Raw genomic sequence first — 60,948 nt, forward strand, 5'->3', positions numbered from 1 at the left:
TAAAAAATTCTTTTGACAGGATATTTTTTCCTGAGGAGCCTCAGAGGAAAAGAAAAACAATAATTATCTGCTGCTGTGGAATGCAACAGGTGCGTCTTTGATTGGTCCATGTGAGTTGTTTCTACTTGATGACCAATCACAGGTTGTGCTGTGTTGGGACTCTGGTCAGTCACAAGATTTCCTTTCCTTTCCTTTCCTTTCCTTTCCTTTCCTTTCCTTTCCTTTCCTTTCCTTTCCTTTCCTTTCCTTTCCTTTCCTTTCCTTTCCTTTCCTTTCCTTTCCTTTCCTTTCCTTTCCTTTCCTTTCCTTTCCTTTCCTTTCCTCTCCTTTCCTCTCCTTTCCTCTCCTTTCCTCTCCTTTCCTCTCCTTTTTCCTTTCCTCTCCTTTTTCCTTTCCTTTCCTTCTCATGAAATCCTTTCTTCTATTCTTTTAGTATAGATTTAATGTAATATATATCATAAAATAATAAATCAAGCCTTCTGAAACATGGAGTCAGATCCTCGTCTCTTCCCTCACCCTAAGACCCCTGAGAACACCATCACAGAGAGGGGCCAGAAACAACAGGATTTGGGGATTTTCCTCCTCTATAGGAGCAGCAACACAAACATGGGCACCTCTGGAAGTGAACCATCCCTGGGAAGAGCAGGAGGCTGAGCCAGGGCGTGGGGAACAGCCCATCCTGGTGGGTGCTCCGCGCCGCCATCGGCCAACGCGAGGGCAGATCTGATATCCATAAATCAACATATTCCTCATTTCCAGGCATTGCAGCCTGACAGCTGCTACATGAGCACATTGTTAGGAGCTGTCAGGCGCTGATACATAGTGCCTTTTACAACATATGTTGACTTTTATCTAATGTTGTTCCATAATTAGCCCCAGGGAGCGGGAATCTGGGCAGACGGCTGCCTCTGTGATCTCGGCTAACCTTTGCTGCTGGGGGGAAAAGGGCACAGCTGGGAGGGCTGAGAGCTTCCAGGGATGCAGGAGAAGGCAGGTGGGGTGTGGATGTGAGTGGTACCCACAGTCCAGCACCTGGGGATGCTTCCAGGGATGCAGGAGAAGGCAGGTGGGGTGTGGATGTGAGTGGTACCCACCTAGGGATGCTTCCATGGATGCAGGAGAAGGCAGGTGGAGTGTGGATGTGAGTGGTACCCACAGTCCAGCACCTGGGGATGGAGCAGGTCTGGTTCCTTTCTGCAGTGCCTGAGCATTTTGGAGCCATCTAAGAGATAAAATAAAGCCCCAAGGGATTTGGGAGCTTCCCTCATGGATGGAGCCTTGAAATTCCAGGCTCAAAGCAGGGTCATGGCCCTGGAGGTCGGGGATGAGGAGGGGACCAAGAGGTTCTTCTCTTATGCGTGGATGGAGAGGGAAGACAAGGATGATTTACTGGCCAGGATGGGAGATAAATGAAGGAGCAGATGGTGGAGTTAATGAGTGGAAAGGGTGGATGGATGGACAAAGAGACAATGGAGACAGTGTGATAATGGATGGTTGCATTTCTACCCAGATGAGGACGAATGTTCTGATGTATCCTTACAGCCTGGCTCCTGTCTAGGACCTGTGATGGTGCCCACAGAGGACAGTTCTTGGTCACTGTCCCTCTCACCACCCCATGGTCCGTGTCACCCTCCAGGAGCACCTTTGCTGTCACCAAAAATGATTCCACTCACTCTGAAATATCCCCAGGCTCTCACTCCACCAAAACAAGCACCAAAGTGCTCAGAACATGTTGGTCTCCGTGGAACAGCTCCCAGCTTTGAGGAGGAACCCCATGGGACCGATGGCTGCAGGAAGGGTTCACTGTCCCACTGCAGCCCCGGCTGCCTGGGCTGTTTTCCCTTCCTCGCTGCAGCTGCTCAAGCTTGAAAAACCAGGAGAGGAAAAATAAATCAATGAGACACCAAGATAAATATGCTTTCTGTGTTGCAGCCGATTCCTCTGGACGTGCCGTGGTGGCTGCATAATTCATAAAATCACCCCTAATATGCAAATGGTGCAGCTCCTGCCAGGCTGGCCCACAGGGACCCGAATTTTCTCCCACTGGCAGACAAGCCCCCATTGTGTGTGGTTTTGGGGTGCAGAGTTGTGTGTTCATGCTCAGCACCAGTGTGATCCATCCTTTCCTGCAGCTCACATCATTCTGGGCTGTGGGGTGTGAAAATATTCCCTCCCCCTGTTTGTGTTCAGCCTGTCCCTGCTGAGACCCCCGTGTCACCCCACAGGGTTCTTTGGGGTTTGGGGCTTTCAAAGATGCTTCACTCTCTGGCACAGTGCATCCAGCACAGGGTTCATTCCCCACAGGCTGCCCTGGCTGAGGAAATCCTCCTTTTTTGGGTCTGGAACACTCCCACACCCCACCACAGAGTGATCCTGGGGCAGCCCAGGTCTGGAAAGGCTGGAGAATGAGGCACAGATCAGCTGCAAGTGCCCAGGAGAATTCTCTTGGGGAATAAATCCCTGCCCAGCCCCGGCCAAGCACAGACCCCTCCAGCTCTGCATCCACCCATTTCCAAACTTCCAAGGCAGCATTTCATCTCTCCTCACAAAAGGCATGTCTCTGAGAATGAACCCCAGCCAGAAGCCAAGAAACTTCTCCAAAGTGAAGGATAAAACCCAACTAACCCATGGCTGGGCATCTCCTGCACAGCCCCTCTCACTGCAGGGTTACTGTTGTTTTGCTGGAAAAATCCCTTTTTTTTTTCCATATTTTTACACTGCCCCCCTCACTCTGTATTGTCATAGACATGTTTTATGAAAAAGCCTTTCCTTAGGATTTTTCCTCCTGAGAAGCTGAGAGGCCTCAGGAACAAAATGCAAACAATGGTTATCTGCTGCTGTGGGATGCAACAGGTGCATCTGTGATTGGTCTCATGTGATTGTTTCTAATTAATGGCCAATCACAGCCCAGCTGGCTCAGACAGAGAGTCCGAGCCACAAGCTTTTGTTATCATTCCTTCTTATTCTATTCTCAGCTAGCCTTCTGATGAAATCCTTTCTTCTATTCTTTTAGTATAGTTTTAATATAATATATATCATAAAATAATAAATCAAGCCTTCTGAAACATGGAGTCAGATCCTCGTCTCTCCCCTCATCCTCAGACCCCTGTGAACACGGTCATACTGGATCACTGGGGGGATGATCCAGCCAAAGATTTCCCCAGGTGCTGCACATCCATGGAACAAAAGGATTTGTGCCACCACATCAGGGATGAGACATTCCCCCTGTCCCATGGGACCCATCTCCTGCCCACAGCTCCCCCAGGATGGGTTTGATCTGAGGATCCAGGTCTTTGAAAAGGAAAATTTCAGAGGCATTTCCTTCCCACAAACACAACAGTGAAGGAAAGCACCCGGCTAAGACCTTGATGCAGCAGAAGGGCAAGAAAACCTACGTGCTTTTATGAGGGATTAGGGCCAACTTAGTTGTGTCTTAAGCTACTAAAGGCTTGTAAAAGCCCTGAAGAATAGGCTGTGCTCCTTGGAAAAGCCTCCCAGGGCTCCACTAAAAATGTCAATTTAAAGTTAGAGTGCAGCCTGCTTCAGTGCAGAGCCGTGCTCTGCAAACAGCAAGCTCGGAGAGGGGAGTCTGGGGGGAGAAAAATGGGATTTGGGTCCCCTGCGTGGAGAGCACAGGGCTGAGGGGCAGCTGGGAATAAACACTGTTTGTCAGTATGGGTGAGGTGATAGGTGTTACAGAACTCAGCACCAGGTTCTCAGCTAGAAAAGCAGTTTATTGGTGATTTTAGCACTGCAGCATCCTCAGGGACTCAGTGCAAGACCAGGATGTGACCTAGGGATGGGCAGGGTCCTGGCAGGGAGTGCTGGGGATGGAGCCCACCTTGCTCAGCTCCCAGCTGAGGTTCTCCCTTTCCAGGGGCTGCCCACATCCTTCTGCTGCTTTCCCCAGCTCTGTGCTCCTTCCTCCTCCATCCCTCCAGCTCAGCTCACCAGGAGTGGCTGCTTTTCCCAGATAAATGGCTTAATTAGCTTCCTATTGACTCAAGGAGCACATTCCTCTGGCAGGGCTGGGAAAGGAGAGGCAGGGGAGCACATCCTGCGTCCCAGCAGCACCACAGGCTGCCAGGATGGAGAGCTCTTTGCCCCATGGAATCACAGCTGAGAAAGGCAGATCCAGCCCCAGGAGGGGTTTCTGGTCCCTGCATGAGCATCTGTGTGAGCATCCCTGGAGAAAATTCCATCCTGTATTCCCTGTGAGAAGAGGAAAACACAAAAGGTGAGACCGTGGCAGGAGGAGAAATCCAATAAATAAAATTATTTCTTTATTTTTTGGGGAAGTGGGGTAATAAAATTATGTGAGATTAAATTAAATTTAAAAATACAATACAATACAATACAATAAGAATAAGAATAAGAATAAGAATAAGAATAAGAATAAGAATAAGAATAAGAATAAGAATAAGAATAAAAACAAGAATAACATTAAAATGAAATATAATATAATATAATATAATATAATATAATATAATATAATATAATATAATATAATATAATATAATATAATATAATATAATATAATATAATATAATATAATAAGAATAAGAATAAGAATAAGAATAATTAGTGGTGCAGCTGCTGGACAGTAAGTCTGGAAATCCAAGCACGAACACCCAAATGTGTCTGCAAGACACAGGGAAAAATTTTAATTTTGGAAACTGGGAAAAGATTTGAGATAGCTGGAGAACAATCAGCGCTTCCCTCCATGCCTGGAGGGACTGACAAACTTTGCATAAACAATTTTCTTTCCCTCTGATGTGGAAAAGCTGCCATGGAGCAGTGGGAGAGGCCGGCGCTGGTCCCCACTGACTTGGGGAAAGCCAAGCCCAGAAGGATTCCTTGGAAAATGACATTAATGGCCCAGAGCAGCAGGATGGGGGGAATGCAATGGGAGAGGGGGGAGCAGCAGCTCTGATTTCTGACCCAGGGATCCTGTGCTGCTTCCTAATCGTGAACTCTCAACCCTGACCTCGTAGGAAAAGGTATTTCCCTGCCAAGCTAATTGCCATGCATGGAAATCGGGGTGTGGGGGGGTAGAAATAATCCCTTTTCCAGGCAAACCCCCCAGACTGCACCATCCCAAGACAAGCACCAGCACTAGAATATTAATGTGGTGGAGGATGCTGTCCACCTCAGCCAGCACCAGCTCCAGCACAGCACAGAGATACCAGGAGCTCAATTTGTGTTTGCCTGAGCCAAGGAGAAAATCTAATTAAACATGGCGTGGGGGCTTGGAGGAGCTGGGGATGGGGCAGGAATATAAAGCATGGCTGCTGCCTGCAGATCAGAGGGCAATATTAATAAACCCACGGAGGGGGACTGTGGGATCAGCTGGTAATATTGATAAATGTAAAGCAAAGACAAAGCAGCCAGGGAATATTGGATGGTAAAGCTGATAAAAAGACAAGCAGGGATGCAGGCAGCCCTGTGGTCCTGCTGGAATGAGCGGTGCAGCTTCCCACTGGGATGGCACCGAGCATCCCAACAGCTTCCAGCTGGGTGTGGGGGAATTCTGGCCTCATGACCTGCTATACCCATTGCTGTGCCCCAAAACGTGCAGCCTCAGAGCAGCACAGCTGCCCTGCACACCCCAGAGCCAGGTCAGGGTGGGAAGAAGCTGTGGAGACACAGGCACAGGGGCTGGGATTGAGCCTGGGAGCTGGGGAAGCGCTGGGGATGGGGAGCAGGGACCCAGCAGTGGGACAGCACAGTGGGATGAACTGGGGGCACAGAGCCCTGGGGGAGCTCCCAGCTTGCTCCACCAGCCCCAGGGATTCATGTGGATGGGGCTGGAGGGGGGTCAGAGGGCATGGCACAGCTCCCTGCAGCTCCCTGTTACCCGCAGCCTTCACCTGGAGCATGAGGTGACAGTTTCTGTCAGAGTGACCTTGAGTGTCCCCGAAGCCCATGGTGTGGGACTGTGCTCCCCCAGCTGAGCACCCAGCGCTCCCCACCCCTGCCAGCAGCACATCGAGCCAGGGCATCAAAAAGAGCCACTGAGTGTGTTTTAAATAAAAGATCTCATCTCTCAGAGCTATTGGAGTGATGATTTAAACATGAAGTCAAAGGCAGTAATGGTGTTGTCAGAGCCGTGGCGGTAAATCCAATCAATAATTCACTGATAGCAGAAACTCCAGCCAGACCTACCTGTGGAGGGCACAGAGCCTCCCCCTGGGGCATCCCCTGCGTCCCTGCCAGCTCCTGCCAGTGCCACCCACCCTGGCAGCAGAGGTTTGGCCCCCAGTGGGGCTGGGAGAGAGCCAGGAGCCAGATCTGGGGCTCCAGAGGAGGGGAATGCTGCCTGGCTCCAGGAGGGGAAATACATTTGTTACCTGGGGACAGGTGTTCCAAATGCTGGGAGCACCTCGGCTCTGATTGCAGCTCAAGGCTTTTTCTCAGCCCCTGCAGCCTTGGAGAGTCCAAACAGCCCTCAGGAAATGTCAGCTGTCCTTGAGAGGGTTAAAAACACAGCCAGGGCACCTGCCCCAAGCCACCAGCACGGCTGGGCTGCCCACCTGCACTGGGGGAACTGGGGACACTGGGGGCTCACAGCTGCCATGCACACCAGTGCCATCCTCCCCCAGCCCAGGGAGCATCCCTGTGACCACACAGCCTGGCTGAGCTCCAGCAGCATCATTCTGATGCCTTAGGATTTCAGCTTTTCTATTTTCCATTTGTAACCCTGCAGTTCTTTAGTGTAGAACTCCAAACTCCACACTCAGTGGGAGCTGCTGCTTCCCCATTCTGGGCAGACACAGCAATTCCTCTCCAGGCCTGGCAATCAAGGACACCTCACTGCCTCAGGCCCCAGAGATGGAAACAAAAGGGAGTTGGGGGAGCAAACTTGGGGTCAATGACTTCATTAGCTGGAGCTGGAATTGGCAGATTCACCCCCAAAATGCAAATGGACCAAACTTACAAAAGTGTGAAATCCGTGACCCATTGTCCATTTTTGAGTGGGTTTTGTCTGCCCTGAATGTACCTGAAGGCCCTTCAATAAACAGAACTGCTTTTGATTCTCTCAATTTTGCCTGGCCTCCGTTTTTAGGCAGCCCAAAAGGCATCAATTCAGCTGCACAATCCTCAGTCACAGCCCAGCCACCCTGAGTTTGCCCCTCACTCCCTCTGAAGCAGCGAGGATCAGTTCTGTGGATCCAGCTGGGAGGATTCCTCCTCCTTCCTGCAGGAAGCCTGGAACAGAGCTGGGGGGCAGCACCTGAACAGCTCCCCAGCATCTTCCCACCCGTGCCGGCACCGCGGCAGGACAGTCCCTGATCCCTGCACGGACACAGCAGAGGGGTGCAGGGTCCAGGGCTGCCTCAGCCCCCAGTTTTTGGGGAGCAGGGATGTGGGAACAGCCTTTCTCTGCATCCCTGCTCCCCCCTGGAGCGGGGCTTAACTGGGAAGCCCCAGAGCTGACACCCCAAAGATGCTGCAGTGCCCTGAGCATCCCTGTTCACTGCGGAGGTTCAGCTGGGACCGGGTTTAACCCTGGAATCGACCCTAAGGATGCTGAGCCCTGTCCCCAGCCTGCTGAGGGGTGTGAGGGCACCACATATTCCAGCCCCTAAAAACCTTCCAGGGAGGCTGGGGGGGACTTGCTGCAGACCCCGGCGCTGGGGGACAGCTCAAGGGCAAGCAGGAGGACGGACAGACAGACAGACAGACAGCAGCATCCCTCCATGCCGGCCCTGTAGGGGGACACACGGAGCACAGAGATGCTGGAGGTGATCGAGGCATCCTCCTCTTCCTCGGAGCGCTTCTCCAGCGCCGGGAGCTGCCGAGCCGGCACTGCCACCTCGTGGCACGGCCACCAGCGAGCCTGGGGACAGGTGGCACCGCCACCAGCGAGCCTGGGGAGAGTGGGGCACTGCCACCAGCGAGCCTGGGGACGGCGGGGCACGGTCACCAGCGAGCCTGGGGAGAGTGGGGCACTGCCACCAGCGAGCCTCGGGACGGCGGGGCACGGTCACCAGCGAGCCTGGGGAGAGTGGGGCACGGTCACCAGCGAGGCTGGGGACAGTGTGGCACAGTCACCAGCAAGGCTGGGGACAGTGTGGCATGGACACCAAGCCTGGGGACAGGTGGCACCACACAGTCCCGGATATGCTCCATGGCTGCACACAGACTTCATTATCTTGGGGTTCCTGCGGGATGAATCAGTGCAAAAAGATGGAAAAATCTCCAAAGGGAGCAGGTAAAGAGGGGATGAGAAAGGAGCTGTGGGAGGGGACAGTAAGGGACAGGGCTCACTGTGCATCATCACCCTGCCAGATGGGGCTGGCGCTGTATCCTCTTCTATTCCTTGCCCAAAATCAGGACCTGAGCATCAGTGCCCATTCCAGTATCCAGCTGAGCCCGGAGCACCAGCTGGGACATGCTGCAAGTCCCAGGGGGACAACACAACTTGGGATGCTTTTAGGGCAAAGAACAGCCCAGCATCCCCCACAAACACCTCTGGGACAGCCCACCCCCTCCCCACAGCCCCTCCGAGCAAATCAATGCCAGCAACCGAGCCTTTTTATAGATATTTTTTTTTTTAGCAAATGTTTATTTATATCAAAATACAAAACATTTCTGAAGCAGGGTAATGTTACATGAGGAGCAAGTTAATCGATTCCAAAACCCATCATTCTCCTACAGCATGGCTAGTTGTACGTAACATTGCAACACTGCCAGAATTTCTTATAGTGGGTACATTAAAAGAAGAAAAAAATCAACTCAAGAAGTCAATCTATGAACATGCAATGTTATCGGCGATAAATTAAATACTCAGCAGGCCTTAAAATTCCAACAGGCAGAGACCGAGGGGCCAGCTACTCCCAGTAAGGCAGGGCTTCAAACTCTCAATTCTTCCACTTTTTGTTGGCTTTATGAGCATTTACTCATTAACTGACAACAGTCCAAGAGCCAAAAGGACCCAACTTTCTTGGCAGAGTGGGATTATTGCTTCGAGCTATCAAAGCAGCCCCAGCTCCCCAGGGGAAGGGCTGGGAGAGGGCTCGCAGGGCAGAGCCAGGGGTCTGCCTTGGCTGAGCACTGCGGAGGTCGGGCTGAGCTGGAAGATGTGGAATGCCCCGGAGGAGGGGGCTCGGTGGGTAAAACGCCCTCGAGGTCTCGGATCCCTGCCCAGGGCAGGACAGCACCCAGTCGGAAGGAGAGTTTGGGGTGAGGGACCCCCATTGTGCCCCTCATCGCACGCCTGGGGAGTGATGCTGAAATTTGGCTTTCCCTCCCCGCGCGGGCCGGCAATTCCAGGGAATGACGATTCCCATCCCAGGGAATTCCAGGGAATGACGATTCCCATCCCAGGGAATTCCAGGGATGCCGATGGCGAGCGTGGCCGTCGGTCCCTCCTGCTGGCATTTCCTGGCCTTGGCGGAGGCCGAGAGCAACAATACAGATACAGAGAGATTATAGAGAGAGCGGAATAAGTTTCGTATAAGGCTTTGGTACAGCACCATCATGTCAGATTTATTTGTAAATCGTTTACAGAAAAAAAAAAGCTTACTGAAAAAATAGTGTTTTGTTTCTCTTATCTTTTTTTTTATTATTTTTTTTAATTATTATTTTCTTCTGAGGAACATACCTGAAAGTTCAAAAATTAACCCTCTAGTTGCCGTCTGGGCTCCCATCAAATGCTCGTTTTGCTGTGTGCAGTTCCAAAATGAAGCTACTTGATCCCAAATCCCACTAAATTGTGCAGCCCACCAAGCTCACAGCATCCACCAGTCACTAAAATCAACACCACAGAAACCCGGCAGCTGATCGCTACTCACTGTTTAGTAAAAATTAAAAAAGAATTAAAAAAAAAAAAAGAAAACAAAACCCTAACAAAACTTCCAAAAAAAAAAAAAAAAGTCACGACAATGAACGTTATGGAACCAGCGGCACTAAAGTTTCTTTTATTGTTATTGTTATTTAAAAAAGTCAGTTCCACTGGTTACCATTGAAACAGCACCAAAGAGCACCCTAACGTGTGTTATACATTGTAATACTCGACATTCAAGAGATGGAAACGAGGTTGGATGGTCTAGTCTTTATATCCAGAGGCAAGAAATTCTTCTTAAAAAGAGGAAAAAGCTGTCCCACGAAACCAGAGATGCATTGGGTGGGTCCAGAAGAAAATCCTGCCTTAGGGGAAAACACTATGGGGTTAGGAGGAGATTAAATCAAGAGCTACCTATGGAGGTCTACGAGGGTTCAGAGAGTCTACAAACCTAGTAAAAGGGCATTAAAAAGTCTGGGCTCCCCCGGAGAGCCAGGGCTGCTCCCATGGGAGAGCTGGAGATGCTCCCAGGGCTGCTCCCCAAGGAGCTGCAGTGCAGCTGTGATCCCCTAATGCCCAAAGGATGAACCTTATGGCAACGTGGGCATTCCCAGGATTTCCAAAGGGCTTCCCCACACGGGAAATGCCAAGGGACCAGAGCCTGCACAGATGTGTGGAAGGTCCTGCACCCCCTGGGGCCATGGGAGCATCCCCTGCCTGCTCTGTGCCAGCCCCGGAGAAGGAAAAAAAGGGAAGTTTGGCCTTAAAGTGCATCTGGGAGGGCAAGGAGTGAGTGCCAGCATCTCCCACCGAGCCAGAACCTCCCGAGCAGAGACAGGCACTTCCCACAGCTGCCAGCCGAGCGGGAAGAGCCTGGGAGGGGGCAGAAGCAAACCCCCCCCTGGACAGCTTCCCACAGCTCCCAGGTGAGCAGGAAGAGCCTGAGAGGGGGCAGAAGCAAACCCCACCCTGGACAGCAAGCTCCAGGCAGGTGCACGCAGATGGAGGCAGCAGGGATGGTGTCCAAAAAAACCAAACCAAAGAAACCACGGGAAGCAGGACGATGCTGTGGGAGCCACCAGCCCTGAGCGCAGGGAGGGGGGCAGCTCCTGATGTGTCTGTTTGGCATCCAGAGGGTTAACGGTACTGTGGGAAGTGTGCTTTGTAAACATTTCGAGCTTTCCTTTGCCTGTTTTTTTTCTGTAAGTGATTCCAGGGGAGATGGGGAAAGGAGAAAGCTGCCCGCCCCCCTGCCCACCCCCAGCAATACCCAAAGCCCCACCGGGGGGGGCAAGGCAGCCCCCCAGCCCGGACACCGAGCGGTGAGAAATCTCATCCCTTCTCTTTCTCCTGACATCCTTTTTTTTTTTTTTTTCCTGTTTGTTTTTTTTTTTAACATATAAAATACTCACTTATGTATTTACCGCTAATAAATGCAAGTTAGTCCCACCAAACATGCTTTGCTTCGATATCAAGAATTGGTGCTGAACAAATCTCGGCTGGATATTAGAAACATCCCCCACCCCAGCCCCCCCCCGACCCGACGAAGAAGAGAGAGAAATATCATGGAAAATACAGGTGGCACCTACGGAGGACACAGGGCTGCTGCTAGGGGCCAGCTCCTGGGAGTGGGCACCACGCTGAGGGACCTCTGCCTGCCTCTGCAGGGGTGTAAGCACTCCAGGGCTGTGCCACCATCCCCTCGGGGACATCTGAGCCCAAACAACAGCACCTGGACCCCCCCAGAGCCCAGGACTGAGGGACACAGACTGAGGGGAGTGAAGCCTCGGTCGCCACTGCCCAAAGACAATCCCCAAATCATGCCCCAGCAAAGGCAGGGGGGTGGTTTGCAGCTCCCTGGCATTGCTCAGTCCCAAACTGGCTCCTTGTCCTCCCACGGCCCAGGGGGAAGAGGGGCAGGGATCCGGCGGGTCCGTTCTGCCCTGCAGGAAAAGCCCCAAATATCCCCAGCACATCCCCCACCGTGCCAGGGCTCGATGCCACCTCAGCCACTGGGACAGGGAGAGCCCCAGATCCCATCCAGAGGGACAGGGAGAGCCCCAGATCCCATCCAGAGGGACAGGGAGAGCCCCACAGCCCATCCAGAGGGGCAGGGAGAGCCCCAGATCCCATCCAGAGGGGCAGGGAGAGCCCCACATCCCATCCAGAGGGACAGGGAGAGCCCCACATCCCATCCAGAGGGACAGGGAGAGCCCCAGATCCCATCCAGAGGGACAGGGAGAGTCCCTCATCCCATCCAGAGGGACAGGGAGAGCCCCACATCCCATCCAGAGGGACAGGGAGAGTCCCTCATCCCATCCACAGGGACAGGGAGAGCCCCAGATCCCATCCAGGCAGAGAGAGTCCCAGATCCCATCCAGAGGGACAGGGAGAGCCTCTCACCCTATCCAGGCAGGGAGAGCTTCAAATCCCATCCATCCAGGCAGGGAGAGCCCCACATCCTGCCCCAGTGGACCCCAGCAGCCCCACAGCACCAGAAAGCCCCAGACTCTCCTGGAGAGGTCCTGCCATTCCCTACAGAGCAGGTTCCCCGCTCCAGCCGGGTGCAGGGACCTGGAGAATGCCCCAGTGGCCACCTGGGTGGCTCTGAGGGGCTCCACCAACTGCAGGAGGGTTTCAGAAACCCTCGAGGTTTATCAGAGCAGCAGGGACAGGTGACAGGGAGGCAGCAGCATGGGGACCCTGTCCCCACAGTGTGTCCCCACCCTGTGCCACCCTCCAGGCTGCAGCTGCCCGATGCTCCTGTGAGCTGAAATTTGTCTTTTTTTCTCTGAGGAAAAAAAAGCCCAAGACAGCCCTCAGTGGAAACACCACCTCACCACGGCCCTGGCAGCAAGCCCAGGCTTCCCCATCCCGGGATTTTGTCCCTTTTTAGTGTTTTTCCCTATTGAAACAGCAAACAGTGGTGATGCTGGGTGCGGAGAGGGCAGATCCCCCGGAGCACTGCAAGCCCCCCAGCCTGGCCCAGCCCTCCTCTCCCTCGCCACTGTATTGCTCAAACAGCACTAGGCATGGATACAAAAATAAAACAGCTATGTGACTTAGATATATATAATTTTTTTATATATATATATATATATATTTGTATATATATTTTTGTCTATTTATAGGTGGATGGAGAAGCAGAGAAGCTGAAGCGCAATATAATGTAAAAATACTCGCTCTGCTCCTGCTGTGGAGGCTCTCCCCACCTCTGACAGCCTCTCTCATGCTGCACAGAAGTTTCTGACACCTATTACTAACGAATTATTTTAAATATTTATTCTCCCCTCCCTTCTAAAATAGAGAGTAAATATATATTTGTTTAATTTTATATACAATGCGGTTTCAATACACCAATATCATTTCTTTAGATAGAGATACTGGGGCTCATTTCTCAAGTCTTTTTTTTTTGTGTGTGTGTGTTTTATTTTAATCTAAGTGCTGGGGGGGGAGTGGGTGGAAATCCAAGGAGCTTTCAGACCCGGGAAGATGGGCACCCTCTTTTGCAGCCCTGCAACCTCAGGAGAACAAGAATAAAAGCCCTCCTGCGAGAGAAAGTGTCATTTTGATGGTAAATATAAAATCTGGGCAAAAATCTGTCCTCCATGGGGGATGCCAGCCCCTCCACCCTGCATTTCCCACCCCACTGCAACCAGTACAAAAATCCTTATCTACCTCTACAGCACATGCTTGCCTCAGCCAACACCCCCGAGCCTGGACCAGCCCCTCTGCCCCCCCTGTCACTGCCCACCCCCTACCCAGGTCCCTCCTCCATCCATGCACATATCAAAAGTCAGCCAGAGCCCCAGGACTGGGGATGCTCATCCTGCTGCCATAAAATCCTGAGGAAAAGAGCTCAGCCAGCTGTGCCAAAACACCTAAAATTGGGGAAAATGGGCAAACACGGCTCCCTGTCATCCCAGTCACCCAGGCAGGGGAACAGGCTCCCATCTCCACACAACCACACTGGTCCTCCCTGCTTGGGGATGTGCCAACTGATGGAAATTGAGTGCAGTGTTAAGTTTCTTCTGTTGCTGGCACCGGTGTTGCCAAATGTGGTCGCTGCTTCCCAGCCCTCAGTTCCTGGATCAAGCGTTCCCTGACAGATCTCTAACAGGAACAACTGCACTTCCCACCTCTCCTTCCCACAAACACAGGCAGAGAGGAGTCAAGATACTCAAAAACAGAAAAGAAAAAAAAAAAATTAAGCTGAAGGGGCACAATGGGAGTAAATATCCTGCTTTCTGTGCCCAGACAGCACAGGGATGGCTCTGGGAGAGGAGTGGAGATCCAGCCTGAATCCAGCTGCCCCCATCAGTACCAGCTCTGGCATCACTGGTGCCCAAATCCCCTCTCTGCCTCAGATCCTCAAAGTCCTGCTAATGAGGTTTAAAATAAAAAGACACTGTCAAGAACATCTTGTCCCTCCCGGGAGGCACTGCTGGGGCTGGCTGGCACAGCCAGTGCTGCATTCCTCAGCTCAGGGGACAAATTTAGCTATATCCCTCTCTCATCCCTTCTGACTCACACTTCTCTGGGAAGAACAGACGCAAAGCAAAATGCTTTCACACGAGTAACCAGAGAGCAGCATCTAGAGGGACTTGAGGGAAGGGTTTTTGCGTGGTGCAGCTTTTTCTTTAGGCGATGGCAGCAGGGATGAGGCAACATGACATCCCCCTCCTGGGTCGTGTCCTGTGTCATGCCCCACGTGCCTCGGACACGCAGAACACAGGACCTGGCCCTCCTGCTCTTCCATCTCAGGGCCCAGGGGTGAGTCACAGACAATGAACAAAGCAAAGCTAAAACTGGGGATGAAATAATGGAACAGAGCGATCTGTTGAGTGCAGCAGGGCCGCAGCGCAGCTCATGCTGGTGCCTCTCCATCCCCAAATTCCCCTCAGGCTGCAGCTGCTCCCAGCCCCTTCCCAGCTTTGCCCATCCTGATCCCCCACCCCAGCACAGCTCTAAACTCTCCCCATGACACACACATACCCCGACATGCAAATCTACTGAATTCTGCAAACCTATCTACCTTTGTCCTACGCTTCTCTATCTATTTATATCTCATATGTACAGTGGGTTTTACTCCGGTTCCTTGAGAGGGTTTCCTTCCAAAAAAGCCCTGACCTCAGTCTGGGGCTGCAGTGAGCCCATGTGGGATGTGTGGAAATCCCTGAAGGTCCAGCCTCATGGAAAAATACCTCCAGACACGAGCTACAGCTAAAACCAACCCAAAACTCCGAGAACTCCCAGATCTACGTCACTGCCTGAAGCAGCAAGAGAAACCAAAATGCCAGGCGGATTTTGTCCTAATACAGACAGCAAGGTGGGAGCAGCAATGAGTCTGGAATGTGTGTCATGTCTGGATGCCACTAGACATGACTAAGCCCTGCCAGGACCATGCCTGGGCTGCTGAGCCCAAATCCAGTGTCCTCAACAGTCCCAGAGGTAGGTACAGCAAGCTGTTATTCCCTTTATATTCCCTTTACATTTATGTATCCAAACAGCATGACCTCCAGCCTTCCTCCAGTGGCACTGAGCCAGCTGACAAGGTGACAAACACCAGATGAACAGCCTGGAGTCCCCCAGTGCCCCAAAGCAGCCTCCAAGTCACAGGTGACCGGCACAGGGGAGCAGGAATGAGAATCCTCCCAGGAAAAGCATCCCCTGCTCACACAGACAGCATGAGGGCTCATGGAGACTCAGGGGGCAGAGGGCAAACCATGCCGCGGTTCAGACTGGGAAGGGACCCTGGGACCTTGCAGCTCCCCCATCCCACAAACTCATTGCTCCCTGTGCCTGTGGGTTTCTTTAGTGTCAGGCACAGAAACAGGGCCCCACAAACAAGCCCTGAACGCTCCCTCTCCCCCCTTACACCAACTTGCATTTCCTTCACATCAACACTGCGGAACAAAAACGCTGCTGGGGCTGCACGGCAAAGTCACCTTAGAAACACGTGGATGAGAGCTCAGCAAGTCCTGCTGGAAAAGCAGGCAAAGCACTTTCCCTGCCCTTTTTCCCTGCCTGCCCCAGGATTCGTTGTTCAACTGCAAGGGACAGCACTCCAGGAGCAGCCCTTTTCCACAGGATCCCAGTGGCATCCTGTACCCACCTCTCCATGTCACCTTCCCCAGCTCAGGGTGCCCCAATCCTGCAACCCCCAAGGCAGCATGAAACCAGTGCTGGAGCATCCCCACCATGGCCACCTCGCAGGGAGAAGCATCAGCAAGGACCCCCCAAAAGTGGGCTGGTACTCCTGCACTGACACCCCAGCAGAGCCCAGGGACAATATCCTTGTGATTCAGAGGAATTTTTTCACCGTGGGCCAGGATTTGCCAAGGGATCTAATGGAACATCATGTTCACAACGTGAAAGGAGGAATTGTACAGTTACTGATACAGAAAGAGCCAACTACCTCAGACCAGCTTAGAAAATAAGAGAGTTTGGCCCAGGAAGATAAAAATCAAGATATATTTTGCAGCATGAAAGGAAAAAAAAAAAATAATGAAGAAGCAGCAGCAGCAGCGACAGCAGCTGTGTTTGCAAACCACCAAAGCGACACGGAGTTCAAACGGGGGTGAAATGGGGGAAGTGTTTGGCATCGTCTGACACGGCTTCGATGTTTCCAGGTCCACGGAAGGAGAGAGGAGCAACCCTGAAGGGCATGGAAACCAGAGGGCTGGGAGAAGCGAGGAGGAGGTTGCCAAAGCAAGAGGCGAGCCAGTCAGCCAAAGCACGGCCCGAGTCTATTGGAAGGTAACTCGGTCTAGCAGGGAAAGGAGTTAAGGATGGTTTTAGGGAGGAGCTGCTTCCACGAGGCGCCCGGGCGGGATTTCCCACTCCAGCAGCGTGGCAGGTACACGGCTGAAAGGGAGAGGGCTGCAGCTCCAGCCTCTAAAGGTCGAAGACCATGAAAAGCCCAGTGGCTCAAAACACCTGCAAAAGGAAAACAAATCTCAAAAGACTGACCCAGCAAGCCGGCATGCTCCGTCAACCTGCCCTGCACTCCAAGTCCTCTAGAGCTCCTTAAGATGGGATGGGGCATAGTCCTGAGGTAGCAACCTCAAGAGCCTGAAGACAGCGCCTGGCCCATCCGAACGGGTGTCGTAAATCGTTTGGAAAGCACTCAAATGGAAAAGTAACCCTCTGTTCCAGAGGCTGAGGCAATGACAGCAAAAGGAAGAGCAAGTTGGCCATGGCACAGGCAGCACAGAGCCTCCACGCCTCCCCCAGCCCCAAGGGTCAGCTGTCCATCAGGAGCAGCCCGGCTGGAGTGACCGGCGAGCTGAAGTTGGCCAAGCCAGGCAGAGTTTTCCCCGCTGCCGAGCGGGAGAATGGCATTAAATCAATTCAGATCCGAGCAGGTTCTAGGGAAAAACCCTAAAAACACACCCAAAGAAAAGAAATTCGCAGTCATACTGTTAGCAAGGTCGAGTTCTCACTCTGAGAGTTGAGGTTCTTACGTCAGGTCACGCGTCACGTCAATAAAAAGCCCTGGTGCAGGCTGGAAAGAGAGGGGCATTTCTGCCAGACCCTCCCTCCTTCCCAAGACAAACCTGGTGATGGTTTGAGAAAGTTGTTAAAGCTCAGAAATATCTGGTTATCAATTTAGAGGATTCATTGTCCAGTGGTTCAAACCTTACTTAGGGCCTGGAGATTGGAAAAGACACGGTGCTCTGCTTTTGGTGGCCACAGGTTCCCGAGCATCCTGCTGGGAAAGGAAGCACAACCTCTAAAACCAGGTATAAGGAGGCAGAGCAATCAACAGGCTCCGACCTAAAAGCGTGGCATGGTCAGAGAGCCAGATCACAACCCAGAGCTCACGTCTTCCTCCAAACATCTCAGCCCTTGGAGGTTCAACCAGCAGCAAGAGCAAAAACCAAGGCAAAGCAGAATTAAAGGCGAGATTGCAGAGAATCTCTTGGCAATTCTACCTGGGAATAAACAAAAGTTTCATATGCAAATAGAGAGCCTGGGGCTAAAAACATGCCTGCAGGCTCTCCAGCTCTCCTGACACTTTTTCTACAGCCTGAATCCACTCAAAGCAAGAATATCTACATGAAACACTCGGTGTTTTATTCCCAGGCAGGCTGGAGGGTTTAGCACTTTACCGCAGAGGAAGAACTGTGCAAACCTGGATGCAGTGGTTGATTTTACCACTTCAAACGAAAAAAAAAGAACCAACTCTAAATATTTTAAAGGTAGGGATTGCTTGGTATTAGCACTAAGCATTTACATAGCACTTGCAGTCTGTAGGCCACCAAGTGCTTGTCCAAAGTGCTCAAATATGACTTATCCCCATTTTACAGATGGGAGAACTGAGGCACAGAGAGGTCAAGTGACTTGCCCAAGGCCACGCAGTCAGAGAGTGGAGGCAGAGCAGGAAAGCGAGCCCGGCTGTTCTCAGGTTACACCTTGCCTGCTAAAAACAAACCAAAAAAAAGGCCTATGCAATCCAGAAAACCACCAGCCACCAAACCTACCCTATTCTGAAGAGGAAATACATTCTGGTGAAGAGTTAGAACAGCATTACTGAGGGGAACAGGGAGCAAAGGGAGGGGCACAACCCTGGCAGGTGTCACAGCCGACACATCCGGGCTGGAGCAGGAAGGAAAAAGGGAAAAACGGTGAAACCAGCAGCAATGTATTTTAAGCTGGCGCGAAACGCTGGGCTTAGCTTTGCACGGAGCCATCCACGTCCATCCGCAGAGCTGGGCACTTCCAGATGCTCTCCCTGGGGCTCAGCACCTGCCGACGGAGGCGTTGGGGACCAGGCAGCCAAACCCCGCTCGCTCGCACGCCCACGTCTCCCCCTTTGCCGTTATGGGTAGGGATTAAACATCACACAGTAAAGAAATCACATCACCACGCGGCGCTGAAGAACATTTGCCTGAGATACACAGAGCAGTCGGGCAGAATTAATCAAACCCACCCTCATCAAAGCTGGCACACGCCACACCTGGAGGGGGAAACACCCTCAGATCGCATCAGCCCCGCACCTGCGCGCTCGCACGGCATCAAGCACACGTCACCGAGGCTCAGGTGCATTTGCACACAGACAAATGGTGATTTCTCACATTGATTTGAAGGCTCGGGGTCTTTCTGGCTTTTCCCTTTCAGAGATAGGTAAGGAAAGATGTCACGGATGGTTTTGCTGCTGTTACCTTCACATCAAAGGAGGCTGGGAAGGGGGAGGCAGGGAGATTTTTACAATTACATCTTTCCTGGGATTATTTGGTCATGTTTTTATCATAATCAGATTCATGGGATTACCAGTTCCCGCCTGGGTTGTTAGGTTCTTGTCACTTAATTACACCCTGTGTCATTCAACTTCTCCTGGCGATTGAGGGCCAGCTGCTCAATCCCACACTTTCCCCCTAAACGCGCGCTGCCGACGCAGATGTCAAAAGCTCCATCCATGCCTTTGAAGCCTAGAGATCTTTTCCGAAACCGAGGTGCAACACCCCCCTTCCCACCCCACCCAAACTGTTTGGGGTGGGGGAGAAGTGAATTTGAGGAACACCCAGCCCAAAGCATCCTCCCCAAAGCATCCCCCGGGTCCCCCCAGCTCGTCCCCGCCATGAGCCACCGAACCCCTCAGAGAGGTGACAGCTTAGGGGTGTCCCCCCCTCTTTCCCATCACCTCCATCCCCCCGTGGTGTGACACCAGCTCCCTCCACCGCTCCTGTTCAACCTCCTGGCACCGGCGCTACGCTAGAGCAGGGTGGCGTGTCCACTGGTGTCATCGTGGTCCACGCTGTTGAGAATGGCTGTCTGGTCTTCAGGGAGCTGCCGGTGGCAGAGGTCGTCCTTCAGCGCTGAGAGCCGGGCGAAGGGGTCCTGACGAGGGTGTCTCTTCTTCTTGCGGAGGCAGACAGCTTCGTCAGGTGACAGTACCTGAGAGCTGGGAGGGTGCTGAACCTGGGAGGCAGAGCCATCTGGGAAGGGGGGAGAGAAGGCAGATGGGACTGGAGCCAGCAGCAGGCAGAGCAGAGCGCTTTGCTTGCTGAAAAAGGGAGGTGACAGCAAGCCTGGCCCTGAACACGCAGCGTGGCAAGAAGGGAGAACGCTGGGCATCAGGGAAAATGAAATTAACACTCAAAATCCAAACAAATGACTAAATATGGGAGATGCATGGAAAGGACTCGGTTTGGAGGAGCAAAGGAGGGACAACCTGCAGGCAAGCAGCCCGGGGAGACATCCCTTTGGGAGGCAAGGAACAAGGGCAGCATCCAGGAACGGGCTTGGAGAACCCCAGCGCTGGAGCCGGCAGGGATCTGCCCAAGCTCTGCTCACAGCAGGACACAGGGAATGCCGTTGGGGACCGTGGGGTCCTCGCACTCACTGGGTTGTTTTCTGGATTTCGAGGAGCCCTTGGATGACTTTTTGGGCTTCTTTATCCGCTGGTATTTCAGAGCTTCGAGCCTCTCAGGTGCAGCAGCGTCCCCGGGCGGAGATGGACGTTTTCTAGGAAGGAAAAGCAGACACGCGCCATCAGCGGCTCCCGGCCACGCTCGGGCCTCTGGGCGTCCCCGGTGGGGGATTGGCCGATCCCAGCTGGCTCTGCCGTGGAAAAGGAAGAGGTGAGAAACCCAGGGCCGAGGGAGCAGGGCCAGCCAGGTGTGCCAGAGCACGGGATGGAGGAAGTGAGGCGTCCCCGCTGTGCCCCTACGTCTCCTCCAGGTTTTTGAGCGGCACCACGACCCGGCCGGTGCCACGTCCAACGTGGGCATCCCCAGCTCACCTGCCTGCCATGCCAACACTGCTAGACAAAACAGGACGGGGCAGATCCTATGTCCGATAAGGCATTTCTGGGAAGTGATAGGAAACCCCTTGGGATGGAGAGAGAAGAGAAAGAGATAGGCAGAAGCGGCACGGCAGCATCGAGACGGGCACCACGAGCCACCCGGGGCGGACAACACCTGCACCACAAACAGCAGGGAGGCAGGATCCTGCTGGCCCTGCTCCCACAGCCAGAAAAACCAGGGGCCACACAACAGACAGGGACACCAAGGGCACACACCGACAGAGCTGGGAGAGGTACCTCGTTCCCAGGTCCCTGTGAGAAGCGACAACAGAAACGCAACAGCACAGGAGCATCTGCTCCTGGAACAGCAAGAGGCTGGGAGCTGGAAATGGAAACACTGACAAGGTTTTATTGCAAGGACAAGGAGGACGTTTGCAAAGGGGTGCTTCCTGCAGGAGAGCCAGCAGGTGCAAGGGATAGTTTATCAGCTGTACCCCCTAGGGAACTCTTCTACAGGAACCAGCTCAAGGCGCAGTATCCTCCCCTTTGCAAAGAGATTTTTTGTTTTATTTCCTTCACTGTACCTGCTTTTCCCATCCAAGGCCTGGAAAGCACGACTGCTGTAGAGAGCAGAGCATTAGAGGAAAACCTTTTCCTTAGGAGAGCAGGCAGTCCAGCTCTTATCTATAGCACATCACAGCATCCCCCCTTTTTGCTGCTTTCCCATCTCCTTCCCCCTCTCCATTTTACTTCCACAACCCTCCAAGAGTCACCAATGCCTAATGCCACAGAAGTCTGAGGCCATCTGGGATAAACCCAAGTCACTTGCAGACAAGGTGTCCAGAGAAGATTGGAAGCTTCCACAAAGCAAACACTTTAAGCCAGGCTCCAGTGAGGAAAGGAGATTTAAACCAGTCTGCTGGCACCCTTCAGAGGAGGAGATGATGCTCTTCTGCTCTGACAACTTGGTCACCAGGGGTCAGCAACCAAACCTTGTCACAGGAGCCACACAGAGGACAGTGCTGATGGCAGCTCCTGCATCCATCTGTGACCAGGGCAGTGATCAGCAAATCCCACAAGCCACGGGCAGCAGGAGGGCAGAAGAAGCCACCTCAGCTGGCTGCAAGGGGCAACACCAGTGCCTTCAGACTCCTGCTGGGGCACAGAACCACTGAGGAGGATGTCAGCAAGGTGTGCCCCATCCAGCATTGCAAAAACACCGTGGCTGCTGGCAGGAGCAGCAGGGCAGGGGCGAGGACATGGGCTGGAGCACAGACCCTGCACTCCCGGGCTGTGGTACCAGAGTACACCCACCCACGGAGAGTCTGGAGCTCCTCATCTCCCCTGGGGTCCAGGAAGAGCCTGGCTGGCACTCAAGACACCCTGCAGGCTTTCCCCCACGGGTCCTCATGTGTGCAGAGCACAATGTGACAGCAGCACTTCCCATTCGACATCCCAAGGGTCTCCAGAGCATTGAAATTTCAGCTGGAGCGCATAGGCAAGGAGCTCCCAGGAGATTTTTCCCCTTGGGGAGCAGAAGGGTTTTTGGGTTTTTTTTGAAGATGAGTGTGATTGCGAAGCTTCTCAGTTTTGCTGGCAGCAATGAAGAGCACCCAGGGAAGTGCAGTGTGAGGTGAAGAAGCAGCTGAGGCGCAGCAGACGCAACAGAAACCCAAACACTGGGCACAGAAAAGCTCATTTTCATGTTTTCACTGGGCACAGAAAAGCTCCTTTTCATGTTTTCCAACGCAACAGAGACGTCAGGGTGCAGAAGGTTCCTGGAGAGCCTCTGTTCCAGCTCCCAGCAGAGCATCACATCAGCCAAAGATGAAGCAGCTCATTAGACATGCCGGGAGTCCCGCTGGCTGGATCCAAGCTTTTCCACATCCAGAAGACAACGTTTACATTTGCAGAGCTCAAACGCCTTCCCAAGTGCAATCAGCCTCTTGTGAGAGATGCTGCCAGCAGCAGCTCTACCGTCTGAGCTGAACCAACTGAGCTTCAACCATGCTGGCTGAAGGCAGGACCACAGTGACCCACAGGCCACGGCATGGCATTCCCTGCTTGAATGGCCAATGTCAGGCTTTTCCCACTTAGAGCCAGCATTCTGTGGGGTGCAGATGAGTTGCATTCCTGCAGGTATTTGGCTAATGGTGACTTCAGCTGCTCCAGCTCCATTGCACAGAGAGTTCAGGTGTGCCAAGCCCTGGACAGCACCAAGCTCAGTGATCCTGCCACCATCCTGCCCACCAGCACCTGCCTTTCTACCACCTCTTCCCACCACCCAGACAGCTTTTGCCACTGTTATTAAAGCTCAGCTTGTAAAAGTCTCTCGCTCTTTCCACTCTTTTTTCTTTCTAAGAAGAAGCTGTCGTGGCATGCTGACAAAATTAAACAGATTTACATGAGGGATTATGAGGAAATTGCCTGAAGCTCATTTCCACTAGTTCTCCGTAATTGAACTCGTATTTATACACACAAACATAAACAGTGAGTGCACTGAACCCATGTGTCACCATAAATACTGTCTGACCTCTGGCAAGGAAGGGATACAGAGGACAAAACGATGCTACTCAGCAGCCAAATTTTATCTGCTCTACCCACCCTTTATCTCTTCAAAGGGTGCCGATTCTTCCAAATTAATTTTCATTTTAAGCTCAGCCAAAAGCCTCTTCCTGCCCCCAGAGTTCACATATTGGGCAGCTGCCCACGCATGAAGGAGGTCTTGAATACCAACAGATGAGATGTTTAGGGAGGTGGGCGAACTTCTTCTGGAAACTTCAGCATAGAGCCAAGCAAAGGAGCTTTGAGAAGCCCACGTGAACTCCTGGCACCAACCTTCTGCGAGGCACCACCAACACCTGGAGCAGCAGCTTTCCTTGAGTCTCCAAAGGAAAACCCTTCTGCATGAGCACGTGTCTGTACTGCATGGACTGGGAGGTACTAGAGAAGCCACAAAGGTACTGAAGGACCTCCAAGAGTCCCAGAGCAGGAAAAGGAAGTAGAGGAGAAGTATCCAGCCCAACACACATCACAGCTGCTCTTCTTCAAATGTCCTTCCATGTACAAAGCAAAGAGATAAGGGAGAAAACTCCTGAAATCATCCACTCAGAAGGGGAGCCCATATAAAGGAAGGGTCCAGGAGATTCAAGGATCCTATACATATATTTATATATATTTAACCTCATGGAGGTCTCAACACACCCTCCCTGTCTCCTCCTCTTCTTGAGCCAAGACACTGAAATCCAGGAATAGTTTGGGCATGTTAGAGCATCCACTTGGACAAAGTAGAGTATCCACTTGAAAGGAGCCCACTGTGTCCTTCAACCCTTCATCCTCCTCACATGAAGAGCTCAGTTCTCCTACACGAGGCTCCTGCAAGTCAGGATTCCCACTCTGCTCCGAGGCTGCTGCCTCCATCCCGGAACGCTTGGGATCCTTCCGCACAAGACGTGCCAGAGAAACACCGCGGTGACAGCCCCAGGCCAGGGCTGCTGCTGCTGCCAAGGCACCGCCAGGAGGGAGGGAGGAAGGGGCTGGTCACAGTGGGGAGCACACCAGAGAAGGGGTGCCCTTCTACAGGTCTGCAGACACCACAACTCATCTACACAACGGACTTCACCACCATGCTGACGGAGAGGAGAGAAGGCGAGGGAAACGGGGCCGGGCTGGACAGGAAGAGGGGGATACAGTCATGGGGAAGGGGAGGGGAGAGAGGAAGATAAATGAAAAACAGGAGTGAGAAAATATATAAGGAAATTAAAGAGACTGAAAAGAAAAATAAAGTAACGATAATAATAATAATGATAATAATAATAATAATAATTAAGAAAGAAAAGAAAAACGCACTCAGACAAGCGGACTCACAACTTCTCCAAGCGGAAGGAGGCATGGAACACATGCAGAGGATCAGCACATGGACAGTCTTTAAAGGGGAACCTGTTTTCTTTCAAGCGGGGAGCAAGGGCTGCTGCTCCTCCCGCACGCCTGGCGCCGACATCCCTTGGTCACTCAACGCTACGCCACTGCCAAGCCCCCCAGCTCCCTGCACTGGCAGTGCTGCCCTGGCAAGGGGGGCCTGGGGAGGCCACCCAGGGCAGGCTGCCGTGCCGAGGGGCAAGGGAGCTTGGTGCCTTGTCTGTGGTTTTTGGGTTTCCCTCTGCAGGGAGACGACAGCCCCCTTTTCCCTGTTTCAAGATGCACGCTGCATCCTAAGAGAAGATGGGAGAACTCCTCATGCTGGCTCAGTAACTGCATCATTTATCCCTGCCCATGCATAAAAACCACCTGAGTGTCACCTAGCAAAAGCCACCATGCCGCAGCAGGGAGCTCACATGCTGTCTCTCCTTCTCCTCTCAGCTTCCAATGCTGCAATAGAGAAATCTGACTGGCCTGGTATAAAATCCCTGTGCTCTGCATGCACTGACAATTTTATGACCCCAAATCATCAAGAAATTACTCGGCTGGGCTCTCTGCGGGATTCCTCGCTTATTGAAGTGAGATTTATTCTTCTGGTTTCCCCTTTTTGGGGATAATGACTCTGGAGTTGCCCCTGTGACTGCAGCTCCCAGCAGCACCCTGGAGTAGGACACACTGCTGCTCCCACCCTGCTGGGCAGTGTCACCCTGCTCCGCAAAATCCATCAGCCCACAACAGCCAGCCAGACCTGGGCAAGAGCCACACCAAACTCAAACATGAGCCTGGACTCACCTCTGCTGTGCTAAAGCCATGTCTGTTCATGTCCCTAATGCTGCCAGAGCAGGGAAGTGTCACAGAGCAAGAACAAACAGCCACATCTTCTCTGAGGGCTTCCCCATTTCCCAAAAAGCCTGGCACAGCCCAGATCTCACCAAGGCTTGGTGCCAGCTTTGCTCCTCACGGGATGCCCTGCTCTGGGATCAGCAAGGAAAAACAGAAGGAGAAGGCAGCCAAGTGCTCAAGAGATTTGGAGGCTCAAACAGGATGGGTTTTGTCATGCCAAGAGGATGGCTCCTCCATGGAGCACACACACCCAACACCCCCTCCTCGCCAATCCTGCTCTCCCCATCCCAGGACAACGCTCCAGGTCAGCTGGAGGAATTCCTCTCTCCTGGAAACATCTCCCTGATTTCTCTAGGCATCCCACCTCTCTCTCATGAGGCTCTTTCCCAGCCCAAAAGGGCTCCTCAGGCTATTGGAGAGAATCAGCCAGGACCTTGATTCTTCCCAACCAAGGCAGCAAAGCTTAACCTTTTGTAAGACCTGTCCTAAGGAAGTTTGGGCATGGCCATGCCCTTAGAAACAGGCCCATCTACAATCCCATCTCTGCTTTCGCAACCAGCCTGGCTGATGGCCAAACAGGTCAGTGCTGCCAATCCTCTGGGCCACAAATTACTATTATCCCATCTGGATTTGGCAGTTTTAGTGATATTCTTCTGCTTCCAAGGTCTGAAAACCATCTCCAGATTATTCCATCCCAGTTCCAGAAATGCCCATGGTTATCTAGGAAACCAGCCCCATGAAGGCAGCCCAGGAGGAATTTTCTTGGAAGAGTCTTTCAAGATCTGCTTAGGGCAGTTTAATTACAGCTGGGTCAGAAGAAGCCAAAGATTTCTCCAAGGAGAATTTCAGGTATGGAAGGATTTTCTCATGACTACACCTGTGATGGGAAGGCAAAAATATCTTTCTGGCAGCCTGAGACTATGGTTCTGCTGCTGCCAAGCATACAATCCATCTTGGGAGAAAGACTTTTCCCATTTTCTGTCATTGAGGAGACTTGGGAGAAAGAAAACAAATCCAGACACTGCTGGAAACAAAATTCTCCACGTGCTGGACTGCAGTTGGAGACTGATTTTTGGAGCCCACTCTGAGCACGCTGTCTGCAGCTGGCAGCTCCAGAGGTGGCTGTTTTTCCTGGCTTCAAGGGGTGGCTGTGGGCTCCTCCTGGTTTGGATCATCCGGGACAACCCCAGCTCAACAGACACCTCCCTAACACCACACAGCCCTCGTGCACCCTGCCAGGGCCAAAAGTGCCACGTGTGTCACCAGCCCCAGAAAGGAAGGGTGGCCCAGGGAGACGGCAGCTTGGCTCATCCCAAACCCCAGCCCCGAAGGCAGGGGAGCAGCGTGTGCTGCTGGGAGGGGAAACCCAAAAGCCACAGAGACTGTGCGTCCAGAGGTGTTTCCTAGTGTTTTCACATTCCTTATTCCCCTTTAAAGGAAGAGATGGTATTGGAAAAGCCCCTTCCGTGTCCCCTGTCATGCCCCGCTCCCAGCCACCCTCCACAGCACCCACACCATCCTTTCGGACATGGATCACCCTTACCTATTGAGCTGAGGAGAAGCTTGTCTCGACAACACTGCCCAGATAGCTGAGATTAATCAAAAACAAAGCAGTTATCAACACCCGCAAGGAGCCGAGCTCCGCAACACATCAGCACGTCAACAACTCCAAAGGAAAAAGGAGGGAAAGAAACCAAACTGAAACACAAACGAAACGAGGCTGGAGAAGAAAGGGGGAAAGAAACAGAAGAGAAAGGAAAAGAAGAAACAAAAACTATAATCAACAAAGCGAATGGATACACTGCATAAAAGCACGGACAACAGTGCTGCTCTAACACGGCTCTGTCCTGGAGCTGGCTCTCCTTGGCATGCCCTGCTAGACACATGAACCTGTGACTATGTCCCTGACTGCATCGCTCCGTAGCTGGGTTTTCCAGAGGCACAAAGAAGTCATTTCAGGCTCATCCAGCTGCTCTCCCTCCCCATCCTCTCTCCCCTGAGCCCTCCTTCCTTCCGTTCAGTGCCGGAGGGATTTGCTAAGGCCATAACGCTTCCAGGTACCAGAGGGCGGGAGTGAAATGCGGAGGGCACTGCGGGGTGAAACGCTGCCTCCCCCCTCCCCAGAACACAGCCTCTCCTCCGAACGCCTCCGACCGCGCCGGCTCCGCGGGGTGGGAGCCCCGGCCCCCGACTCCTCTCTGCCACAAGCCGGAGGAGGGGGCTCGACCCCACCAGACAAGAAGCCAGAATGAAGCAAGACGAAAGGATGGGACGAAAGCACGGCTACGGGGTCTAAGGTGCTGTGAAAGACGGAAGGAAAGAGGAGAAATAGAGAGAAAGAGAGAGAGAGAGAGACGCTTTTGCCTGGAGCAACCCTGGTACCTGGAAAACCAGCCGCTACTGTCTAGTGCAGCCACATCCCTCTTTAGGGCAGGATCTGAGCGTGCCGGCAGCCTCCCGATCTCCGCTGGGCTTAGTTTATTTTTATTTTTGCTCCTCTCCTGACATGCTGCTGGTGTGGCTAAGTCCTTGATCTCTCCCTGCCCGCGTCCTGGGGCTGCAGCATCCCTTTTGCAGGTGGGGCGGTGACCGTGATAGCTGTTTCTGTCATGCATTAAAGCTCTCTAGACTCCGTGGGAAGGAAGAGGAGGAAGACAGAGGCGCGGCGGCGGCGGCCCTAACGTTCGAAGAAAGCCAAGAGCCAGCAGCTAGAAGAGGAAACAACCTCCAGTGACACCAGGACACTTACCTAAGCGAGCCAGGTCTTTGTACACCTGGTAGATGGCCCGTAGCCCGAGTTCATGGCGCTCCCAGATTCCCAAGGGACTGGGAAGGTCGCCTGCCTAAAACCCAGCGCTCTCGGGCGGCGGCCATGCAACCCGTGCCCGTGGCACCAGCCTCTGCCTAGCAAAGCCCGCGGGACGCCATCTCCAAAAGGGATGCTGCAGCGTGCCCAGAGAGACCCTACCAGTTGGGATGGTGATGGCAGGGAGGGAGTCAGAGGGAGTGGGTAAGGCAGGGTGGGGGAAGCCAGGAAGGGGCCAGGAGGGGGGTCACCACGGGGCTCACACACTTACCCTGTGGCAGCTACCGTGGTGGTGGATGTCGGCTCCGGTTGGAGAATCTCCTCGCCAGCCCTCCTTGGAGAAGGGATGTCTCCGAAAACATCCATGGTGTCCACGGGCAGGGAGGAGCCCTGGGAGTTGGAGAAGCCGGTGCCCACGGGGGTGAAGGCGGTGGTCGGTCGGAAGCTGGGGCTGTCCCCGCGGCTGCTCGGTGCCGGAGATCCCGTGGAGGACGGCGTGGATTTGCGGGAGAAGCTGACGGCCGCGGGCGGCTGCAGTGTGATCTCCGACACCTCCGCCTGCTGGATGAGCCCCGGGCGGGGCCGGGCGCGGGCAGTCAGCTCCGGGGAGCTGTTGCGGGAGCTCAGGGGACTTTGGGTCAGAGGAGAAAGCCGTGAAGGTTGTAGCACCACCTGATGTAAACTGGGCTCAGCCCTCCTGACCTGCCGAGGGCTGGGCCGAGGTCGGGGTTGGGGCTCGTACCACCTGGTGTCCAGGCTGAATGTGCTTGTGCCGCTGGGGCCGACGGGCTCGGACGGTTCGTGGTAAGGCAACACGGGTATGCCCATACCTTGGCTGGTATGTCTTAGCTGCCCTTGACATCCCATGGGTTGCATAGGTTTGTCCTGCCACTTGGTGGTAGTGGGCACGGAGGATTGACCCCTGCCCGGTGACTTGCCGGTCCAGCTCTTTGGTGCCTCCAGGGGCAGGATGCCCGAGTAGGATGCAGGGACCACCTGGAGGGAGGAGGGTGGTGGCCCCCGAGGAAGGCAGCCCGTGGGTTGGGAGCCCTCAGCCGCCTCGCAGGGCTGGAGCTGGTGGGGGAACGGCGCGGGGGCCAGCTCCAGGCTGCCGAAGGGGAACTCGGCCCTGCCCCAGGGCTCGGGGGACCGGCCCCCCGTGGGGGTCTGGGCCAGGGGCAGCGTGCTGTTGGAGGCATTCTCCCCGTTCTCCTCGGGGATGGTGGGGTGTCCGAAGGGCCCCTCGGGGGGCAGCGGTGGGGAGGACATGACTGAGCTCAGCGGGCTGACTTCTGGCATGTAGAAGGGCGGCGGGTCCACCTCCCCGGGGCTGCTGCTGCTGAGGTAACCGTAAAACTGGTGGTGGAAAGCCCGGGGTGCTGGCGGGCGGGCCTGGCCGGTGGCCTGCAGGGTGCCGGGACCCTCCAGCGCCCGGTGGAACCGGGGGCTGTATGCTGGTGGCTGAAGGTAGGACTCCTGGCTGGAGGAGAGAGGGGTGAGCTGGGCTTTCAGGGCGGTCACGGAGGTGGGGACGACGGGGTCGTCGTTCTCCTCGTCCGACTGCCTGAACTCGGGGTACATGTCCGTCTCCTCCACGAAGGGGAAGCCCTCAATCCGCCGTGTCTTCAGGGAGGGCTCCATCTCGGCCGGGTCCATGACGAAGCGTCCGTCCGGCCCACGGCTGATGAGCTCGATCGGAGTGGTGGCCTCAGCTTCGGCCTCCGCCTTGGAGACGCTGTACTTCTTGCTGCTGATGGCTCGTTTGGTCTTCTTGTAAAGGGAGAGCTCCTTTTCCTTGGTGGGGCTCAGCATCCGCTTGGCCTGAGGGCCCTGGTCGTCAGAGGACTCCGAGGGGGGACGGAGTGTGCGGATGCTCTCGGGACTCACCTTGCCGGAAGACAACCTGGACCACAGGGGAGAAAAACCAAGAGAGGGGACGGTCACCCGGGGAGGAAAGGAGCCCTTCCTGCCCAGAAGAACAACTCTGGATCCGGGATGCAAAGTGCTACCAGCTCTCAAAAGAGGAACCTCTGGGAGAAATTGGCAGGGGCTAACCAGGATGGCAGAGTCTCACCAGCGGCAGTGCACAACATCCCTGCTCCTTGGGAGGGCAGCTCGGAACACTCGGGGCTGAAAGTTCACACCAACACCTTGCAATAAGCTCCACCAACACCCCAACGCCTCACAACAAGCTCCACCAAGACCTTGCAACAAGCTCCACAGCCCCACAGGGAAAAAGAGCTTGTTTCCAACTCCTTCTGGGCTTTCCTATGTCCACCTGAGCTATCCATGCCCAGGAAAGGGCCTGAGAAGAGGGACATCAGGCAAATGTTCCCTCCCACACAACTCAGCATGTCACTTGGAGATGCTGACAGATCATTTCAGACCAACTCTTTTTCCCATTATCAACACTCAGACTTTAGGCTGAGAACCTCAAAAAGCAGAGAGCACCAGGACAGTTCCCTCATCCCTATCCAGAGAGCCTTGGACAAGGAGGATTGAGAGGCAAAAGACAGCAGATCCAACAGGCAGTGCAGGTTATTTCAGAGCAGTGGATGAACTGAAAACAAGTAAGATTCAGATCCACCGGCACCAGGACATTTTCCAGCAGTTGAGGAGCCAAAGAATGAGGTGTCCACATCCCAGACTCTTGCACTCCCACTGGGAAGATGCTCCTGCTGATTTGCAGATATACATGCTTTTGATGGGCTCTGCAAGGAGCTTCTGCAGCACCACAATCCACCACCTTTGGGTACATGTGGAAAAAGGCTTCAGCAGGGTACTCTTCAGGAGAAAAGATGAATTTCCCAGGAAAAAAGAGCCAACAGAGAATGACTCAAAAACTACACTGAGCTGGCAGGAAGGACTCCATATGTAGCAGGCTAGTCCTTGTCCTAAGGAGCCCCTTCCAACTGGTGTGGAATTGAGTTCCATCAGCCAACTCCAGCTTTGGAAAACGTTCACAGATCCAGCGGGGTCATCTCATAGCTCAGCTTGCTGTATTTGTCCCTGCTGCTTCCTGCTCCAAAGCCCATTTGTCTCTTGTGAACTGCTGTGTTCCCAAAAGTTCAGGGATCACTCAAAAACAACTCATCAGGAGCAATCAAATAAGGATGAGACATTTCCATTTGAGCTTTGCAATGACTGTAGGAGGCAGGCACCTTGAAGACCCCACAGCCTGGTGCCACAGCTAAGACAGATACTTACGGGGACTCCAAACTCTTCCTGCAGTGGGTTATCGAGAGAGGAGGGTCTGGAAGAGAATAAAAAGGGGAAAGAAGAGAGAACGCTGAGGAGGCGCAACACGACAGAGACAAGACACACTCAACATCACGACAACAAAAGACACTCAACAAGAGGCCAAGGTTTCATTGCTCCAGTGCTTTAATGGTTGCTGACAAGAAACAGCTCCCGTCACAGGGTCCTGCCCGTCCTGCTGCCACAGCCCCGCAGGCTGGAGGAGACGGAGCCGCTTCCCTGCCCTCTCCAGCTCCCCAGCCGCCCCTTTCCCTACCAGCCACTCCTGCATGGAGGCTGCAGTCCCAGCTTTTGGGAAGCAGAGCAGCAGGGTCTCCTCTGGGGTCTTCTCTAGCCCAGCACTGCCCGCTCCAGGCTGGGAGCAGCTGGAGAGCCCATCTCCAGAGGGAACCTGGAGTAGGTGAGCAGTGCCCCCCATCTGCATCCCAGAGGACAGCCCAGTCTAAACCCCCGGCTCTAGCAGTTATCACCACGTGGGAGAGCTCCCTCGGAATTCCCAGGCTAGTTTCTCTGGCGCCTCTTCACCCACCCTGCCTCTCCCGCTCCCGACCGCGGGCGCTTTCAGGCACAGCCGAGGGAGGAAGTCAGGGCTTCACCTGAGGACGCGCACGGACGAAGAAGAGACAGACAGGGAAGAAGGTTACGACCACAACACAACCAGGGGGCAGAAACGAGGGGGAGACAGGAAGGAGGGAGGAAGCACACCGGGAATGGACTCACCTTTCTTGCGCTTGAGCTTGCGTTTGCGTTGCTTGTTGACGAAGCAGGCGGCGAGTGTGCTGAAGAGGATGGCAGCAGCCAGGAAGCAGATGGTGGCAACGATGCCAGCCAGCACCGGGCGGGCTAGGCCCTCGTCCGTCAGGTCGGGTTGAGGAAAAACATCTGGGGAAAAAAACACAGTTCAGTGTTACACTTGCTTTTCATGGGGGCACTGGCATTGTGCCAGTGTCGAACCATGACACCCAGGGAGCTGCCACAGTGTGGAGGCAGTGATAGTCTCCAGGAATGATAATCTCTGTAAAGACCCTGCTTCCAAGCCAGCCCACCCAGGGAGAGCAATCAGCAGTGCTTCAGGGCAAGGGATTTGGTGATCTCACACCAGATCACAGAATCATAAGATAGTTTGGGTTGGAAAGGGCTGTTTAAGGCTGTCTAGCAAAGACATCTTCAACTAGATCAGATTGCCCAAACCAACCTGATAAACCTTTCTGTGTTAGCTGGTGGACACCTACAGAAGAAGCATCCACACCAAACAAACACACATTTATGTCTAAACACACACAACTGCAGCAAATCTGCAGTCACCTCCTGGCTGAATACCCTGCTGTAGCAGCACAAGGCATTTCAACCTCCTTGTCAGTGCTTCATTTCAGCATTCCAGTGAAAACTGGACTGCAAACCCTTTCTAAACAGGAGCACGTGTGAAGCCTCAGCAGACCTCAGCTGTGGGCACGTGCAGATGTGCACCCTGCACACCTCGGTGCTCCTGCTGTGTGCCATATCCAACATCAGCGCATTCCCCCACGGAGCTTTCAGCCTGGCAGAGCAGCTGCCTGGGGCCGGGCAGCTGCCAAACCCCATCAGAAAACCTGGGCGTGAGGAGCAAGGGCAGCGAGCAGTGAGTCTGCAGCAAGCTCTCCTCATCACACCGGCACCACTTGGGGGCAGAGAGAGACCGCGGCATCGCAGCACAGCCGAGCCGGCTTTACAACGAGAGCCAGAAAATCCGGGCTCGCCGCATCCCCATCCCTTCCTGCTGCCCTGCCTTCCCCAGCGCCATCACAACCCTCCTCCGCCTGCCCCTGGCTCGAGGATCATTCTCAGCGCTGCATGTGCAGGGGGAACACGCAGGAACTGCAGCACGTTGCAGCCTCCCTGCTTGCAAAGCCCTTTTCCCTGTGGACTCTGCACTGCAGTGCTACGTTTCCCTCTCTCCACCTTTCATTCCCGCTCCCCGGCTGCGCCAGAGCTTTGTTCTCCAGGCTCACCGCAGAGCCGGGGCGGGCTGGGCTCGGCGGTGCTCCGGGGATTTGTCCTCGCCTGCTCCCATCGGGGCAGCCTGGGCTCAGCTCAGCACAGCCATGAGAGCCCTGCACCCCTCCCTCAGCCCAGCTCACAGCCCCACGGCCGTGGGAAGAAGAGGAGAGGAGCCAGCCCTCACCTGTGCTGGACACGCCAGCGACGTTGCTGGGTTCGCTGATGAGATCCTGCATGACCGCCAGCACGCGGAACTCGTACCAGGTGTCCTGCAACGCCAAACACGCCTGTCAGGGCCCCACACAGCCTCCAGCCTCGTCTTAACAGAACCTCCAACATCCCCATAAAACCCTCTAACAACACCTTTTTAATGTTAGCAAGCCAGGCTTTTATCCTTGCCCAGGGGGTGTGTGACCGTTTTGTGTGGCCAACCAAAATTCTGGCCTACACCCAGACACAGATATAAAACTTTTCATCTATTTATACGCTTTCATCAAACAAAAATTATTGTTCATTGGTTCTCAATGACACAATTCTCTCTCATTAATTCGTATTCTATCCTCTATTGGTTATTGATTTCTCGCTTCTTATGCTAATTAGTGCATATTTTTAGTATCTTTTTCCTCCTGTAGGGACTTTCTAACGTATACTGAGACTTTTTTAGTCTCTTTAGCTTCTGGTTTCTGCAAAATGTCCTTGTGGTCCATAAATCCTACATTCCAACCTCAACAACACATTCTTCTCTCCCAGGCTTTGTTCATTGAAGCATATCAGAGTGACTTTATCAAAACTTTTAAGTCTCAGTCATTTTCTCAAGCTGTGTTCCTAAGAAAGTAGCTTATAACAACTTTATACAAATGCTGGCTAAGATTAATTGAAGAGTAACACACTATTTATCATTTATATGCATATTGATTGTGATTACTTAACACCATTAACTAAAATTATTAAAATGTTCTATCTTTTCCAACACTTGCCCAGCTCTTTGATCAAGCCACTCCAAAACTTCCCCGGAGCTGCAGCAGATGGTGCAATATTATCACAGAACCATGAAGGCTGGAAAAGACCATTGAATTGGGCTTGGTAGGCTTGCTCACCTGGGACAAGTCCTTGGCAAAGAACTCGTTCTCGGAGCCCGGGATGCCATCATCCAGGATCTCCCACTTCTCTGCCACGCGGAACTCCATGATGTAGCGGTCGATGGGGAAGCTGTGGTTGGCGGGAGGGAGCCACGACAGGAGGACGCCTTGCTGTGTCCGGTTGGCTGTTAGGCACCTCGGTGGGGTAACCAACACCAGAGGCTCTGGAGTTGTTACAGGGAATGCTGGGGACAGAGCAGAAGGGACAGGGACACCTCTGAGTTGGGGCAGGGCGAGCACAGCAGATCCTCTTCCACCCGTGCCCCCAGCAGCAGCAGCAGAAGGACCACTGTGGCTGTTCCCACATTCCAGGAGTTTAGGGCACCTCTTGGGAGTCTGGTCTCTTATCACAGAAATAGAAAAGTGGATTTTCAAAAGGCACTGGACTAATGAGGCCGTGACTCCAGGCCTTCCTGCTTCCTCCCACCCCAACCTGAGAGCCCAAAGGCTCTGAGCTCTAACAAGTGATCTCATGCTCTATTAATACCTCCTGATCCCAGCTGAACTTAAGGAAGATCTGAAAGGTGACTGGCACAGCACAGCTCCCCCATGCTGTCTGTCAGGACAAGCCTTCCAGAGCCTCATGCATCCAGCAAAATCTGCAAGCTTCATCCAGGACCCTCCACAAACTATCCCCTACATGGCTGGAAACTATTGCCGATGGTGTTCACCTCCATCTCCATCCCCAGCAGACAGGACACATGGAGCAGGCAAAGACCTTCTCCACACAGAGCTCCCATGTCCCTCCCCTGTTCTCAAGGAGGACCTACCTAGAGTGTTCACAGTGACCACCTCACTGAAGGAGCTGGTGCCCAGCTTGTTTTGAGCCAAGACACTGAACTGGTAGGCAGTCTCTGGTTCCAAGGTGTCCACCAGCAGCCAGCTGGAACCAGCTGGCACAGGGAGAGACAGCCAGTCATGGGGTCCAAACTGGGCTCTCTTCATCCTGCCGAGAGAAAAGGGAGCATCCTCAGGGGGAGGTGTCATTGACAGGGAGGACAAAGAGGCAGCATTAACTTCTTATGCAAAAATGGAGCTTTCCTGAGCAATGGTTTGGTTTGACAGCAGTGATGTGGATGGACATGGGGCAGCCACTCGCCACCCACCTGCCCTGGTGTCCCACCAGCCCTCAGGGGCACTGCCATGAGCTCTCCCCTCTGCCCTGAGCTGGGTCAGGGATAACAGCAGTGCCAACAGCCCCGCTCTGACGCGATCTCCACCAGATTCCCATGGGCAAAAGTGGGAGCTGGAGCATTTTGGTGAGTGCTGCAAAGGGAACGGCTGACGCAGGAGACAGGGCCTGTTCCCATTTATACCTCGACATCTCCTGAGCCAGAGCCAAGTTCTCCCTCAGCTGTAGCCCTGTGCATGTCATCCCATGAGAGACATTTAACTAAATCCCCATCTCTGCCACATTTGCACAAGCTGGGGGCTGCCAGCACAGCCTGGGGCACCACTCAGGGTTTGGCAGAGCAGCAGAGGCACTGGCAGGGAGCACAGGACAGAACCTTTCTGCTGGGGTCTAACCACAACCCCAGGGTGAAAAATGCCCCCAGAGCCATCCCAGTGCCACCAGCCATTAATCCCACCAGCATCCCACATCCCAAAGCAGCACCACTGCGTGACTACCATACTGCTCGTGTTAGAAAGATGTTTTAGGGAGTCTGAGCCCTCAGCTGCAGGTTTTGTTGCTGTCCATGGAAAATTTGGGAAGGATTGGTGCAGATGGCTGTCCTGCACACATAAGGGGGCACATCTGCAGTTACCAGCACACAGCCAGGTGAATCCAATCCAGCAGGAAAAGATGGAGGAAAAAGAAATACTGCTGCTGTCCAGGGAGCAGAAAGTGAGGCAGAGAAGCAGCAGCAAGCCATGGAAACGAGCAGGTCAGTGGAGAGCCATGCATGTGCTGTGTGCCCCTGCCAAACGCAGGGAAAGGCTCTGGATCACTGCAGCTCCAGCTGGGACTGCAGATCCCAGGATCCCCCTCCACCCTGGCAGAGGCAGGAGGGCAGCAGGGCTGCCCCTCTCCTGGGCAGTTTCCCTGCAGTGTTTAATCCCATTGGCCTCACATCCCTCCTTCCCAGCACTGCTGCAGGCAGGGACACATGAGAGAGGGGCTGAGGGTGAGGAAAGCAGGGGGGAAATGCAGCACTGAACTGGGAGAACCCCCTTGCTGAGGGAGGATGTGGTGCAGCTGGAATGCTGTGCTGGCCCTGGCCACGCTGGGGAGAGGGGTTTGCATTTCCAGCCTCAACAACGGCAGAGGCAGGAGGAGAGCACGAATCCAGAGAAAATGGAGCCTTGTTTTGCTTAAGCATCCCACAGCCACAGCAGGGAGGAAAGCACATGGATGGCACCACATGGAGCCAGCTGTGCCCCAGATCCCTGGGCCCAGGGAACAGCACATCCCCCAGGGATCACACCCTAGGGTCAGGGCAAGACAGGTCACTGCCTCCCTGTCCTGAGTCCCCACAGCTCCCTGTGAATTCCTTAATGCAAGCTTGGTGCAAACACCCTTCCCTGCTGGCTGCTCTCTCCCTGTGGAGTCTGGAAGAACCACGAGGAGGCAGGAATCCGAGAGTAGCCTGCAGAGCAAGAGCAGCAGCAGCTGCTGATGCAGCCAGAGCAGAGAGGTTTAACCACTCCTTCCCAAGGACATTTTCATCAAAGCAAGGTCTGCACTGCTCAGCTTGCTCCCTCATTTCCCCCCTCTCTGTTCAATCCATTCCTTCTTTCCATCTCCAGACAGACAGCCCAGCCCCAGGCTGGAGCAGAGCAGAAATCATTACAGGCAGCGTCTCCCTCTCTCCTCTCTATCAGCAGCCTCCATCAGGGCAAATTAAGGCAAGGAAAGAAGGAGAGAGCGAGAGGAAAGGCTGAAGAATGCCAGCCCAGGCCTGGAAAGGGAACACATCACCCCCCCCACATTTCCAAGGATAATTCTTTAGAAGAAGATGACAACAGCAGAGCCCAAGGAAAACCCCAGCCTTGCTGCAGCTGCATTTCTCCCTCCCCTGCCCCAGGGGAAAGGCACAGGGCTGAGCCTGGCCCTGCTGCAGGAAGGTGGGATGCACCTGGGTGCTGGGGAGCACAGGAGCTATGGGAGCAAAGCCCCAGTGCCAGGATCGCACAGTGGCTGGTCATGATCTCAGCTGGGATTTAACCACCTCCAGGGAGCCACAGAGCAAGGAGAGAACATTTCTGCTTAGTCACAGCTCTTCCAGGGCACACTCTCTAAAGGTTGCATTTTCCATCCTCTCCCTGGCTGTTAAGCCTCATAAACAGTTTATCTTGAAATTAGATGCCAGAGGCACAGCTACACGAATGCAAAGCATCTCCTGTGTACCACAAGCAGAGTAAAACCTGCTGGGGCAGACAGAGGCAGAGGCCAGCACAGAAGGGAGAGGAAATACAGGAACTGCATGATCCCACCCCCATCACCACCCATCTCTCAGAGGAACCCCGAGGGAGCTCAGCCCTGTAAGGCCCATGGGCACAGAGCTGGGCACAGAGCTGGGCACACCACCCTCCCCACCCTCCTCCCCCCGGCTGCTCCAAGCTCGGGTCGGCTAGGAAGGAAAAGAAGCAGAGAGCAAAGCATGCCAGGATGACTCACAGAGGGCCGTACCAAACTGAGAAAGTCTGCTCGTATCCACCGTCATAGCCGGGCTCCCAGGACACGTTGGCTGAGGTCATGGCGGCCACCACGTGCACGCTGGTTGGGGCGTGAGGGCTTGTCCCTGCACAGAGAGGGGGCAGCTTAGAGGGGAGCAGCACCACGGCTGGAAGGGGTGGTGGCTTCTCCCAAGCCATGGTCTGAGGGGACTCCTCTTGCACCAAGGCAATGGCTGTCCCAGACATCTTTTATGAAAAATCCTTTCCTTAGGATTTTTCCTCCTGAGAAGCTGAGAGGCCTCAGGAACAAAATGTAAACAATGGTTATCTGCTGCTGTGGAATGCAACAGGTGGATCTGTGATTGGTCTCATGTGGTTGTTTCTAATTAATGGCCAATCACAGCCCAGCTGGCTCGGACAGAGAGTCCAAGCCACAAGCTTTTGTTATCATTCTTTCTTTTTCTATTCTTAGCCAGCCTTCTGATGAAATCCTTTCTTCTATTCTTTTAGTACAGTTTTAATATAAAATATATCATGAAATAATAAATCAAGCCTTCTGAAACACGGAGTCAGATCCTCGTCTCTTCTCTCATCCTCGGACCCCTGTGAACACCGTCACAAATGGCCAAGGCCATTTCTGCTGGAAATGGCAGCAGGACAGGTGGCCAAAGTAACAGCACAGAGAAAGGCAACTCCACTAGGAAATAACGTTTAAAGGAGACACTGCTCTTAGAATCATAGAGTGGTTTGGGTTGGAAGGAACTCAAAGGACATCTACTCAAACTCCCCTGACATGGGCAGGGACACCTTCCAGCAGACCAGGTTGCTCCAAGCCCTGCCCAACATGACCTTGAACACTTCCAGAAGTCTTCAAGGTGAGGCTTGTGTACCAGGGTGGTGAGGCTTTTGGACACTTCTTGGCACTTGTGTACCAAGTGGTGAGGCTTCTGTACCAGGGCCTCACCACCCTCAAAGGGAGGAATTTCTTCCCAATATCATAGAGTGGTTTGGGTTGGAAGGAACTTGAAGGGACAGCTACTCAAACCCTCCTGACATGGGCAGGGACACCTTCCACTAGACTAGGGTGCTCCAAGTCCTGTCCAACGTGACCTTGAACACTTCCAGAGATGGGGCAGCCACAGCTTCTATCCCAGGGCCTCATCACCAGGTTGCTCCAAGCCCTGTCCAATGTGACCTTGAAGACTTCCAGAGATAGGGCAGCCAGAGCTTCTATCCCAGGGCCTAACCACCCTCAAAGGGAGCAATTTCTTCCCAATATGCCATCTAAACCTCCCGTCTCTCAGTTTAAAGCCACTCCCCCTTGTCCTGCCACCTGTGGGGAGCATGCCCACCTCCTGCCTTGCCCGGGGGACTCTCCCCAGGCCCCTTTTCTCCCCCTGCCCGTACCTACGACGGTCAGGTGGGTGCTGGCAGTAATGCTCGCGACGATGTTGGTGGCGACGCACTCCCACTCGCCGTGGTCGTCCTTGCCGAGGGAGCGGATCTGCAGGGTCCCGCCGGGCAGCGTGTTGTGCTTGCTCCTGCTGGGCTTCCCTACCTTGGGCAAGGAGCGGGGTGGGGGGGCCAGGCAGAGAGAGAAAGAACACGACTCAGCAGCGGGTGGTGGGGCAGGGCGAGGCGGCGGCGGGGTCACTAAGCTACCTGCGCGGCCCAGGGGACACCGCCGGCCACCGGCAGGGGATCCGGGCTCTCCGGTCGTGGCAAGGCAGACGGTTCCCCCGTTTCCGAGAGGACCTGGGGGGCAACGCGAGAGGCATGCGTCAGGAGGCTGCTGGCAGCACTCACACACCAGCGGGAAACCCCACGGCACTCGCACGGACAGCGAGCCCCGCGCCAGGGCTCAACCTCCGGCATCCGAAGCTGAAACTGCTGCAAGAACGGGCACTGGCTATCCCAGCAAACCCCCTCCCGGGATGGGGAAGGCACAGGCTGCCCCAGGAGATGCCCAAACTGCCCCTCAGCCTCAGTTAGCAGCAGATGAGAGGCAGGACCCTTCACATCAGGGGTCTGGGCAGCAGGGGTCCCGTGGGGATGTGGGAGGATGGCGTGCGTGGAGGTGCCTGGAATCTCTCAAGCCGAGCAGAAAGATGGATCTTGTAACAACTCATCTATGCCCATCAACCAAAGTTGTGCAAATCTCACATTGTCCTGAGTGTTCTTCAGCTGTTCTTCATGTGGGGGACTCTGCTGATCAACACCAGGACCCACAGGTTGATGTAAAGAAGGAGGAGCAGAGGAGCCCATGGACACGTTGGGTTACCCGTGCAAGGCAAGGAGTTCTCCAAGAGACTGGTCAGCACTGGGCTGATGGCGAGGGAGGAAGTTGGCTTCTGCCACTGGCAAACTGAGCCCAGCCCAAGCCAGCCCTAGCTGGAGTTGGAGGAGATAAGTCCAGAGCCACAAAATGAGGAGGACCACCAGAAGGCACACGTGGGATTGGAAAGAAACCTGGCTGACACTGGCGAGGGCATGGAAAGAACAATAAGATGGAGAAAAAGACTAAACAGCCAACAAGCTTTAGGCAGTTCACTTGCAATGTGTGCAAGTCATGGTCCTCCTTATGCTGCTAAAAGGAACACAGAGACCCAGCAGCTCAAGACACAAAGACTGCGGATGGTCCCACTGGGTGACAGAGGGACCCAGATCACTCTCAAGATCACTAAGAAGGGCATGGAAGGCTTGGAGGGAAGCTCTTGACAGCACAACAAAGAACCCAGGAGCTCTCCTGTACAGTGGCTTTCCTATGGGAGCAGTAAAGGTGGGAAGCAAGGGGAAGGCTGCAGGAAGACTGGAAAGCCCTCGCTGCTCCCAGGCTGTGCCACCACACCCTGCTCTATGACAAGGGACATCTTGAAGTCTTTATATCCAGTTCTGCATCATAAAAACAGCTTCTTCCCAGGCTCTTTGAAGTCATGGGGCAGCAAAGCAGCTGCTGACTGGTCCAGACCCCTGGATGTGCTGCGGTGACACATCCCCTCCCTCCACAGGAGGTGTGTGCTGCGAGAACGGCACTGCCACCACTGCCACGTCCTGCTGGTGACACCTGGGAGCCAGGCAAGGAGGAGGGCATCCTGTGGGCAGTGCTGGTGAGGCAGAGGAGGGGCCGGGGCGGGGGCAGTGTTTCAGCTTTGCGGATGCTGCCGTGTCGGTTTCCCGGGATTACTGGGCGGCCACAAGCCGGGCTTCCCCCACCCACCTGCGGGACAGGACGGCAGTGGCTCAGCCCAAAGCGAAGCAGCTGTACCTGCAGTTTGTTCTTACCGGGACAGAGTGTGGCTTCTCTGTCTGCAATATTCACCAAAAGCCAAAGGCACTGCAGATTTGTCTGGCAGGCCGGGTACCTTTCTCCAGGCGATGATGGGAAAGGGGTCTCCGGCAGCAGCGCAAGGAATCAACAGCTCCCTCCCTGCCTCCTGTCTGTACTCCCAGCCTGGTAGCACCGTGAAATAGGGGGGGTCCTGCAGCCAAACAAGGGAAAATAAGGAGTGTCAGCCTGCCCAAACTCCCATCACCAAAACCAAGCCTTTTCCAGACCAACCCAATCCCCATTCTGGATAAGCTTGAGGCATTGCAAGGAAAATTGTGTGAAGAATGTGTGCTAAGGAGCCGCAATGGCACACCAAATTATACACCTGGAGGGAGATTCTCTCCAAAGAGCCACCGCACTGGAGCATAGAATCATGGAATCCCAGAATGATTTGGGATTTCCCATGTCTCTGCCATGGGCAGGGACACATTCCACTATCACAGATTGCTCCAACCTGGCCTTGGACACTTCCAGCCACAGCTTCTTTGGGCAACCTGTGCCAGGGCCTCACCACCCTCACACTCCTAATATCTAACCTAAATTTTGCCTCTTTCAGTTTGACCCCATTACCCCTTGTCCTCTCTCTACAGTTCCTGACAAAGAATCTATCTCCAGCTTCCGTGCAGGTGCCCTCAGACACAGGAAGCCTGCTTTGACAACCCCACACATCTTCTCCAGGCTGAGCAGCATCTTGCTTTATACCTCCTGGAAACAGGAAGAAACCCACCCACATCACATCAGCCATCAACCTGATTTCCTCGCCCCGGCAGCCGCCCCGGCGGATGCGCGTGTCTGGTACACAAAGCGTTATCATCTGAACCTCGCCGAGACACCATGAATCACCACGGCTCCCTCCCAGGCACAGGACTCCGTGTTCAGGGAGGGAAGAGGAGCAGCTCCCACCCCAGCTGCACCGGGAGCTGCGCTGGGAGCTCAGCGCGCCCCAGGCGCTGCACGCAGCCGGAGCACGTGGAGCTCAAATCATCCATTTATTAAAATCCTCCTGAACCCAAGCCCGGGCCAGCAGGGCTAAGTGTTTTGTTGGCAAAGGGGACATTCCAGGGAGATGTTTCCTCAAACTACCCCAGTCCAGCGTCAAAACGCACGCTGCTGCTCCAGCAGGATATTTCCAGCTACACCAGACAGGGTGCCCTGGGGGTTTGCCTGTGCTGGTGGGAAGCACATCTCCAACCACAGCACAGACACTCCCTCACCCTGGAGCCTCTGCTCTTCCCCACACAGCCCCAGGAGCTGCTCCTGGCACAGGAGGACACTGCTCCCAGCAAACCCATGGGATTTTGGCAGAGGATTACCTTCAGTACCAGTCGGGCAGGGGGAGACTGGCCCATCGTACCCAGGGCGTTATAAGGCACACAGGTGTAAGTGCCGAGAGCATCTTCAGTGGCCTCCTCGATCCGGATCGACCCGTCTTCCAGCAGGTTCCAGCCAGAATACTGCAGCAGGGAGATCCAGGGAGATCATTTAGCCAACACCCACCACAGCTCCTTATTTGCCCCTCAGCCAAGCACTCACCCATGCCCAGGGTGCTGTCACATCTCCAGGAGATGCCCGATCCCACTCCCAACATCCAAAGCATCTCCTCAACAGTAGAGAGAGGAAACTTGAGCAACATCAGCCTGTCTAAGCACAGCCAGGCTGCTTCATGCAGCCCAAAAAGATTTAAGATCAGAATCTAACACTAAATAAGACTTGTTCTGGAGTCAGCAAGACATCTCCACCTGGAAAGCTGAGGGCACCAAGGACCAGGAGGCCAAAGCAGCAACAGCTTTAAATGGAATTAAAACTTCAAATCGTTAATATTTAAGCAAAAAATTTAAAATATTGAGCGTTTCCTTTAAATATTTAATGGCTAATATCCTTGTTCAGACTATCAAACCATGATTAGGGGAAGATGTAGATTTGTTAAAAGGATCTTTTACCCACTAGTTGCCAAAGGAAAAATAAAGCAAGGCCATCAGGAGGTGACTTTAGGGGGAAGAAGGCATCAGGTGTGGGAGACACAGAATGTCCACAGGCACTGTGGGCTCCACATGAGAACTGGAATTAACTCTGATAAGGAAAAGCAGTGTCATCCCATCCACGAGATTGTTCTCTCCCAACACAAAGGGGCGCCTGGTGGTGCTCACTGGTGTTTGCTGAGGACATGAGGGTCCGAGCCCTCTGTGCCCCCCTCTCCCCTCCTCCCTGGGGGCTCTGTTACCTTCTCGATTCGCAGGGGACGCCCGTCCTTGTTCCACTTGACCAGCGTGACCGGCGGCTCCGCCTCCACGGGGCAGCGGATGTACCCGTGGATCCCGATGGGAACGTAGATGATGGGGGGCATGTTCACCACACGGGCAGGATCTGGGAGGGCAGCAGCACCACGTTAGCACAAGGAGAGAGCCATTCTCTCCTCCCAGCCTGGCTTCAGAGGATCTGCCTCACTTTTGTAATGAATTCCAAACCCAGCACCACCCTGTCTCCCACAGGTTGTTAAGCCAGGCTCGCTACACACAAATCCTCTGGAATACCTGGCATTTCTGGGAGGCTTTGCTCGTGTCCAGGGTGTTCCTACCTGGGGCTCATTAAAGATTGCATTTAAGAAGAAATGGGAGAAATGCCTGCTCCCAGTTCCACACCAACTTGGATCCTGCTGAAGCCTGCGCTGCTCCATTACAGCACAACATGTGCCAGGTGTGATGAACACCCAGCACAGCCTGGTTTTACATATAAGCAATCAAAGCTATTTCAACTGTCAAGCCTTAAAACACACACAGATAGGAAAAGGGATCTGTGTCCAAGCTGCCACAAGTCCTTTACCTCCCGTATCTGTTTATACTCATGCCTCATTGAGGCTGGGTCATGTTGAACAGCAGCCACCTCACCCTTTCCAAGATGCAAAAACCTTAAAATACGGATCTAACCCCCCCTCCACACTGCACCACCCACGCAGAGAGGTGTCTCGCAATCCTCCTAGTCTAGAATGTGTCATTAACAGCACTTCTAAGAGCTTTTTAATTAAGTGCGAGTGGGTTGAAGAGAATCTAGACTTTCTTTAATAAGAAGCTTTTTTAAAAAATGTTATTTTTAATAAGAAGAGTGAGTATTTCTACAATCTCGTCTAGACACCGGCAGCACGAGGTTATGGGAAAATCCTGATGGGGCTTATGCTGCATTAAGGGATAAATGTGGGGGTTTTGGGGTGCAGCATCCCTGCACTGATGATGCAAATTAGGGGGTAAACATTAAGGTGCTTAACAGGAAGGCATGGAAGATGTGGAAGATGGAAGATTATTGCTTTCTTGGGGCAAAACCAGCACAGTTTGGGAGCTCTGCTCCCAGCACATCATCCCAACCACTCCCCAAAACCACTTGCCCCCGGCAGTGACACCATAACCCAGATTGCCCAGTGCCACATATGGAGCAGGCTTTACCCCCCTCTGCTTAACTCCACCTCTTAGAAAATGTAATCAAGGACTCCAGCAGTGCGGGAGAGGGTAATGGGATCGAGCCTTTCACTACTAGGTCACTGGCCAGGGGCCAGCCCAGCCCTCTAATGACCCAGAGCTGTGTCCCCATCTGCTTTCCCAGGATGGGAAGCTCCCTCCAGAGGTATCACCCCGGTGCGGATGAGGTTTGCTCAGGAGGAAAAGGGTTTGTGGCACCAAAAGCAGAGCACCCTTCCCTGTGCTGAAGCCTGGCTGAGCAGCAGATTGTCCGAGCTTGCTCTCCCTGCCATTAGAGCTATTTTTAACAGCTATCAGCCCTGACAAGCGGCCCTGGATTAGCGGCAGGGCAGATTTAATGGCCTGAGGCCACAGGCTTTCCCAAGAGCCACCCAGCTGGGAACATCCAAACCCCAAATCACGCCTGTGCCTGGGCACAGCGCTACTCACACCATCCCCCTGCCCACTCTGCCCCTTCATCCATCCCCACAGGGACCTGCCAGCCCTGCTCTTGGGCTCCCACTAACCAGCACCAGGTCTAAAGGCAGCAGCAGCTCTAAGGCAGCCTTGGAAAAGCCACGCTGAGAGCCCACTTTGCTCAGGCCTGTCTTTCATTATGAAATAAAAACGCCGAGGTCTTTCGGAGCAGAGCAATATTGCAATTGGAGCGGCGGCAATTGAGGCCATTACAGTGGAATGCCACAGGATGCCGGTGGCACACTACCCATTACTGCCCGGGGATTCCGGCAGAGCGAGCGAGCGTGGGAGGCGCCGCTCCTGCTGCAGCCCTTTCTCCTGCGCTTGTTTAGATCGCTTACCGCCCGAGGAATGTGACACAAGAACAGCCACACCACAGGAATAACCCCCGAAATAAACACCAAAAAACACACCTCGGCACTGAGAGCCCTCACCTCACCCCAGCAGGCTGAGGACGGTGAGACAGCAGCCATGGGATGATGCTCACCTGTTACAGACATTTTTTATGAAAAATCCTTTCTTTAGGATTTGTCCTCCTGAGAAGCCTCAGGAACAAAATGTGAACAATGGTTATCTGCTGCTGTGGAATGTAACAGGTGCATCTGTGATTGGCCCATGTTAGTTGTTTCTAATTAATGGCCAATCACAACTCAGCTGGCTCAACGAAGAGTCCAAGCCACAAACCTTTGTTATCATTCCTTCTTACTCTATTCTTAGCTAGCCTTCTGATGAAGTCCTTTCTTCTATTCTTTTAGTATACTTTTAATATAATATATATCATAAAATAATAAATCAACCTTCTGAAACATGGAGTCAGATCCTCGTCTCTTCCCTCAACCTAAGACCCCTGTGAACACAGTCACACTCACCTAATTAAAAAACACTTGTAGCCAAGGTGGATGCCGGTCCCAGCTGAGCAGTGTCACTCAGGCTGCTCGGACCATTTGCTTTCTTGTCTCCCACGCCCACGTGGGATGCTCTTAAGCCTTTTTGCTGAGGATGATTCCGTGTTCATCCAAAGGCTGCTGTCACATCAGTCTGACTCTCCCAGTGTCACACCAGGACAAGAGAGCCTCTGGGGCTGCCTGGGAGCCAGGTGTTATCAATGCCAGCCCCATCCCCACACTCACACTGCACTGTCAGGTAGGCAGAGGCTGATGGCGAGCGGCCCAGGCTGTTGCTGGGGATACAGGTGTATTTTCCAGCATCCTCTGGTTTGACACGGAAAATAATCAGCGTCCCGTCGATCAGGATCCGCACCCTCAGCTTCAAGTCACTGCAGGAGGAGAGGAGAGGAGGATCACAAGGAGAGGCAGGGGCAAAGCCCAACACAAACAATCCCAGCTCCCAGCACAGCCCAGGAGCAGCAGGAGGAGGAGAACATGCTCCTCCACCTGCTATAAACTCACTTCTTGAAGTAGACGTTCTCCTCCTCCCAGTACCACAGGTAGGTGAGGTTCCCAGGATACGCCTCAGCCTGGCAGGTGAACAGAGCATCCTGGGAGATGTTGACTGTGATGTTCTCCGGAGGGGAAACGATAAAGGGAGGTCCTGGAGGGGGGAAGAGGAGGGTGTCACTCCCACCACTACAGGTGTCCCCACAAAGGTTGCTCAGATTCAGCTCCATCACAGCGTTTTGGCTGGGAGCAGCTGGAGGGCTCTGGGGCAGGGCTGGCCCTGATCCTCTGAGAACCACAGTGACCCTTTTATTCCCAGCCTTTCCCTAATCTCTGGGCTGACTGAGAACCACAGTGACCCTGTTATTCCCAACCTTTCCTTAATATCTGGGCTGAGAACCATAGTGACCTTGTTATTCCCAATTCTTCCTCTAATTTCTGAGCTGACTGAGAACCACAGTGACCCTGTTATTCCCAACCCTTTCCCTAATCTCTGGGCTGACTGAGAACCACAGTGACCCTGTTATTCCCAGTCCTTTCCCTAATCTCTGCAGCGTTGAGGAGGGGATCCACGCCCATGGTGCTTCTCCCAGGGCACACAAGGACACACCTCCCTTCATCCCCAGCACTTCTGGAGGATAGTATCACCCACAGGAGAAATCCAGGGGGAATAGACTGCCAGGAGCCAGCAGCTCACCACTGCCACAAAAGCAGAGCAGAGGACACCCCGTGCTCCTCTCTCTGCCGGTAGCTGTTGACCTAATTAAAGATTTATTTAATAAGAGAGGGAGCAAGGAGCAGGAGGCCTGTCATGCATCACCGCTGTCTGACGAGGCGCTTCATGACAGCCTCAATCTTTTCCCTGCTTCCCAAACAAAACCGAGCTGCCATCAGGGCCTGGCTGCTCATCAGCACAGCCACCACCGTGTCCCAATTAAGCAGATTCCTCCATCCTACAAACCGGATGCAGAGCCATGGGGCAGCCAGGCACAGAGGCGTGGGGGGTCACCCTAGGGTGACACCACAGCCCTGTGGCCCATGGAATCCCCCCATCCCGGCTTCCCAGGGGATGCTGAGGAGCTGCAAGGTCTCACCTTGGACGAGCAGGCGCGTGGTGTGCACAGCCTCGCCCTGGATGCTGTAGGCCCGGCAGGTGTAGGCACCTCTGTCCTCCCGGCTGACCGAGAGCACCGTGAGGCTCCCGTCGCTCACCTGGCAACAAGGGAAGACTCTGGAACGTGGGCAGGGACCCCCAGGGGGACGGGGGAAGACCCTCCCTGCTTCCCACGGCAGAGAGCTGCCGGCGCTCTCAGGGCCGGATGAGAGACGGGTTTCCCCGCTCTGCAAGACGTGGGATATTAATAAACCAACACACGCCTTGCTGCTCGACGCCAAGGGGAAGGGAAAAAAAAAAATCATGAAATAAATAAATAACCATCCCAGCACATTCATCTCCCTGAAGTGACTGGCAGGCAGCAGGCTCCAAACCGCTCCTGCCAAGCGCCCCAGCACCATTGGAGCTGCGCAAGGAGCCTTGCTGGAGCATTCCCTGCCCCCTCAAGGACCTGTTTCATTGCTGGGGGATGAGGGGAGACCTCAGCCTGGCCACTGTGCTCCCTGTGGGGCCACCTCTCAGCTGGAAGAGGAGTGGATGGATTCCCCAGGGGACACAGCAGAAGGATAGACAAGGGGCTGTCACCTTTGGGGTAGCAGCACCCCCATGCACAGGGAGGCCTCCCAGCCAGGCTTCCCCCCACCTCATTCTGCCTCATCCTTCTATTTCAATTAGTAACAAATGATTCCTAATTACTCTCATTAGTGCCTGCGCTGATTCCAATGCCTGATTTACCAATTACAGCTCAGGGGGGAATCTCTGCCTGGGAGCTTCTGGGATGCAAAAAGGGTCCTGAAGGGGAGGGGAGGAGGGGAAATCCTCCCTGCTCAACCCTGGCCTGCCCCAGCCCTGCTGGGGGACACTACCCCAGGCTGCAGCCCCCACCCCATCTGCAGGGTCTTGGCCCCTGGGCTGAGAGGCAGGTGAGAGGTCAGGTGCAGGAGCAGGGCTGTCCCAAGCACTTGGAGGGTCTCCAGCCCGCACCCAAGGGCTGGCAGCGTTACAGGCTGCTGCTCAGCAGGGATGGGGCGGGGGAAAATGGGCATCTCACCAAGGAGAAGTGCTGAGAAAGCACGGCTGGCTCCAGGCACGGCGGAGCCGCCGCCACCGTGGTCCCGTCAATACTGTCCCTGCCAGCTCCCAGCCCAGGAGTCCCCACGGCAGCCCTCCCCCACCTACCTGGTACTTGCCATTGGCACCCAGAAGGACTCCCTCTCGGAGCCAGGTGACGATGGGCTTGGGGTTCCCGAACGCCATGCAGGTCAGGGTGACGCTGCTGCCCTCCTTCGCCTCTACGTACTGCGGCGGGGTCTCCGTGAACGTGGGGGGAGCTGGGGGCACACCACACCACCGGGTCACCCGTGGCCACTCTGGGGCTGGGGGTGCACGGGGACAGAGGGGAAGCTGCTGCCTGCACACAGGGGATGCTCTGCACATCCCCAGGCAGGGCTGGGACCACCACAAAGGCTACACAGACAGGGGTGTCCCTGGGGACACCGACCAAGTGGTGCCACATCGCTCCCCAGCCCTGTCCCCTCTCCTCCCCCCACCCCGCTGCACATTAACTCGCTATTGTCAAAACATGGGAAAACACCGCAGTGCAGATCGAAAGGCTCCTTCCTGATCAAAGAGGCTGGCAGGATTACAGCCCGCCCCTAATTACCCGCGGTTGTTAAAGCCCACTTTAGAGGAAGACAGGTTGGCAATTTAATCTGCTTGGGAGAAAAAAAAAAAAAAAAAGGAATTATATTTTGTTTCTCCCCAAATGATTTTTATTTTCTCCCCTAAGAAAATTAAGCGTTGTAATGCGCTGGGGGAAAGCCACAGCCCTCACCCTGAAAGCAATTCCTCGGGCTGGGAGGATTATGGTTATTATATTGTTATTAAGCCCCCGCACGCCCTGTGCTGCATAAAGCCCCAAAACTGGCCCATTTTGCCAAGGGGAGGGACAGGGCATCTGGGGCCATTTTCCAGCCCCTCCGCCTGGCGGTTTGCAGGATCCATGCACGTGGCAGAGGTGAGCCAGGCACCACCATCCTCCTCCTTCCTCCTCCTCTTGCCCTCCTTCCCAAGCCCTCGGAGCTCATTAGCAGGTTGGGGGAAAGCAGGAAGCTGCAGGCAGGGCAGCAGGCAGGGATGGGGCTGGTGGCCTGCACAGCCCCTCTTGCAAAGCTCCTGCTCACTAATTGGGCTCAATTAGGTGGCTCTGCTCTGTGCCACGGCACAGCCATCCCCCCAAAGGTTAAATTAATTGCACAAGGTCAAGGCAAGACCAGCGAGGAGCTGCCAGTGGCCACATCTCTCCAGCCACCCCACAGCAGCAGGAGAGACACAGCCCTGCTGCTGGGCTAAAAATAAAGATCTCTCTCCTGATGCAGAGAATGACAATTTGTTAATTAGTTTAATATACAGCCTTAATAAAATGAAAAAGTAATTTGAGTAAATCTGAATTTCAAGAAAACAAAGATTTGATTTTCTGATCTGTTTGTTGAGAGGAGATTCATTCCCAGCCCCGGTTCTTGATGTCTCTCCTTTAAACAAGCTCCGTGTAATTAAACTGAGGAATCCCTAATAAAGCTTTGTCCCTTTTGAAGTCACACCCTGGCCGGATCAGCCAGCCTGGATGGCTTCAGGCAGGCGTGTCTGACAGGCACAGATGCCACTGAGACCCAGCATCCCCCAGACATCCAGCATCCCCCAGAAATCCCATTTTGGCACGGCAGGGATGCCGCAGCCCCCGCCCCGCTCACCATTGACCGTGAGGTGGACCCAGCTGCCGTTGTGGAAGGTGTCGTACTGCTGGTCCAGCATGAGCACTTTGCACTCGTACCAGCCCTGGTCCTCGGAGCGCACCTGCTCAATGCGCAGGGAGGCTTTGTCGTGCAGGCTGGCCCGGCCTGTGGGAGAGCACAGCGTTGGCACCATGTCCCCAACACCAGAGCAGCCCCCAGAGCATCACTGTACGGGACACACCATCCCAAACTGCTGCAGCTCCCAGGGTGTCACTGCAAGGGGACACCCCATCCCAAACTGATGCAGCCCCTGGAGCATCACTGGAAGGGAAACCCTATCCCAAACTGGAGCAGTTCCCAGAACATCACTGTGGGGAACAAACCATCCCAAACTGGTGCAGTTTCCAGAGCACAGCCACAGGGGACACCCCATCCTGACACCAGAGCAGCCCCTCAGAGATCCCTGCAGAGGACACCCTATCCCAAACTGGAGCAGTCCCCAAAGCATCACTGCAGGGGACACCCTATCCTAAACTGGTGCAGCCCCCAGAACATGGCCACAGGGGACACCCCATCCCAAATTGGAGCAGCCCCTGGAGAATCACTGCAGGGCCCACACCATCCCAAACTGGAGCAGCCCCCAGAGCATCATTGCAGGGGACACCCCCATCGTGACCCCAGAGCAGCCCCCCAGAACATCACCACAGGGGACACCCCATCCCTGTGTGGGCACTGTCCCGGTTTGGGGATGGCCCCACGGTTATACCCAGTGGTGCCAGGCCGGTGACACAGTCGCCCATCTGGGGACAGCAGAGCCAAGCTGCCAGGGCCAGGCAAGGTGCCTGGAGCAACGTCTGCCCGCAGCGACACCGGCCTTCTGCTCCCAGCCGGGGGCTGGCGGCGGCACAGACGGCACACAGGCGTGCCCCAAAGCTTTGCCCCGCCTGGGAGACTCCCAGAAAGCAGGGCGGCCCTGAGCTGACCCTGTGCACAGCCCCAAAAACTGGGTCAGGAGCAGAGCAGCCCAAAGCTCCACCCTGGTGCAGTGGCCACCGGGCTGTGGGATCGCTCATTGCTGGGCTGAGTTTGGCAGGGCTCAGCTGGTGCATTTCTTAGAGAGCAATTTGGGCAGAGAGTCCCATAAGACCCAGGGAAGATTCCCAGGACAGCGTTCCACAGGGAAAGAGATACCACAACGTGTCTGTCCTGCCACACCAACCTTGTCAGGGCTGGTTTCCAGCTCACAGATCCCACCAGAGGACACCGGCCACGTGTCACAGGCAGCACATTGGCAAGCAGCCACATGAGTTCTGCAGCTCCAACCTGTCACCTCCGCCCAGCACGTGGCCCTGGCTCCATCCCCAGTGTCCCCCCAGCACCCCTCCCTGGGCTCACAGCTGCTCTGGGGCACAGCAGCAGCAGCAGCAGCAGCCACCGCCACCACGCGTCACCCTGGGCTTCTCTGCCTCGCTTGCTCCCGTCCCACGCAGCCCAGCTGGCTTCCTAACGCTGCTGCTTAATTAAAACCAACTGGGTGGAAAGCGAGCAACGAGAGGCAGAGCCCGCGTGGTTTCCGACGGAGGAACGGATGGAGCGGAGCTGCGTGTCCCAGGCCGTGCCGCAGCCGGGACCCAGCACCCTCCCCTTGTCCCCCTGCACCCCGGGACTCACCGGCATACTCTGGGTCCACATGGGGAGGGTAAAACCCAAACTTGATGAAGATGGGGATGGGGACGCCGAACTTGAACCACTCCACGACATAGGGAGGGGGCTGTCCCGTCAGCGGGTGGATCACGTCGCATCCCAGGATCACGCTCTCGCCAGCGCGAACGGTCACGAACTCGGGCTCCTCCCTCGAGCCGAGGGCACCTGTGAGGGGGTGAAGGAAGAATCTGTGGCTGATCCCACTGCTGGTGCCCAGCATCAAACCAGGATGCCCATCCCCAGCCACCTGTCTCCAGCAAGGGCAGCCTGTGGGTCGCCCTTGCCCCAAAACCAACAGAGGGTCCCAGGCCCTTACACTCAGCTCCAAGGCCACCCCTGAGCTACCACAGGAGTCAGGACAGTGGCCATCAGCATCCCAATGCTCCAGGACAGCTTCCCAACCTCTGCATCAGAGCAAGGGTGATGCCCAGTGACCACACAGGGCGTTTTGGGGATCCCTGCTCTCAGTAGAGGGGCACAGAGTATGACTAGCACTGCTCCCCACACAGTAGCACCATCTGGGCTACCCTGTATCCTTGTGGCAGGGAAAAGGCTGCTTTTAGCTTGTGCCCCTGCATCCTCCAGTGGGCAGGACTGAGCATGCAGGGACCCCTGGGCACAGCTCTGCTGTGCCAGCCCTCAGACCCAGCTCTCCTGATGGTGCCAGGGTGGGCTGGGCCCCCGGAGCCGCCATGCTCCAGGCAAGCCCACATGTCCTCGGGCATCCCCGAGAGCCTCAAGCCTGAAACCCGTCTGCGACCTGCGCGTCGGGTCTGTCACCCTGCTCCTCCCAGCTGGCTAATTACAGGGGACTTTGGTCTCAGCTCCGAGGCTGCTCCACCCCGGCTGTGCCGCCCTGCTCGCTGCAGCCTGGCGTCATCCCGCCCTGCCAGCAGCAGCAAAGCTGCATCCTCAGCACGGCGTTCAGAGAGAGGGAAACCCAGAGCTGGGAGGAAGCCAAACAGGGGGTCCCCAAATCTAGGTTTAGACCCATATCGCCCTTCCCATCAAGGAAGGGCCCCCCGTTTTCCCGGCACACGCGGCCGCTGGCTGTTCCGGGGGGGATGCTCGGGGAGGGATGCTCGGGGAAGCACGTTCCCACTCCTCCGCGCTGCTCCTCGGGGCCGCCGGTGATTGGCGGCGAGTGACATCACCGCTTCCCCGCCGCGGGAGCCGAGCATCACCGGCTATTTTTGGCTCTGGCACAAGCGCGTACCGGCGAGAGGCCCGTGATGTGCCACCCCGCGGGTCCACCAGCCCAGTGTCCCCGCGGGAAGGGCAGCGGGCAGCGCTGGCCACGGCTCGCACAAGGTGTGTCCCTGCAGAGGGTCACAGCTGACGGTCACCGAGCCCCCACGCCACCAGCAAACCGGGCACTGGTGGCTCTTTAAGTGGGAGGGCTGGCTGGTGGCAGCGGGCTGGGTGAGGCCGGGGTGCAGAGCTGGGAGCCGTCTGCAAGGAGCAGATGCTGCATTGCACACCCACTGCAGGCACCCGGCCCCGCTCGGGGGGTCCTGCAGAGCTGGGGGGTTCCTGCAGGGCCACGGATCCACCCGGACCCCGGCGGGGCGGGGGGAATGGCTGAGCACACACGTGCGGTGTGCACGCACACCCCCGCACATGCTTTGCACCGCCTCGACAACACTCTTGCACCTTTCCATCCCTCGTTAGCGCTGCATCGCCGATGAGCTCCCGTTCGCACCCTGTCAGCAGGGACGGTACCAGCCCTCCCCTGCCACCCCGGCACTGAGCTGTGAGAACCCGTCCTGACCCCTCCATCCGGGAGGGTGAGGGGGGCTGCGCTGCAGGGCTGGATGAGCCCCCCTCCCTGTCCATGGTCCTGCCGCGCCGATCGGGGACGGAGCTGTCACATGCTACTCAAGAGCATCCAAGGACGTGCTTCCCGGCCGCCTTGCCCGAGCGAGCAGGTCCCCGGCAAATCATCACCTTCAAAGTGACATCCTCCCCCCACCAGCAGGAAAAGATGGAAGCAGTAGCACCCAAACCCCTTTCCCAAGCCCCCCGCCTGCCCCAGCGCTCCAGCTCCTGGGCTACCAAGCTGGAATCTCTTGCTTTCCAGCACCTCTCCACCAGCTGGAGCCTGGAATGCTAATGTTTGCCCAGCTGGAGCAAGAGGCCACCCAGACACGCTGGGGATGGGCGCCAGGGAGTCACACTTCGCCAGGATCCCCTGGCTGGCTCCCTGGCAGAGCAGTGGGTGACATCCCCGGGGACGGGACGAGCCAGCCACTCCGCCGGACCCACGGCTGGCCAGGGCTGCCCGGGCGCAGGAAAATAGGTCATCCCCGGCAGCTCACAGCGCCGGTGTCTGATCGCGGGGCCGGTGGGGAATTGCACGCACGGCTGAGCATCACCTCCCCAGCGCACGGCCGACTGGCAGCCACGGCGGGGAACCGGCCCCCGGCTCTGCCCAGCTGCCACCCGCCCCGCTACCGGCCCCGTGCCCTCCTGTCCCCACTTGCAGAGCGCCAGGAAGGCAATGGGGAGATGTCTCACAAACCCTCTTGGGGTCTCCTCAACTTCCCAACCCACCAACCCTGCGGGGTCCCAACCCTGACCAGGTTTTCCTTCCAAGTCCAGACCATGAAGAAAGCGAGCAATGGAGACTGCAGCTCTCGATTCAAAGTGTTTTCTCACCCCCACATTTGTAGGGAAACGCTTGAAAACAACCCGCAGACGCCAGAAGAAACAGAGCACAAATAGACGGGGTATTTTTAAACCCACTTGATTTTCCCAGCCAAGTTCAGAGAGGTTTCAAGGCTGAATCTGCGGTTTGGAAACAGGGTCAACATCAGGGAACGGCAGCACCAAGGCGAACCCCAAATCCGCCTTGGTGCAGGAGCTCACGTGAAGCTGGGGGATGCCTCGTAAAGAAAAACAAGTAATCAACAGGCTTCGTCATCCAAGCAGATCCAGGAAAAATAAAAGCACGCCGCGTGCCAGGAGGCAAGAATACAAGATGCGGAGGTGGAGTTGAACAGCATCCCAAAGGGAGAGGAGGGAAGGCTGCCGCCACCGAGACGGTGCCACCGCGGGGCTCCCCAGGACGGCGATGCCAACCACGGGGAGACCCTCACCTGGATCTGGGCGTGCAGCTCCTCTGATCCCATGGGCACAGGTGGAAGGAGCCGCAGGACTCGGTGAAGCTGAAGGCATCCAGCATCTCTGCTGTGCTTCCTGAAGCAGGACCCTTCCTGCAGGTGCTTTCAGGGCCATGGCACAGAGGTTTCCAAAGGAATTAACACCTGGGAAAGCTTCCCCTCCTGGCACAGTGGACACGCATGCTCTGGGGCAGAGAGGGCATCCTGTCCTGACCCACCACCACCTTGCAGCCTGCTAACAGAGGCACCACTATCCATTTCCAGTGCTGCCCCACACCCCTGGCAGTCATCCCCACCCCTGTGCCCCCATGGGGACGGCTGAGGGAGCAGGCACAAGGCCTGGAGCCTGTGGACCTCTCCTCCCTGATGAGCTGAGACGAGATGTGCTCTGACACATCCCGCTCCCATCGGTGGAGGCAGGATATGGCAGGGATCTCTGAGGACAAGGCCACCAGCGTGGCATATGGAGGCCAGCAGGGAAGGAGAGCAGGCAGCCATCGCCATGAAATGAAGACCAAGGGAGACTCAGCACAGGGTGGGGGACAGGGACAACATGCTGCAGGGACCCTGGCTGCCAGGGCAGGCTGTGGAGTGCTGGGAGATTGCCTGTCCCCACCTCTGTACCCCCTAAATATCTCAGTGGGGGCTGCACCCCCCATTACAAACCCAGTCCCTTTGCCTATCCTGGGGTATCCAGAGCCCCCAAAAGCCCATGCCTGTCCCCTGGTGGGGGAAGCCCTGGGGCTGGGAGCGCAGCCCTCACCCCCTCCCCCAGCTGGAAAGCAGCATCTGGGCTTTCAGTGCGATTCCTGCGTTTTAAACCCGATTTTCCAGATGGATGGAGGGCGATGCGCAGGTCAAGTGACATGCCTCAAGGTCACACGGGGCCAGGGAGGAGAAGGATTAGCAGCTCTGAGGGGTGGCTTGGTGTCCCATTCCCAGTGAGATCGGGGACTCAGAACCCCATTCCTGGGTACAAGGGGTGTCCTGTGGGGCTATCACCACCCCCCCTAGGCAGGCAGGCAGCTGCCCTGGCATCCCAAGGGGAATGCAGGCATGGGATGCTGCCCCATAGCGGGTCCTTGCTCCCTGGAATGGCACAGGTGGGAATGTGCCTGGCCGGGCAGTGGCTCAGCAAGCACGTGGGAGCACAGGTTGGTGCTCTGAGAGGCACAGAGATGGAGCAGGAAAGAAAATTACTTCCCTGAGGTCACCTTACTCCTACCTGGGGGTCCCTTGTGCCCCCTCCCTCCAATCACCACCAGCCCAGTGTAGAGCATCCGGTGTTGGCAGCTGCCTCGTGGGAGGCATCATCTCCCAGCAACAACCAGCAGCTACCTGTGCACTCCCTGTGAGCTCCCTCCACACACCACAGGGACAAACAAGCAGCTGTGGTGGGAACGGGAGCACCAAACCCATCCCAGAGGAGACCTCTGGCAGCTGGAGAGCACTGTCAGGGTGCTGTGCCCCCTGTCCAGCCCCACATCACACCAGTACCCCCATGCAGGCTGGCACCACCCTCCCCGTGGAACAGTGGGTACCATCCCGATGCATTCAGAGCCCTCCAGCAGGAAACTGGGATGCAGGCAGCGCTCTGAGCTGCCCGCCAGCAGCTCCTGAATCACGCTGTTCCTGGCTCAGGCAGCCCTCCCACCAACGCCAGCCTCTCCATGGAGGAGAGGGAGGAAGAGAGTTGTTTTTCCAAAGGCCAGCTGGTCGCTCAGGGCTCCCAGCCTGGGAGATTCCTACCGCAGGGAAAGGGAGAGGGAAGGACTCCTCCATCTGCACAGCATGGAGTTGGACGCACTGCTGGCCCATCTGCAGGGCTTCTTGTCCATGTGAAGGCTTGACCTCCAAGACAGAGGACCAGAGGTGAACGGGAGATGTGCCACCCTGCCACAGCTCTGGAGAGGAACTTGCAGGGCTCACCCATCACCAGCAAAGCTGCATCTTCCAAGTCAAAAGGCAACTGAGTTGGCAAAGCATCGCCACAAAGACCCGCCGGAAAGCCAAGTCATCCACCGAGCCGCTCACGTCCCTCCCTGCCCCGCACGCTCCCATCCAACAGGTCCAGAGGAGCAGAAAACCTCCAGGGAATGATGGAAATGGGAGCTCGGCCAACGCCCTTGGCTGTTCCCGGTGCCAAACCATCCCCTTGCCAGGAGAGAGCGGGGCCAAAGCCACACGTGCCAAATCCAGCGGCTCCAGGTCCAGACTCCTCCACGGCCAAAGAGGCAAAACCCAAGATCTGTGCACGGCGAGCGAGCAGGGGACGGAGGGCTGGCACTGCCACCCGAGCCCCTCCAACCGGCCAAGGTCAGCGCCAGGCGCATCGCCCGCCGCGGTGCCCAGGGAACCTCCTCACCAGAGCCGAATCCTCGCTCTGCAAACCCTCCTGCCTGATCCACCAGCGTCCCCACTCACTGTGTGTGTGCTGCCACAGCGTCACGCTCGTGGGAGAGGGAGGAAAAGCCCCTCGGTGTGACGGCACTGCTGGGAATGCCAGGAGGCCGGATCCTTCCTCTGACACCCACTCCTGGCGCGGTCACGTCCTGGCTCTCCTCCCCCATGCCATAAGAGGGGATAACGCACCCTCCTTCCCTCTCTGAGCCGATTAACGCCTGGAAAGCCCTTGGAGAGCCAGGCAAGAAGGCTGCCCAGGGCCAGCACCGCTGGCAAGGAGGAAGTGGTGTGGGAGGAAGGCCACGGCAAGAGGAAAAGCCCCAGCGAGGGCACCGGCACACGGTGAGCCCTCTCCTCCCATCCCTGTCCCCAAGCACTGCGGGGTGACAGCTCCCCATGAGGACGGGACAGTGCTGGGAGCAAAGGGCTGCAGCAGCTGGGGCGAGTGCCGTGGGCTCCCTGCCCCTGCGGGGGCTGTGCTGGCCCGCAGCACCCCCTCCCCCGGCAGCCACCCCCGCATTACTCACGGCACGCTCATTCATCACGTACACGCTGCTCCACACGCACAGCACCCCCGTGCCGGGGCTTCCCGGCACCCACCCACCCCAGCACCACCAGTTCCGGAGCTCCATCCCCGCGGCTCCAGGGTATTTCCAAGTTCCCAGGTGCCGAACGCACTGCTCTGCTCCTCTCCCCGGCAGCGGAGCATCCCTGTACAAGCAGCTGCTGCAAACACTGCCTCGCCACACTGCAGCGCGCAGTTCAGGCAGGCAGCAGCCGGCCACGGCTCGGTGAGAGGGGCTACGTACCCCCAAATGGGGCAGCCCCATCGTGAACCCCCACAAAAGGACAGCCTCGTCCTGACACACACCCTCCTGCCTCCAGGAGCCGCCTGCCAGGCGAGGAGGACAAGGGACAAGATGTGACCCGGTGGGCTCAGGGAGCGCTGTGAACTGGGGGGGGGGCTGCAGCACCCCGGCAGGTGCCCCCTCCCAGCCCGCCCGTGCCCCCCGAGGCAGCGTCCCCCTCACCACGGGGAGGGGAGTGGTGGTGGCTCCCAGCCAGGCATCGCTTGCTGCCGGCAGCCACCGCATCCCATGGGCAGGGTGGGTGACACCCAGGGCACGGTTCCAGGGTCTCATCCCGGAAAAGGACCACCGGGATGCAGGGAAAACCGTGTGCCCCTTGAGGAACCAGCGGCAGAGATGGGGAACGGTGCTGCACCAGCGGCAGGGAGCTCCCCTCTACCTGCAGGGATGGCTCGGAGGGGTGGGAGGGGGCTGGCAGCTGAAGGGAAAGAAGCTGGAGCAGGAAAATCAGGGTTATTCCTTGCTGCCGTCTCCGTCCTGACCTTGGACAACCCTGTGCCTCAGTTTACCACAGCACAGCAGCCAGCCTGCAGTGGGGGGAGAAGGAGGGCAGCCTCTCCTGGGCGGGGGGGTTGGGAGCAAAGTCACCCCCAAACCCGCAGCCGGGGCGCTGCAGGGGAAGGCGACGAATCCCTCCCGCATTTCTCCTTGCCCAGCCGGGCTACCCTTGCAGGGAAGGGCAAACGCTGCCCGCACCCCCCGGAGCTGCCGCAGGCGCTTCCTCAGGATGAGAGAAGAAAATCCGAATGCGGAGAAAAGCTTGCCCATCCCTGATCAACGGGGACACTCAGCCAGCCGTGCTCCCTCCCCGCCAAGACCCGCAGCCGCTCGCCTTCTCCCAGAGGGAATTTCCAAGCCCTGAGCAGAGGCTCCGCCGCACCGGCAGCGCGGCTTCCCGAACTTCCCCAGCTGCAGCCGCTGCCCTCGGGGAGGTCACGGCCAGCCCCGCCGAGCGCCTGCGGAGGGAGGGAGGATGCGCCGGGCGCTCCCGGCTCCCCCCGGCAGCGGGGGATGAAGGAATCGCCAGCGCCCCGCCGCAGCGGGAAGCGCTCGGTCCCCGCACCGGCAGCGGGGAAGACGCGAAGCCTGCAAACCCTCTTCGCAGCCGCAGTTCCCCCTCCTACCCTCCTCCTCAGCCCCTTCCCGGTACCCTCTCCCCGGGACGTGATGCCCCCCCCGGTGCGCGCATCCCTCCCGGTCCATGCGCATCCCCCCCGCCGCATCCGGTGCACCGGGAGAAGGGGGGGAGGACACGCAAAGGCGGCCCCGCCGCCGCCCCGCAAACCCCGGCGCGGCCCTCCCGGGCTCACCCCGGCGGAGAACAGCCCGCGGCAGCACTCACCTTGGACGGGCAGCCCGCGGGCGCCGAGCACACTTGCTACCAAAGCGGCCACATACCAAATCATAGTACTACCGGCCCCCGGTGCGCAGCATCTTCCGCCCGCCGGGCGGCCCGGCCGGGGCGGGGCGGGGCCGGGCCGGGCTGGCCGTGGCCGGGCAGGGCTCGGCGGGGCTGGCGGGGCCGGAGGGGCGGCTCAGGGCCGGCCGCCCGCCGCTGCGCCCATGCCCGCGCCCATCCCCGCGCCGCGCCGCGCCGCACCTGCGCTCCGCCGCGCGGTGCAGCCTAGCCTGCGCCCTTTAGCGGCTCGGCACCGCCCCCGCCCGCCGCCCATTGGCCGCGCCCCGGCGGAGTGGGCGGTGATTGGCCGCCGCCGCGGCCCGGGCCGGTTCAAGGTGGGTTGGCGCGCACGGGGCCCCTGCGCCGCAGTATCATGCGCACTGCCGGGAGCGGCGCGGTCACCTCCGCCGGACGGTCACCTCCCCGCACGGACACCCGCCGGGACCTGCGCCCGCCCGGGCTACCGAACCGCCTCGCTGCCACCTCCCCGTGTCCAGATGTGCCGCCGCACCGCCTCGGTGCCGCCTCACCGTCCACAGATGTGCCCTGCGCTGGTACAGTGTCACCTTCCTATGTCTAGGTGTGCTCCTGCACCGGTACAGTGTCACCTCGCTGTGTCTAGGTGTGCCCCTGAACTGGCTCGGAGCCACCTCACCGTCCCCAGATGTGTCACCCAACAGGATCAGTGTCACCTCGCTGTCCCCAGATGTGCCCTGGACCGGATCAGTGTCACCTCCCTGTGTCTAGGAGTGTCCCTGCACCGGTACAGTGCCACCTCCCCGTGTCCAGATGTGTCACCGCACCCACTCAGTGTCACCTCCCTGTCCCCAGATGTGTCACCAAACCAGATCAGTGCCACCT

At 55.8% G+C, this 60,948-nt stretch overlaps 1 protein-coding gene across 3 annotated transcripts; it reads right to left on the reverse strand.

Annotated features, from left to right (window-relative positions):
• Positions 1-19,405: 19,405 nt before the first annotated feature.
• Positions 19,406-60,107, reverse strand: IGSF9B (immunoglobulin superfamily member 9B). 3 transcript variants are annotated; one of them, XM_030964924.1, is made up of 21 exons: positions 60,031-60,107; positions 52,262-52,459; positions 50,609-50,755; positions 49,038-49,189; positions 47,839-47,956; positions 46,757-46,898; positions 46,478-46,623; positions 43,646-43,788; positions 42,738-42,878; positions 41,459-41,575; positions 39,759-39,851; positions 39,504-39,654; positions 38,098-38,221; positions 35,249-35,424; positions 34,437-34,663; positions 33,524-33,608; positions 32,083-32,244; positions 31,312-31,357; positions 28,376-30,007; positions 20,136-20,257; positions 19,406-19,728 (listed from the first exon to the last, which is right to left on the reverse strand). In XM_030964924.1, exons 1-21 carry the CDS (start codon positions 60,092-60,094, stop codon positions 19,505-19,507), a joined length of 4,410 nt encoding a protein of 1,469 aa, XP_030820784.1. In that variant the 5' UTR covers positions 60,095-60,107; the 3' UTR covers positions 19,406-19,504. The 3 variants fall into 3 exon arrangements, with proteins under 3 accessions (XP_030820784.1, XP_030820786.1, XP_030820785.1); XM_030964926.1 differs by lacking the exon at positions 39,759-39,851 and having other exon boundaries at positions 38,110-38,221; XM_030964925.1 differs by lacking the exon at positions 39,759-39,851.
• Positions 60,108-60,948: the final 841 nt, after the last annotated feature.

Source organism: Camarhynchus parvulus, chromosome 24 (genome assembly GCF_901933205.1).
Source record: "Camarhynchus parvulus chromosome 24, STF_HiC, whole genome shotgun sequence".
In the NCBI taxonomy this organism is placed as follows: domain Eukaryota; kingdom Metazoa; phylum Chordata; class Aves; order Passeriformes; family Thraupidae; genus Camarhynchus; species Camarhynchus parvulus.

What these genes read in the sequence shown, in the direction of transcription:
- IGSF9B (XM_030964924.1), bottom strand. Translation starts at nt 60,094, where the DNA reads ATGATTTGGTATGTGGCCGCTTTGGTAGCAAGTGTGCTCGGCGCCCGC. An exon ending in GAGAACGTCTACTTCAAGAA is followed by an intron (nt 46,624 to 46,756) that starts GTGAGTTTATAG and finishes CTCCTCCTGCAG; the next exon opens with TGACTTGAAGCTGAGGGTGC. An exon ending in TTGCCAAGGACTTGTCCCAG is followed by an intron (nt 33,609 to 34,436) that starts GTGAGCAAGCCT and finishes TTGGCGTTGCAG; the next exon opens with GACACCTGGTACGAGTTCCG.